This window comes from Homarus americanus, unplaced genomic scaffold, assembly GCF_018991925.1.
Source record: "Homarus americanus isolate GMGI-L3 unplaced genomic scaffold, GMGI_Hamer_2.0 scaffold48220, whole genome shotgun sequence".
Taxonomy (NCBI): Eukaryota; Metazoa; Arthropoda; class Malacostraca; order Decapoda; family Nephropidae; genus Homarus; species Homarus americanus.
This window is the reverse complement of record NW_024755060.1, coordinates 2,675,986-2,744,862: the sequence shown is the minus strand read 5'-3', so window position 1 is coordinate 2,744,862 and position 68,877 is coordinate 2,675,986. Positions and strand designations below refer to the sequence as shown.

At 47.0% G+C, this 68,877-nt stretch overlaps 3 protein-coding genes across 6 annotated transcripts; all 3 read left to right on the top strand.

Moving 5' to 3' along the window:
• The first annotated feature begins 9,559 nt into the window (after window positions 1-9,559).
• Window positions 9,560-22,976, top strand: LOC121856381. 4 transcript variants are annotated; one of them, XM_042351927.1, is made up of 12 exons: window positions 9,560-9,652; window positions 10,996-11,045; window positions 13,999-14,122; window positions 14,928-15,091; window positions 19,234-19,380; window positions 19,809-20,040; window positions 20,772-20,864; window positions 21,010-21,171; window positions 21,318-21,395; window positions 21,556-21,687; window positions 22,313-22,516; window positions 22,850-22,976. In XM_042351927.1, exons 6-11 carry the CDS (start codon window positions 19,810-19,812, stop codon window positions 22,421-22,423), a joined length of 807 nt encoding a protein of 268 aa, XP_042207861.1. In that variant the 5' UTR covers window positions 9,560-9,652; window positions 10,996-11,045; window positions 13,999-14,122; window positions 14,928-15,091; window positions 19,234-19,380; window position 19,809; the 3' UTR covers window positions 22,424-22,516; window positions 22,850-22,976. The 4 variants fall into 4 exon arrangements, with proteins under 4 accessions (XP_042207861.1, XP_042207859.1, XP_042207860.1 ...); XM_042351925.1 differs by having other exon boundaries at window positions 9,560-9,700; XM_042351926.1 differs by lacking the exons at window positions 9,560-9,652; window positions 10,996-11,045 and adding an exon at window positions 13,166-13,221.
• On the top strand, window positions 22,850-25,844 carry LOC121856382. The gene is made up of 7 exons (XM_042351930.1): window positions 22,850-22,976; window positions 23,651-23,833; window positions 23,994-24,124; window positions 24,489-24,621; window positions 24,915-25,040; window positions 25,319-25,401; window positions 25,688-25,844. Exons 2-7 carry the CDS (start codon window positions 23,738-23,740, stop codon window positions 25,833-25,835), a joined length of 717 nt encoding a protein of 238 aa, XP_042207864.1. The 5' UTR covers window positions 22,850-22,976; window positions 23,651-23,737; the 3' UTR covers window positions 25,836-25,844.
• A 684-nt stretch (window positions 25,845-26,528) lies between these two features.
• LOC121856385 lies at window positions 26,529-30,382 on the top strand. The gene is made up of 7 exons (XM_042351935.1): window positions 26,529-26,634; window positions 26,864-27,055; window positions 27,427-27,561; window positions 27,704-27,836; window positions 27,979-28,098; window positions 29,263-29,410; window positions 29,592-30,382. The coding sequence occupies exons 4-7, from the start codon at window positions 27,711-27,713 to the stop codon at window positions 29,645-29,647; spliced, it is 450 nt and encodes a 149-aa protein (XP_042207869.1). The 5' UTR covers window positions 26,529-26,634; window positions 26,864-27,055; window positions 27,427-27,561; window positions 27,704-27,710; the 3' UTR covers window positions 29,648-30,382.
• The last annotated feature ends 38,495 nt before the right edge of the window (window positions 30,383-68,877 follow it).

Genomic DNA, 68,877 nt, shown 5'->3' with positions numbered 1-68,877 from the left:
CCTTTATTGAACACCCTAATGCTGCCTTGGGTTTAGGTTAGGGTTGGGTTAAATTATTTGAGGTTAGGTGAGATTAATGTTATATCAGGTTAGATTAATGTTAGGTTAGGTTGGATTAATGTTAGGCTCATAAATTAGTTATTTTTGAGTGCAAGATAGATTAGTTAACTATGGATTATTGAGTGCAAGATAGATTAGTTAACAATGGATTATTGAGTGCAAGATAGATTAGTTAACTATGGATTATTGAGTGCAAGGTAGATTAGTTAACTATGGATTATTGAGTGCAAGATAGATTAGTTAACTATGGATTATTGAGTGCAAGGTAGATTAGTTAACTATGGATTATTGAGTGCAAGGTAGATTAGTTAACTATGGATTATTGAGTGCAAGATAGATTAGTTAACTATGGATTATTGTGTGCGATAGATTAGTTAACTATGGATTATTGAGTGCGATAGATTAGTTAACTATGGATTATTGTGTGCAAGATAGATTTAATAATTTGTTATGTCTGCACAATTTAAGTTTTATCAATACCTCTTACGATTATTGGTTGGTGATTGGTTATGGTCACGTATCATGTAAGGTTCGGGTGCGGTAGGATAGGGTAGGGTGCGGTAGGATAGGGTGGGGGAGGATGTGTAGGACATACGGTGGGGTGGCAGGATAGGGCGGTAGTATAGGTAGGGGTGCAGGATAGGGTAGGTGCAGGGACAGGGTAGGGTGCAGTAGTATAGGGTAGGGTGTGGTAGGATAGGGTAGGGTGCGGTAGGATAGGGTGGGGTGCGGTAGGATACGGTAGGGTAGGATAGGGTAGGGTGCGGTAGGATATGGTAGGGTGCGGTAGGATAGGGTAGGGTTAGGTTAAGGAAAGGTAGAGTTAGGGTAGCGTAAGGTAAGGTGGATTAGGTTGGGTTACTTAATCTTATGTTAACCTAACCTAACCTAACACTCCCCTCCCTACAGGTGACATTTGGGGGTTTAATCATCAGGTAAAATATTTAACTGTAAGGGTCTTTAGGGTTACCCTTCCCATAGCTCACTATTGACCTGGCATTGACCTCAAACGTTGATCTTTAACGTCTCGTGTATGGGGTCACGTCTGTGCTTAATAAAATCATCAGCCAAATAAAATATTAAATATGGTGTACCTGTAATGAAGGAGCATTAGATACACTGTAGTATTCACCATTTTCCTACAGCATCTTACAATGCATTAGGTCTGTGATTTGTGATGTTCATTTAGGCTCTTTGTACATATCTCAACTTTGTAAATAAATCGGACGTATAAAATAAAACCCAATTTTTTGTCTGAGTATTTTTAACCATTTATGAATAATGTCTGGACACCATTAGGTGGTTGTGAAGGTGCACAGTACAGTACTCCTTAACTACTGTACTGTACTTCTAGGGGAGGAATGCTAACAGGGTCATTGTCACATCATTACTATATCACATCAGTCTCCAGCTGACCTGCACATGGTCACACATCACGTCAGTCTCCAGCTGACCTGCACATGGTCCACACATCACGTCAGTCTCCAGCTGACCTGCACATGGTCCACACATCACGTCAGTCTCCAGCTGACCTGCACATGGTCCACACATCACATCAGTCTCCAACTGACCTGCACATGGTCCACACATCACATCAGTCTCCAGCTAACCTTCAGGTTGTCAGCAATTGGCAGTCTGTGACTGACCTTCACATCATCAGTACGTCACGTCAGTCTCTAGCTGACCTTCATGTCGTCAGCAAGTTAGGTCAGTTATGCCATAATTACCAAAAAATGATAATATTTGTATGTTAAGATTTGCATTTTTATATTACAGTACAGTATAGTACAGTACAGTACAGTACAGTATGGTACAGTACAGTACAGTACAGTACAGTACGGTACGGTACAGTATAGTACAGTATGGTACAGTACAGTACAGTACAGTACAGTACAGTACGGTACGGTATAGTACAGTATGGTACAGTACAGTACAGTACGGTACGGTACAGTATAGTACAGTATGGTACAGTACAGTACAGTACAGTACCTGCACGCAGCATAGTACAGTATGGTACAGCCAGCACAGGCACAGCCAGCACAGCACGGGTAACGGCACGGTATAGTACAGCATGGCACAGCACAGCACAGCACGGGTAACGGCACGGCATAGCACAGCATGGCACAGCACAGCAACGGCACGGCACGCAGATAGCACAGTATGGCACAGCACAGCACAGCACGGCACGGCACGGTATAGTACAGCATGGTACAGCACAGCACAGGCAACGGTAATGGCACGGTATAAGCACAGCATGGTACAGCACAGCACAGCACGGCACTGGCACGGCATAGCACAGCATGGCACAGCACAGCACACAGCACGGCACGGTACCGCATAGCAAAGCATGGCACAGCACAGCACAGCCAGCACGCAAATGGTGAGCAGACACAGATGGTACAGTACAGTCCAGCACGGCACTGCACGTATAGTACAGGTATGGCAGCACAGCACAGCACGGCACGGCACGGTATAGCACAGTATGGTACAGCACAGTACAGTACGGCACGGTACTGCATAGTACAGTATGGTACAGCACAGCACAGTAAGGGATGCACGGTATAGTACAGTATGGTACAGTACAGTACAGTAACGGCACGGCACACGGTATAGGCACAGTATGGTACAGCACAGCACAGTAACGGTACGGCACGGTATATAACAGTATGGTACAGTACAGCACAGCACGGCACGGCACGTATAGGGGCACAGTATGGTACAGTACAGCACAGCACGGCACTGCACCTGCATAGTACAGTATGGTACAGCACAGCACAGCACGGCACGGCACGCATAGTACAGTATGGTACAGCACAAAGGCTGCAGATCTGCACGCAATAGTATGGTACAGCACAGTACAGTAATGGTACTGCACGGTATAGCACAGTATGGTACAGTACAGTACAGTACGGCACGGGTAGTGCATAGTACAGTATGGTACAGTAATAGCACAGTACGGTACTAATGGTATAGTACAGTATGGTACAGTACAGTACAGCACTGTGCACGGGTAATGGTATAAGTGTAGTAGTATGGTACAGTACAGTACAGTACAGTACAGTATAGTACAGTATGGTACAGTACAGTACAGTGCAGTCGATGCGGTATAATTACAGTATATGGTGCAATTGCAATTACAGTGGTGGTGCAGTGCAGTGCAGTGTAGTACAGTGGTACAGTACAGTACAGTCTGATCGGTGGTATAGTACAGTATGGTACAGTCAATTGCAGTCAGTCAGTGCAGTATAGTGCAATTATGGTACAGTCAGTACAGTTGAATGCAGTCTGGTATAGTACAGTATGGTACCAGTGCAGTTGCGATGCAGTCTGGTCTGTTATAGTACAGTATGGTACAATTACAGTACAGTACAGTCTAGGTCTGTTATAGTACAGTATGGTACAGTACAGTACAGTACGAGTGCAGTCTAGTACAGTATCAGTACAGTACAGTCACGGTCTGATGCAGTATAGTACAGTATGGTACAGTACAGTACAGTGCAGTCGTTCCAATGCTGATACCAGTATAGTGCAGTGTGGTGTGCAGTACAGATTCTGAACGGTATAGTGACAGTATGGTGCAATTGCAGTGCAGTCGAGTGCGGTGCGGTATAGTACAGTATGGTGCAGTGCAGTGCAGTGCAGGTGCAGTTCGGTATAGTGCAGTATGGTACAGTGCAGTGCAGTGCGGTGCAGTGCTGATTATGTACAGTATGGACAGTACAGTACAGTGCAGTGCGGTTCGGTATAGTGCAGTATGGTGCAGTGCAGTAGCAGTTGCAGTGCAGTGCAGTGCAGGTATGGTACAGTATGGTGCAGTGCGAGTACGGTGCAGTGCAGTACAGTTTGGTGGAATAAGTATGCAGTGGTACAGTACAGTACAGTGTGCAATTACAGTACAGCACTGTGCGGTATAGTACAGTATGGTACAGTACAGTGCAGTACCAGTACAGTGCTGTACTGTACGGTATAGTACAGTATGGTACAGTGCAATTACAGTACAGTACAGTACGGTATTGTACGGTATAGTACAGTATGGTACAGTACAGTACAGTACAAGCCTCTGGTCTTAGGTCATAACAGCCACCATTATTGAGCTTTACTTACACAACTGTTGTCTCACCCAAAGTGTGTTAACTCCCCCAGCCAGCTGTAGCTTCACTGCCTGCTTCAGATGGTTGAAACTGTCTCAGTGCCAACCAGAACATGAAACTGATACAAATGAATCTAAAGGTTCGAAGTAACAGACTCAAGTTCATACACCTGAAGCAGGCAGTGCAGCAATAGCTGGCTGGGAGAGTTAACACACTTTTGGGTGAACCACCGTGAGCCACTCTCTCTCATTGATACAAATTAATCTATCCTTCAAGTTTTAATTACATCTGTTGTGTCATATCTACATGTTAGATCTCTGTCTCACCTGTAGCAGTAGAGAAGGAGAGAGACCTTGGCATTACCTACAACAGTGAGAGAAAGATTAAGGAGATGCCAATAAAGATGATTGAGGAGAGATGAAGATGGTTTTTGGTTGGGTGTGGTTGTTTTGGGGTGGTGGGGTGGGGTTGTGGTGTGGGGTGGGTGTGGTGGGTGGTTGTTGGGTGGGGTTGGGTTGGTGTGGGTGGGTTTGGGTGGGTTGGGGTGGTGGTTGGGGGGGTGGGGTGGGGGTGGTGTGTGGGTTGTGGTGGTGGGGTTGGGTGGGTGGTGGTGATGAGGTGAGAGGTGGGATTGGTTGGGGTGGGTGGTGGGTGTGTTGGGTGGTGGGTGGGTGGGGTGGGGGTGGTGTTGTGGTGTTTTGTGTGTGTGAACAATAGCAATAATGGATGATGTGTGTATGACAACAGTAACAGTGCAGGTGGGTGTGTGGTGGGGTGGGGTGGGTGGGGGTGGTGGTGTGGTGGGTGGTGGTTTGTGGTTGGTGGGGGGTGGGTGGGTGTGGTGTGGTTGGTTGGTGTGTGTGTGGTGTGTTTGTGCTGTGCTGTAATGCATTTGCTGTTGCTATGTGTGTGTGCTGTACCGTGCTGTGCTGTGCTGTGTGTGTGTGTGTGTGTGTGTGGTGTGTGTGTGTGTGTTTGTACTGTACTGTACTGTACTATGCTATCTATACTATACTGTATATATATACTTTTTAATGCTCTTTTTTTAGTTTGTTAGATATATTTGGGTACTGTATTTTAAGAGGTTTTATGTCATTTATTTGTATTTTTGTATTTTAAAGTAATTTATTTGTATTTTAGGGACATTTTAAGGTATTTTAAGTAATTTATTTGTATTTTAGGGATATTTTAAGGCTCAACTAATTTAACACAGATAGGATAGCTTCTTATGTATTAGGATATTTAATATTAAGGTAAATAAATGGTGGCGAAGGTGTGGCTATTGGGGGAGGCTGGAGGCCAATAAAAAAAAAGAAAAAAGTTATGTGTATTATACATAGCTTGAACATTTTTAAGGTATTTGGGGGGATATTTTAAGGCATGATATGTATTTAGGGATACTTTAAGGTATTTGATAATATTTTAGGGATGTTTTAAGGTAATTTAAGGATATTTAAGATATTGATATTTTATGGAATTTTGGGATATTTATATGGTATTTAAAGGATATTTTAAGTTATTTTAGGGATATTTTAAGGTATTTTAGGGACATTTAAAAGTAACTTAAAGAGGTTGACGTCATTTAATGGTTTTGTAAAAGTGTTGGAATTTACTTATAAAGTGAAATTGATAGTGAGCAGTGTTGCCAGATGGTCCTCACATAAATACTACTGATGACTCTTGATGTGTGTTAGTTATTTTGCCTTGGTAACATTGATTTGGTTAGTGGTGGAGGAGGTGTGTGAGGAAGGAGGGTGAGAGGGAGTGGGGTATATGTGAGGAGGTGAGAGGGCAGGTGGGGGGTATATGTGAGAGGTGAGAGTGGGGGTGAGAGGGAGTCGGGGGTATATGTGAGGGAAGGAGGGGTGAGAGTGGGGGGTATATGTGAGGGGAAGGAGGGGGGGGGGTGGGAGGGTATGTGAGGAACGAAGGGAGGAAGAGTGGGGGTAATGTGAGGGAGGAGGGGTGAGAGAGTGGGGGTATGTGAGGGAACGAAAGGAGGAAAGTGGGGGTAATGTGAGGGAAGGAGGGGGTGAGAGAGGGGGAGTGGGGGGGGGTATATGTGAGGGAAGGAGGGGGTGAGAGAGGGAGTGGGGGGGTGAGAGGGGGGTGGGGGTATATGTGGGGAAGGAGGGGGTGAGAGAGGGGGGAGTGGGGGTATATGAGGGGGGGTGAGAGAGGGGGGGGTGGGGGTTATATGTGAGGGAACGAAGGGAGGAAGAGTGGGGTAATGTGAGGGAAGGAGGGGTGAGAGGGAGTGGGGGTATATGTGAGACAGAAGGAGGAAGAGTGGGGTAATGTGAGGGGAAGGAGGGGGTAGAGGGAGTGGGGGGTATGTGAGACGAGGGAGGAAGAGTGGGAGTGTTGAGGGAAGGAGGGGGTGAGAGAGGTGGGGGGTATATGTGAGGAACGAAGGGGAGGAAGGTGGGGAATGAGGTGAGGGAAAGGAGGGGTGAGAGGAGAGGGGGAGTGGGGGGTATGTGGAGGAACGAAGGGAGGAAGAGTGGGGTAAGTGTGTGTGTGTGTGAGGTGGGGGTGAGAGGTGGGGTATGTGTGAGGGAAGGAGGGGGTGGAGTGGGGCATGTATGTGAGGGGGGAGGAAGAGGGGTGTGTGAGGAGGAGGGGGGTGAGAGTGGGGGTATATGTGAGGGGAAGGAGGGGGTGAGAGAGGGGTGGGGGGGGGTATATGTGGGAACGAAGGGAGGAAGAGTGGGTTAATGTGAGGGAAGGAGGAGAGGGGAGTGGGGGTATGTGTGAGGGAACAGAGGAAGAGGGTAATGTGAGGGGAAGAATGAGGGAGTGAAGGGTGAGAGAGAAGATGTCAGAAAGAGTGAGGGAGGTAAGGGTGAAAGTTGGAGGGAAGGGTGGGTGAGGGAGTGTTGGAGGTGAGAGTGGAGAGTAGCGTTGACATAGTTGGTGGTAGTGTTGTGGTGGTGGTAGTCTTAGTCACGCAGCAGTTGTAGTAACCAAACAAATAGTAGGTCAAGGAAAGGTGAGAGAGAGGAATGGAGGGAGAAGGTGGAGGAGAGAAGAAGGTGGGAGGAGAAGGAATGGGGAGAGAAGGAATGGAGGGGAGAGAAGGTGAGAGAAGGAATGGAGGGAGGGAAGGTGAGAAAGAATGGTGGGGAGAGAGAAGAATGAATGTTGGGAGGGAAGGAATGGAGGGAGGGAAGGTGAGAGAAGAAGGGAATGGAGGAGGAGAATGGTGGGAGAGAAGGAATGGTGGAGGGAGGGAAGGTGAGAGAAGGAATGGAGGGAGGGAAGGGTGAGAGAAAGGAATGGGTGGGAGAGAGAAGAAAGGAATGGTGGGAGGGGAAGGAATGGAGGGAGGGTGAGAGAGAAGGAATGGAGGAGGGAAGGAATGGTGGGAGGGGAAGGAATGGAGAGGGAGGGGAAGGGGAGAGGAATGGAGGGAGAGGGAAGGAATGGTGGGGAGAGGGAAAGGGAATGGAGGGAGGGAGAAGATGGAGAAGAAGGAATGGAGGGAGGGGGAAGGAATGGTGGGAGAGAAAGATGGAGAGGGAGGAAGGTGAGAGAGAGAAGGAATGGGGAGGAAGGTAGGAAGGGAGAGGGAGAAGAGGAATGGAGGGGAGAGGAGGTGAGAGAAAGTGGAGGGGAGAGAAGGAATGGAGGGGGAGAAGGTGGAGGGAGGAGGGAAGGAATGGAGGGAGGGGAGAGAGATGGGAGAGAGAAGGAATGGAGGGAGGGAAGGTGAGAGAAGGAATGGAGGAGAGGTGAGAGGAATGGAGGAGAGAAGGAATGGTGGGAGGGAAGGTGAGAGAAGGAATGGAGGGAGGGAAGGTGAGAGAGGAATGGAGGAGGGGAAGGAGAGAAGGAATGGAGGGAGAGAAGGAATGGTGGGAGGGAAGGTGAGAGAAGGAATGAGGAGAGAAGGAATGGTGGGAGAGAAGGAATGGAGGGAGGGAAGGTGAGAGAAGGAATGGAGGGAGAGAAGGAATGGTGGGAGAGAAGGAATGGAGGAGAGAAGGAATGGTGAGAGAAGGAATGGTGGGAGAGAAGAATGGTGGGAGAGAAGGAATGGAGGGAGGGAAGGTGAGAGAAGGAATGGAGGGAGAGAAGAGTGGAGGAGGAGAGAAGGATGAATGGAGAGAGAAAAAAGAGGAATAGAGAAAGACTTCCAGTAAGTAATAACAATTCCCGTGACTCACAATTCCCGCCATTGAGCACATATTCCACCATTTCTCTATTTGTTTGTTTTCTCTCTTTTCTTTTCTCGTTTAGTTGGAAATAGTGAAGATCTCTATTTATTCTTAGTGAATCACATATCGAAAGACCTGCATATTATTATTGTTATATTTATTATTATTATTTATTTTTTTTTTTCAATGTAACTTTTAAAATCGTTTTCGACTCATCTCCTCCTCCTCCTCCCTCCTCCTCCTTCTCCTCCCCTCTCTCCTCCTCCTCCTCCCTCCTTCTCCTCCTCCACTTCATCCTCCCTCTGCCTCCTCCTCCTTCTCCTCCTCCTCCTCCTCCTCCTCCTCCTCCCTCTGCCTCCTCCTCCCCTCCCTCCCCTCTCCTCCTCCTCTCCTCCTCCCCTCCTCCTGCCTCCCTCCCTCCCTTCCCTCCTTTGCCTCCTGCTCCTCCTCCTCACTTCATCATCCCTTTACCTCCCTCCACTTCATCCTCCCACTTCTGCCTCCTCCTCCTGCTCTCCTCCTCCACTTCATCCTCCTTCATCCTCCACTTCATCTCTCCTTCTGCCTCCTCCTCCTCCTCCCTCCTCCTCCTCCTCCTCCTCCCCTCCTCCTCCTCCTCCTCCTCCTCCCCTCCTCCTCCTGCTCCTCCTCCCACTTCATCCTCCACTTCTGCCTCCTCCTCCTCCTCCTCCTCCTCCTCCACTTCATCCTCCCCCCTTCTGCCTCCTCCTCCTCCCTCCCTCCTCCCCTCCTCCCCTCCCCTTCTACCTCCCCTCCTCCTCCTCCTCCTCCCACTTCTACCTCCTCTCCTCCTCCTCCTCCTCCACTTCTGCCTCCTCCTCCTCTTTGCAGTGAGTGTAAACCAGTCATAAACATTGATAGAAAATAACTGAATTAATATACCACAAGCTCTCCACCAATCATATGCTTGGATGACTAATAACGACGCCACGATTGGTTGGTAGGGCTGTGTTCTTTACCAAACAAGAGAGCTTTGTTTACAGCCCATCCAGCCAATCATAACGTCTATAGTAGTGACCCCGGGCTGTGATTGGTGAGATTGGGAGAGGAAAATATTCGATAAAGGAGGAAGAGGGAAGTTGTGATGTTTAGTAGAGAGTTGAGGAAAGGTGAGAGGTGTAAGAGAGGGAATGAGAGAGGGATGGGGGAAGGAAGGGTAGAGACACGGAAGGGGGGAGGAAGAGAGGGGAGGTAAGAGGTGAGTGAGACAGCCAGTCGTGTGGTGGTGACTGTCAGCGAAGGTGGTTGGCTGTTGGTCTCTGTTCCCCTCCTCCTGACACTTGCTGACACCTACTGACGTTGTAGTTAAATCTGGTTCTGGTGAGAGTCGCTTGTGATACCTGCTGCTGGCTGGACCCACTGACTTAGGTGAGAGAGAGATGAGGAAATATCACGTGAACGGATGAGAGATGACTGTGTAGTAACGTAGACAGACACAGACAGACAGACACAGACAGACAAACACAGACAGACAAACACAGACAGACACACAATTATTATTATTGTCGTCATTGTGGTTGTTGTTATTATCATCATTATAATTCAATATATCATGTTTTGTGGTGGTTGGAAGTGTACCCTAATGAGTGTGTGGTCGATGACGTCACATTATTGGGTCCCAGGGAGGTCGACTGGCCGCAACATAGTGCTAAGCCTCATATAATTTGTTTACTTTTATTTGGGAGCAAGAAAAATTGTGTTGATCACGAAGAGAGAGAGAAACTAATTGGGTTTTATTTCTCTCTCTCTCTCTCTCTCTCTCTCCCTCTCTCTCAATATATTAGCCAATTTATTCCTCCATGCATCTCTCTCTCTCTCTCTCTCTCTCTCTCTCTCTCTCTCTCTCTCTCTCTCTCTCTCCGGAAAAGACCTAGCGATGGAGTAGATAACACAGCCATTTGATTGGCTGACACTGACAAATTTTAACAGAGCAGCTCGTTGATTGGCTGAGAGATAATCAATACAAACAAACATTAAAATAAGTATTAATGAGCGTCATGTGTCTCCCTCTCTCTCCCTCTCTCTCCCTCCCTCTCCCCTTCTTCTCCACCTCTCCCTCTCCTCTTCATCCTCTTTCCTACCGCTACCTATCCCCCTTACTCTCCCTGCCCCTCCTTTACCCCTACTGCCTTCTCTGCCTCCCCTCCCTCCTTCTCTCCCTCTCTCCCTCTCCCCCCTCTCTATAATCGAGTGATCAGACAGACAGGAACAGTGTCACGAAGGTAATTCACTCCTATTGTATTATTCACTCTGGCACTAGTACCGGGAGAGTGCCATACCTACCATCCCTATTACGTGGCACTAACAACCCCCTCACACCCCTCTCATCCCTCTCACCCCCTCTCTGCTACCCAATAAAGACGGTAACTTATTATTTTTTATTTGCTTACTTTCCATCAAGCGCTATGGGGAGAAGGTCATTTCCCTGGCCTCTGATTGACTCGTGTTATTATGAGGTCATGATTAGTTTGTAAACATTACCACGTGGTGTGTGTGATCTTGGTGTTGCTTGTGATTTGTTAGAGAGAGAGAGAGAGAGAGAGAGAGAGAGAGAGACTTAACCTTATTGACCTGGTTGTCAGATTTATTAACATTGAGCCCAAGTGACGTCACAACCCCCGGTCACACCACCAATATATATACAATAACTTTATCATTTACAGAGTCATGATGGGTCGTTGTGTACTGCTGGCTGTCTTCCTCATCGTTGCCTGTGAGTATTATGGTAACCTAGCCTAATCTAATCTAATCTAACTTAACCTAGCCTAATCTAATCTAATCTAACTTAACCTAGCCTAATCTAATCTAATCTAACTTAACCTAGCCTAATCTAATCTAATCTAACTTAACCTAGCCTAATCTAATCTAATCTAACTTAACCTAGCCTAATCTAATCTAATCTAACTTAACCTAGCCTAATCTAATCTAACCTAACCTAACCTAGCCTAATCTAATCTAACCTAACCTAACCTAGCCTAATCTAATCTAATCTAACTTAACCTAGCCTAATCTAATCTAATCTAACCTAACCTAGCCTAATCTAATCTAATCTAATCTAACTTAACCTAGCCTAATCTAATCTAATCTAACTTAACCTAGCCTAATCTAATCTAACCTAACCTAACCTAGCCTAATCTAATCTAATCTAACTTAACCTAGCCTAATCTAATCTAATCTAACCTAACCTATCGTAACTTAATCTAACCTAACCTAGCTCAATTTAATCTAATCTAACTTAACCTAGCCTAATCTAATCTAATTCAACTTAACGTCAAATCTAATCTAATCTAACTAACCCAGCCTAATCTAATCCAATCAAACCTAACCCAGCCTAATCTAATTCAATCTAACTTAACCCAGCTCAATCCAATCTAATTCAACTTAACCTAGCCCAATCCAATCTAATCTAACTTAACCCAGCCTAATCTAATCAATCTAACTTAACCCAGCCTAATCTAATCTAATTCAACTTAACTCTAGCCTAACTCAATCTAATCTAACTAAACCCAGCCTAATCTAATCTAATCTAACTTAACCCAGCCCAATCTAATTCAATCTAACTTAACCCAGCTCAATCTAATCTAATCTAACTCCCAACCGCTCAATCTAATCTAATTCAATCTCAACCAGTCTTAAACTTAACCCAGCCTCCAAATCCAATCTAATCTCTCAACCTAGCCTAATCTAATCTAATCAACTTCAACCCAGCCCAATCTAACTTAATCAATCCAACCTAGCCCAATCAATCTAACTAACTTTAACCCAGCCCATCTTAACTTAATCCAATTAACCCAGCCTCAACTAATCTAATCAACTTAACCCAGCCCAATCAATCTAATCTAATCAACCAGCCTAATCCAATCTAACTAACTAAACTCAGCCTCAACTAATCTAATCTAACTTAACCCAGCCCAATCTAATCTAACTAACCTAACCCAGCTCAATTCAATCTAACTTAACCCAGCCCAATCTAATCTAACCAATTAAATCAGCCATAATCTAATCAACTTAACCCAGCCCAATCTAATCTAATCCAACTCAACCCAGCCTAATCTAATTCAATCTAACCAACCCAGCCTGTTCAACCAACTCCAATCCTAACTTAACCCAACTCCAGCCTAACTTAATCTAATCTAAACTTAACCCAGCCCAATCTAATCTAACTTCAACCCAGCCAATCTAATCTAATCCAATCAACTACCAGCCTCAATCTAATCTAACCTAACCTAACCAGCCCAATCCAATCTAATCAACTTAACCTAGCCTAATCTAATCTAATCTAACTTAACCTAGCCAATCTAATCTAATCTAACTTCTCAGCCCAATTCAATCTAATCCAATTTAACCCAGCCTAATCTAATCTAATCTAACTTAACCCAGCTCAATCTAACTAATCTAACTTAACCATTCAATCTAATCTAATCTAACTTAACCTAGCCCAATCTAATCTAATCTAACAACCTAGCCTAATCTAATCTAATCTAACTTAACCCAGCCTAATCTCTAATCTAACTTAGCCTAGCTAATCTATCTAATCTAACCAAGCCTCAATCAATCTAATCGAACTTAACCCAGCCTACCTCAATCTAATCTAATCTCAGCCTGGCCTAATCTAATCTAATCACAACCCAACTGCCTAATCTAATCTAATCACTTAACCTAGCCTTAATCTAATCTAACTTAACCTAGCCTAATCTAATCTAATCTAACTTAACCTAGCTAATCTAATCTATAATCTCTTAAAACCTATCGTAACAATCTACAACCTAACACAATCTAACCTAACCTAACCTAACGTAACCTAACCTACAGGGTCGTCAGGGTCGGTGGAGAGTGTGAAGACTGGAAGAAAAACTGTCTGGCTACTTTGACGCTGCTGCTACCAGCCTGTAAGTCTTAAGTTGACCTTTGTTGTGTGTTAGAGTGTGTTATTAGAGTATGTTAGGGCATGACAGGGTGTGTTGGAGTGTGTTATTAGAGTATGTTAGGGCATGACAGGGTGTGTTGGAGTGTGTTATTAGAGTATGTTAGGGCATGACAGGGTGTGTTGGAGTGTGTCAGGGTGTTTTGGAGTGTGTTAGTTAGGGTGTGTCAGATCTGTTAGGGTGTGTTAGGGTATGTCCGAGTTTTCCTTTCATTGATTAGAACTACAAAGGACAGAGAATATACCTGCCTCGTAATGATTGTTGACCCAGGTAATTGACCCTAGTAAATGACGTAATTACTTTGACCTCTTTTCTGTCTATCTATCTATCTATTTGGTATGTGGTCAGGTAGGAGCCAGGTATAGTGAGAACAGGTGAAGTGTACTTAGCAACCAGGTATGTAAACATTGATGAGTTGCCTAGTCCTCACCTAGAGAGAGAGGTTGGGGGGTGGGAACGAATTTTATGACTGTTGTAGAATGTAGGGCAAGGAGGGAGGGTGAGGGAATGAGAGGGAGGGTGAGGAATGAGGGAGGGAGGGTGAGGGATAGGGAGGAGGGGTGAGGATAGGGAGGGAGGGTGAGGGATAGGGAGGGAGGGTGAGGGATAGGGAGGGAGGGAGGAAGAAGGGGAGGTTCATTTTCTAGGAACCGATAATATGATTTATAAGGAATGTGTGTTGATAAGTCTAGTGGTTGCTACAACACTACTTAACGACTGCTACCCCTCTCTCTCACACAGGGAGAAGAGGTTTGGTTCATTGAATGAAAATCTCATGAATATGATAAATAAAAAGAACTTCACTAATGCCTCAGCTGAACAGCTTATCGCCTGGATGCCAAATGACGGCTGGAACGAAATGCAGGTACAGTAAAACCTCCCTATAACGGATTTATTTATCCATATAGTCCATTAAATAGAGTTTTTCTCATATAATGGCCCTTCGATATAACCCACTTTCACTTTTATATATATATATATAGTTTATTATTATTGTTGTTGTTATCATCATAATCATTATTAACACCATAACCATCACCATCCATCACCACCCATACTAGCATTATCAACAGCACCACAACCCTCACCACCACCATCACCACACCCAACACCATCTACACCACCACCATCACCTCAACCATCACCACCCACCATCACCACACCCAACACCATCTACACTCCCACCATCACCTCACCCAACACCACCTACACCAACCATCACCACACCCATCACCCCTACACCACCATCGTTCACCCATCACCACCTACACCCCACCCTCACCCCACCCCACCATCACCCTCCCCACCACCCTCCTCCCCACCCTCCCACCTACCCCCCACCATCTCCACCATCCTCCTCCCCACCCTCACCACCCACACCCCACCATCACCTCCCCACCTCCTCCCCCCACCCTCTACACCCCCACCATCACCCTCACCACCTCCTCCCCACCCCTCACCACCACCCCCCACCATCACCCTCACCACCCTCCTCCCCCCACCCTCACCTACACCCCACCATCCCCTCACCACCCTCCTCCCCCACCCTCACCACCCACACCCCCACCATCACCCCTCACCACCCTCCTCCCCCACCATCACCCTCCCCACCCACCCCTCCTCCCCACCACCCCCCACCATACTAATCCCCCTCCCTCACCTCTCTACAGCCAGCTATGCTCATGACAGCCAAAGGAACAGAGGTCACTAAGTTACTAAGTCAATTGGACCACAGAAGCTCCCCCAACGCTTCTTGAACGAGTTGTCCCGTCTGGTTCTCCTCAACATGACTGACCAAGAACTTATTGCCAAGATTAAAGAGACGGCCAAGCAGGTGAGTTATAGCTGTGGTGGTTGTGGGTGTTGATAGCTGTGGTGGTCGTGGGTGTTGATAGCTGTGGTGGTCGTGGGTGTTGATTTCTATAGCTGTGGTGGTCGTGGGTGTTGATAGCTGTGGTGGTCGTGGGTGTTGATTTCTATAGCTGTGGTGGTGAGGCAGAGGTGTGGTGGTGGTGGAGAGAGATTATTTTAGCTGTGGTGGTGATGGAAATGAGAGATTACTGTCAAGATTTAAAGAACTAATATTGTTTACATTACAGTAAATGCTGTTAAATCACCCTAAAGTTACTAATTAAACTATTTGTGCTGTTACAGTTTCTCCTAACCTAACCTTACCTAATCGTGTGAAAATAAACTAACATTAATCCTTATTTAAGTTAATGAACCAAATCACAAGTTAAAACAAAGTGATTTTATTTTTAAGTTAACATAAACCGCTTGTGTTATTTTTTGCTGTTTTAACACTAAACCCTTCACAGCACCGATGAAACTAGTGCTGTTAAAACTGCAGAGGTCATTAGACTGGTGCTGTTAATTATATCTTATTTATAGAGGTAGATTATACACTAATTATACAGGTAGATCATACACTAATTATAGGTAGATCATACACTAATTATACAGGTAGATCATACACTAATTATACAGGTAGATCATACACTAATTATACAGGTAGATCATACACTAATTATACAGGTAGATCATACACCGTCATCTTAGTTGTAAAAGAAAGTGCAATAAATGTTAAGATTTTTCTCACTTAATGTGTGTTAACAGAAGGGATAGCTGACAACTTCATGACTTCTAATAATAACTGCAAGGTAGAAATGTTTAACTATCAGCATGGTGCTCTAACTTAATCTGTCAGCATGGTGCTCTAACTTAATCTGTCAGCATGGTGCTCTAACTTAGCTTAATCTGTCATCATGGGGCTCTAACTTAACTTAATCTGTCATCATAGGGCTCTAACTTAACTTAATCTGTCATTATGGTGCTCTAACTTAATCTGTCAGCATGGTGCTCTAACTAATCTGTCAGCATGGTGCTCTAACTTAATCTGTCATCATGGTGCTCTAACTAGCTTAATCTGTCATCATGGTGCTCTAACTTAATCTGTCATCATGGTGCTCTAACTTAATCTGTCATCATGGTGCTCGAACTTATTCGTCATCATGGTGCTCAATCTTAATCCGTCATCATGGTGCTCTAACTTAACTAATCTGTCATCATGGTGCTCTAACTTAATCTGTCAGCATGGTGCTCTAACTTAACTTAATCTGTCATCATGGTGCTCTAACTTAATCTGTCAGCATGGTGCTCTAACTTAATCTGTCAGCATGGTGCTCTAACTTAATCTGTCATCATGGTGCTCTAACTTAGCTTAATCTGTCATCATGGTGCTCTAACTTAATCTGTCAGCATGGTGCTCTAACTAATCTGTCAGCATGGTGCTCTAACTTAATCTGTCATCATGGTGCTCTAACTTAATCTGTCAGCATGGTGTCAACTTAATCTGTCAGCATGGTGCTCTAACTTAGCTTAATCTGTCAGCATGGTGCTCTAACTTAATCTGTCATCATGGTGCTCTAACTTAGCTTAATCTGTCAGCATGGTGCTCTAACTTAATCTGTCAGCATGGTGCTCTCTAACTTAATCTGTCAGCATGGTGCTCTAACTTAATCTGTCAGCATGGTGCTCTAACTTAATCTGTCATCATGGTGCTCTAACTTAATCTGTCAGCATGGGCTCTAACTTAATCTGTCAGCATGGTGCTCTAACTTAACTTAATCTGTCATCATGGGGTCTCTAACTTAACTTAACCTGTCATCATGGTGCTCTAACTTAACTCAATCTGTCAGCATGGTGCTCTAACTTAACTTAATCTGTCATCATGGTGCTCTAACTTAACTTAATCTGTCTGCATGGTGCTCTAACTTAATCTGTCATCATGGTGCTCTAACTTAATCTGTCAGCATGGTGCTCTAACTTAACTTAATCTGTCAGCATGGTGCTCTAACTTAATCTGTCATCATGGTGCTCGAACTTAATCTGTCATCATGGTGCTCTAACTTAATCTGTCATCATGGTGCTCTAACTTAGCTTAATCTGTCATCATGGTGCTCTAACTTAATCTGTCAGCATGGTGCTCTAACTAATCTGTCATCATGGTGCTCTAACTTAATCTGTCAGCATGGTGCTCTAAACTTAATCTGTCAGCATGGTGCTCTAACTTAACTTAATCTGTCATCATGGGGCTCTAACTTAACTTAACCTGTCATCATGGTGCTCAACTTAACTCAATCTGTCAGCATGGTACTCTAACTTAATCTGTCATCATGGTGCTCAACTTAACTTAACCTGTCATCATGGTGCTCTAACTTAACTCAATCTGTCAGCATGGTGCTCAACTTAACTTAATCTGTCATCATGGTGCTCTAACTTAACTTAATCTGTCAGCATGGTGCTCTAACTTAATCTGTCATCATGGTGCTCTAACTTAATCTGTCAGCATGGTGCTCTAACTTAACTTAATCTGTCAGCATGGTGCTCTAACTTAATCTGTCATCATGGTGCTCTAATATAATCTGTCAGCATGGTGCTCTAACTTAATCTGTCAGCATGGTGCTCTAACTTAATCTGTCATCATGGTGCTCTAACTTAATCTGTCAGCATGGTGCTCTAACTTAATCTGTCAGCATGGTGCTCTAACTTAATCTGTCATCATGGTGCTCTAATATAATCTGTCATCATGGTGCTCTAACTTAATCTGTCATCATGGTGCTCTAATATAATCTGTCAGCATGGTGCTCTAACTTAATCTGTCATCATGGTGCTCTAATATAATCGTCAGCATGGTGCTCTAACTTAATCTGTCATCATGGTGCTCTAATATAATCTGTCAGCATGGTGCTCTAACTTAATCTGTCAGCATGGTGCTCTAACTTAATCTGTCATCATGGTGCTTCTAACTTAATCTGTCAGCATGGTGCTCTAACTTAACTTAATCTGTCAGCATGGTGCTCTAACTTAACTAATCTGTCAGCATGGTGCTCTAACTTAATCTGTCATCATGGTGCTCTAATATAATCTGTCATCAGTGCTTTCACACTAATCTGTCAGCATGGTGCTTCTAACTAATCTGTCATCATGGTGCTCTAACTTAATCTGTCAGCATGGTGCTCTAACTTAATCTGTCAGCATGGTGCTCTCTAACTTGTCATCATGGTGCTCTAACTTATCTGTCAGCATGGTGCTCTAACTTAATCTGTCAGCATGGTGCTCTAACTTAATCTGTCATCATGGTGCTCTAACTTAATCTGTCATCATGGTGCTCTAACTTAATCTGTCAGCATGGTGCTCTAACTTAATCTGTCAGCATGGTGCTCTAACTTAATCTGTCAGCATGGTGCTCTAACTTAATCTGTCAGCATGGTGCTCTAACTTAACCTAAATTAATCTATGAGCATGGTGCTGTTAACTTACCAATTTGCATGATACTGTCCGTGTATGGTACAATGTGCACGATACTGTCCGTGTATGGTACAATGTGCACGATACTGTCCATGTATGGCACAATTTGCATGATACTGTCCATGTATGGTACAATGCACGATACTGTCCATGTATGGCACAATTTGCATGATACTGTCTATGGCACAATTTGCATGATACTGTCCATGTATGGCACAATTTGCATGATACTGTCCATGTATGGTACAATTTGCATGATACTGTCCATGTATGGCACAATTTGCATGATACTGTCCATGTATGGCACAATTTGCATGATACTCTGTGTATGGTACAATTTTTATCTGAACAAATTTATTGCATTATATTCCTGCCCTTAGATGGAACGAAATATGTACAAAATCCCTCTCTGACACCCTCCCCTCTCACTGACGTCACCCTCTCGCTGACATCCCCCTCTCACTGACATCACCCTCTCGCTGACATCACCCTCTCACTGACATCCCCCTCACTGACGTCACCCTCTCGCTGACATCCCTCCTCACTGACATCCCCCTCTTGCTGACATCCTCTCGCTGACATCCCCTCTTGCTGACATCCCCTCTCACTGACATCCCCCTCTAACTGACAAAATCCCCATTCGCTGACAATCCCCATCGCTGACAGATGACAGAGATTGAGTGGGTGAGCGTCGTGGCCAGGCTGGGTGTTCCAAAACTGTGGTCAGCCGCCAACATCACCTCTGGGACCGTCACTCTTCTATCTTCCCATCTGCCTCACTAAGATCAAGGATGAGGATGCTGTTAATGCTGTGTAAGTACATGTTAAGTGTGTTTAAGTGAGGTTAAGTGTGTGTAAGTGAGGGTTAAGTGTCTCTAAGTACATGTTAAGTGTGTTTAAGTGAGGTTAAGTGTGTAAATGAGGGTTAAGTGTCTGTAAGTGCATGTTAAGTGTGTTTAAGTGAGGTTAAGTGTGTGAATGAGGGTTAAGTGTCTGTAAGTGCATGTTAAGTGTGTTTAAGTGAGGTTAAGTGTGTGTAAATGAGGGTTAAGTGTCTGTAAGTGCATGTTAAGTGAGGGTGAATTCTACCAAACTCTAACCTAAACATAATTTTCTGTTTAGTATCTTTAAGTGATGGTTAAGTGTGTTTAAGTGAGGATTAAACCCATAAAATGCATCAGAACTAACCTTAATAACTTACCTTAAACGAATGACTCTCTCACCTGTACCTGTACCTATAGGATGCAAGAGATAACGAACTGCCAAGTGAATAGTCCAGATCCTCTTTGTCCGGACTCCAAAACAATGAATGAGATCAAGGAGTCTTTCAACCTCAAGACGAAGTTCCCTCCCATTAATGAGTGGACGGACTCGATTCTGGCACAGTTTGGTGGAGTGCCAATGGCGCCAGTCTCCTTGGTGCCATATTTTAATGACCAGTTGATTAAGAAGGCTAAGCCTGATATTATTAAGGTATGTACTTAAATTATGTGTAGGTAATTGTGTGGATATATTTATAAATTTATGTACTGTATAAGCCACACATCCATACGCCACACTCCCCCCACACATATACTGTACACACACACACACATCCATACACCACACCCCCACATATACTGTACACACACACACACACACACACACACATCCATACACCACACTCCCACACATATACTGTACACACACACATCCATACACCACACTCCCCACACATATACTGTACACACACACACACACACATCCATACACCACATCCCCCACACATATACTGTACACACACACACACACACATCCATACACCACACTTCCCCACACATATACTGTACACACACACACACATCCATACACCACATTCCCACACATATACTGTACACACACACACACACACATCCACACCACACTCCCCCACATACTGTACACACACACACACATCCATACACCACACCCCCCACATATACTGTACACATACCCTCCACACACACATCCATACACCACACTCCCCCCACACATATACTGTACACACACACACATACACACACACGCTCTCTCTCTCTCTCTCTCAAGAATTTACATGTATAGAATCACACACCTCTAACACACCACAGCACACCTCTAACACACCACTAATATACCACTAACACACCTCTAACACACCACTACCACACCACTACCACACCATTAATGCACTCTCACTCCTTCAGATCAAATTCGATGCCAATAATTACTTACAGTGTTTGGTCTGGGCCCAAGCTCTCTGCCGGGTGGATAATTGTGACGAGATGGATAAAGAAACGGTAAGATGGATAGATGGATACTTGTAGATACTATAGATAGATAGATTGATATAGATAGTTAGATAAATACACTAGTTATATATAGGTAGATAGATAGATAGGAAAGTCGGGATAGTTTGGATAAAGTTAACTATTGTGTACACAGGCTATCACGTGGTACAACTCACTGGACGGGATAGAGACTTGTATCACGCCGTCATTCTTCGATCCTGTTGTGTTGGCGGATGACTCACTGACCACTGAAGGCTCACTCAAGGCTAAACTCTTCGCTACTGTCAAGAGTATGGGGAAGATGATGATGGCCAGGGTAAGTCTGTGTGTGGGAGAGAGAGAGAGAGAGTGTGTGGTAGAAAGAGAGAGTGTGGTAGAACGAAAGAGAGAAAAGAAGAAAGAGAGAGAGAGAAAATCACCAGAGAGAAAACAGAGAGAGAAATATAACAAAGTTTCCTCCAGGACTCCTACGCGGTGCAGAAGACCGTGTTTGAAGGGGTAACTGGAGCAAATGTTACGAAGGATGTCATTGATGGTTTAGGTGAGTTGTTCTTTTTTTGTTATTATTGTTCTTGTTTTTCTTGTTCTTTAAATATTCTTGTTATTGCATTTGTTCTATTATAGTAGTAGTAATATTATCATCACTACTAATACTATTATTATTATTATTATTATTATTTTTATTATTATTATTATCATCGGTGGTGACCACATGGCACGGGCATCTGCCTGTATGCTACAGGGAGCAGCCAAACGTACCTTACTCAAGACAGTCCTCCCGTTGATGAGTGGAAGTATTAGCATGGCTCAAGGGTCTGAATTTCCCGCCAAGGTAAGAGTCTTTGGTTAAGTGAGGATATATCTGTCCTTAAGGAATAAAGGATAGGTGAGGGTAGAGGCCTTCAAAAAATCCATTTTTAGGTGATCTACAGTATATCCATCCAGGCAATCTATATCCATTTCAGGCAATCTATATCCATTTCAGGCAATCTATATCCATTCCGGAATCTATATCCATTTCAGGAAATCTATATCCATTCCAGGCAATCTATATCTTCATATATCCATTTCAGAAATCCATTCCGCAATCTATATCCATTTCAGGCAATCTATATCCATTTCAGAAATCTATATCCATTTCAGGCAATCTATATCCATTTCAGGAAATCTATATCCATTCCAGGCAATCTATATCCATTCCAGGCAATCTATATCCATTCCAGGCAATCTATATCCATTTCAGGCAATCTATATCCATTTCAGGCAATCTATATCCATTTCAGGCAATCTATATCCATTTCAGGCAATCTATATCCATTTCAGGCAATCTATATCCATTTCAGGCAATCTATATCCATTTCAGGCATCATATCCATTTCAGGCAATCTATATCCATTCCAGGCACTCTATATCCATTCCAGTCAATTTCCAGCTATTCTAGTCACTATGTATTCCAGGTGGCAGCACTGATGGAAGCCAACATGCAGTCGGCTCTAAATGGCAACACATTCACCTACAGCAACATTAATGAGGCCCTGAGGTTACATCAGCCCCAAGTATATTCGTGACCAGAGTGTCAACAACTTGGAACAGATCACCAAGCTCATGACGAGGCTGGCACCCCCATGACCTCTTACCAGATCTACGTCGTATTGGCTAAGGTCGGCGTCTACCTTTTTAACGGCATATACCTATTAACAGCTTTATCTACTCATTAACAGCTTTATCTACTCATTAACAGCTTTATCTACTCATTAACAGCTTTATCTACTCATTAACAGCTTTATCTACTCATTAACAGCTTTTTCTACTCATTAACATCATCATCTACCACTGTTTATCCATAAACAGCATTATGTATCATCTACCCATTAGGGGGAAAGTTTGCTAATTTTTGTCCTTGATAATAAAGTATTATGTATAAAAGGTTACATGAGTTTCTTCTTCTTCTTCTCCTCTTTATTCATATTATCACCATCATCATGGTCTTCCAGCTGGCTGTGGTGGAGCTCAAGAACTTCCCCGTGTTCCTCAGGGACTACGCTCCCACCGTCCTGCTCAATGGTGCCAATGTCGGAGATCTCAACTCTATAGCGAAAGATATGTCGCTTTTCTCTGCCGGTGAGTTTATGCTGTGTTTGTAACCTAACCTGACCTGACCTAACCTAACTTAACCTAATCCTAAGGTAACCAGAAATAACTTGACCTAACCTAATCTGTACACACACACATTATTAATGTCTCCTTTTAGCACAATGTCATAATAGTCTAGGGATTAAATTATCAGACTCAAGGGGAAAATTATCACACTCAAACATGGTTAAATCATCATACTGAAATACTGTAGTTCAATGATCTAGTATAATTAATCATTATACTGAAATACTGTAGTTCAATGATCTAGTATAATTAATCATCATACTCAAGGATATTAACTACTCATACAAGTACTCATATAGTTCAGTATAGTATACAGGGGTCCCCGGGTTCCTTTCCTGAGGACGTTCTTAAGTCGGATTTGTAAGTAAGTCAGAACACATGTTATGTGCATACTTACAGAACAGTGTTTAAAATCCGACTGTATCATAGTCTAAGTCCTTATATAGTACATCTAAAATCACTAAATTTAAGACAAAATAAGAAATAGAATGACAAAATACAGTTAATGAAAGTAAAAAATAACTAGTCAAGTAAATAAAATACTGTACTGTAAATTTAAAGTTTAACCTCATTTGAATTGGTGGGCGTTCATAAGTTGGGGACCCCATGTAATTAATCTTCTCACGACTCGACAGTGCCTCACAGGTGCCAAGAAATCATTCGGGACTAAAACCGAACTGACGGGGAAGGACCTAACGGAAGGGAAAGAGTTCTTGAAGTGCATGAGCGCTGAGGACGCCAAGAAAGTGAAGCTTGATATGTTAGTTGATGCCCTGAAGAACATCACGGAAACCAAGATGCCTCTCTCTAATGGGGCGGTGAGTATTGTGTCTTGTTCGGACAGAGTTCTATACGTGTTGGAGACAACCAATGTTCTCTATGTTCAAATTCTGTTCACAGTTATGTTTTACAGATGTTCTTCATAATGTTAAAATCAATGTTCATCCAGGTGTTCAATAGGTGTTCTTATCATCACAGGTCAGGGTGTTCAGAAATATGCTGGTCAAGTGGGCTGATACCAACCTGCCAAGCTCAGCATCAGAGGCTCTTAGTGGTGTGTACCTCGGTGACATAGCTGTGCTGCCACCTAGTGTGATTGCTGATGCTGGGTGAGTCTCTGTCTATCTATCCATCTATCTATCTTAGTGATATTATTCTCTCTATCCCCCTCTCTGTCGCTTACCATATTCTCTTGTACATCATTCTCTCCTTCTCAAAAAATATTTTCTCTCTCTCCCAAACAACATTCTATTTCTCTCTCTCACACCATACTCTGTCTCACACCATATCTGCTCTCACACCATACTCTGTCTCACACCATACTCTGTCTCACATCATACTCTGTCTCACACCATACTCTCTCTCACACCATACTCTCTCTCACATCATACTCTGTCTCACATCATACTCTGTCTCACACCATACTCTGTCTCACACCATACTCTCTCTCACACCATACTCTCTCTCACACAGGGACCTGGTATTGTCTTACATGACCCAAGAGATGAAGACGCTCTTTATGATGAGGATGTGTAAGATGGACTCACTGACTCACATCTCTCAAATCCGCCGTAGGATGCTCATCAACAGTATAGTCAAGGAGATGGTGAGCTGTTGTAGGATGTGTTGTAGGATGTGTTGTAGGTATGTGTTTTGTCATATGTGTGAGACTGAATAATAATAATAATAATAATAATAATTCCCTTATGTTTTCTCCCTCCTTCCTCCATCTCCTTCCTATTTCCTTCCACATCCCTCATCCCTACCCTCCCTCCTCCCTCTCCTCCTCCCCACCTACCCCCACCCTTATCTCCACCACCCTACCTTCCTTCCTCCTCCTTCCTCCTTCCTTCCTCCTCTCCTTCCTTCCTTCCTCCTCTTCCTTCCTCCCCCACACAGCTAGAAGAGGATGACATAGATCTCTGTATGCTGAAGAAGTTAGGCACATGTGGCCTTGACCTCGAAACTGAAAATATCAAGAAATTGGATGAGGCCGCCTCCCTGTTATACCTCAACACTCTGGAGGTGTGTGGTGTGTGGTGTGTGTGTGTGTGTGTGTGTGGTGTGGTAAGTGTGTGGTGATGTGTAGTGGTGTGGTGATGTGTAGTGGTGTGTGTGTGGTGATGTAGTGGTGTGTGGTGTGTGTGTGAGTGGTGTGGTGTGGTGGTGGTGTGTGTGTGATGTGGTGTGGTGATGGTGTGGTGGTGTGGTGTGTGGTGATGTGTAGTGGTGTATAAGTGTGGTGATGTGGTGTGGTGATCATCATCCCTGTCAATAAACTCAAACATGTCATCTCTCAACAGAAAAAACTTGAAGCCAACATACCAGTCTGTCTTGACAAAACCCAGAAGGATGTCATCGGTGAAAAGATAGTGGAATTTAAAGGGTAAGTCTCTCTCTTTATTTGACATTATTCTTTGTCCATTTTTCTTTGGGGAGGATCAATGGGCTAAAACAGTCTTGATAACTGAGGGAAATTAATAGTGTGGTGCAAAACAAGTGTAGAAAGTGACAGTAAACTAAGACAATATGTAGAAATATTATCCACACATTAAAAAATATAAATAAATTACTTGACCTTGCCTAACCTAACCCTTAATAACCTATCCAGATCTCCTTATACACTTACACCAACCCACTCTAACCTAACCTAACCAAATGTAATCTTTCAGACCCACGAAAACTTGGAAGGACGCAAATCAGTTCAAATGCTTAATGGATACTCTGTCCGACACCAAGATGAATGGACTGAACTCAGAGGTTTTGGCTACAGTTTCCTGTAACCAAATATTTCCCCCTTTGACGATGGTCAAGTGGTGAGTGGGGAGGAGAGATGGAGTGGGGAGAAGAGAGGAGAAGTGGGGGAGAGGAAGAGCGTAGAAGAGTAAAGGAGGGTAGAGGGGAAGAGAATAAGGGAGTGGGGAGCAGGGGAGAAGGGAGGAAAGTTGAGGAGAAGGAAGGATGGGAGAGTGGGGAGGAGTAGGAGTGGGGACATCAACATGGAGAGCTGAGGAGAGGGGAAAGAAATGTATACTACTGAATGATAATAATAACAATAATAATAACAATAATAATAACAGCAACAATAATAATAATAATAATGATAACAGCAACAACAACAATAATAATAACAATAATAATAACAGCAACAATAACAATGACAAAAATAATAACAATTTATATCTCTTCCAGGGGTAGGAACCAGTGCCAAGTTGTCTTATGAAGCAGTGACGGACATCCAAGCCAGGGAGTGTATGATGATGAGGGGAGAAGGTAAGGACGCGTTTATGTTTATCAATTAATTTATGTAAAGTGGAGCCCCAAACAATATCAAACCCACAGAGATATATCTATTATTAACTTTACCCCAAACAGTAACAAACCCACAGAGATGTAACTATTATTAACTTTGCCCCAAACAATAACAAACCCACAGAGATGTAACTATTATTAACTTTAACCCCAAACAATAACAAACCCACGTGCTTCTCCACAGCCGCATGATGTTAGTTGGGGGTTGGTCATGACTGAAGAGGAGGTGAAAAAATTGACCCCTAAAGAGATCTTGGATAACCTTGAAGCCATTGGCAGCCACAACATGAACTCTAACATTGCTAAGGTATATAAGGTCACTTGAGGTCTTTTGAAGTCATTTGAGGTCACTTGAAGTCATTTGCAGCCATTTTGTGGTTATTTGAATTAATTTGAGACCATTTAAAGTCCTTGAGGCTATTTGAAGTCATTTGAGGTAATTTTGCTTTACCTGTTTCACCTAACCCACCTTCCTATAATTAGCAGAATATTCACCAATTAGGAACCAACCCAAAATAATCCTCCCCTTTCTGCAGGCACTGTTGGATAAATTAAAGGAAGAATATGAGCTATCCGGCCTGTCTAGCGCCCAGCTGAGCAATATGGGCTACATGTTGAAAGGCTTGAGTGTAGCCGACGTGGAGAAGCTGCTTAAGTTCAGTAATAGTGGGTTTAAAGACTTCCTGTACAAGCTGGGTATGGGTGAGATGGTGTTTCCCAAAGATGTGGTGAGTGGCTGTCTGGCTGTTGTTTTAATTTTTTTGTCAGTGTTTTGATAATTTAGGAAGCTTTTGTTGTCTTTCTCTAAGTTTTGAGACTTTAGAAAACTTACTGAGTTTGTTGATGTTTTTGTATTGTTTTGACTCAACTTGAAGATATATGCTAGGTAAGTAGTCTTTCTTTCCTTTCTCCCATTTTCCTTCCTATCTCCCTCCCTTCTTCCTCTCTCTGTCTGACTCTCCCACCCTTTCTTCCTTCGCCCACCTATTCTTCTCCCTTCCCCTTGTCTCCTCTTCCTCCTTCTCTCCTTTCTCTCACCCACCCACCCACCATTCTGCCTTCTCCCCCTTATTCGCCCTCCCTCCATCTCACCACACAGGCTCTTGCGCCTGAAACAAAGTGATCACTGATTACAAAGCGACGGATAAATTGGTTGCTGAAGACATCGTGTTGTTGGGGCATCTGATGTGTTTACTGACAACCAACTGACTCCCATCCCCAATGCTGAGTTCTTGTGAGTAGAAAGAGAGAGAAAGAGACTTGTAGATAACATGATTAAGAAAGTTTATTACTGAATTATTATTATTATTATTATTATTATTATTATTAACACATTACTAATTTTGTCACCTTTCTTATTCCCATATTTATGACAGGAAAGCCATGAGGTACCTTGGAACACTCCGGTGCAGTACCAACACGCAGGCTAATGCTAGGGGCCTGGCGAAGAAGGCTGTGGCTGCTTATATCCACGATAATCGTAAAGTGTCTGAATGGGATGCTGCTACGGTGAGTGAGAGGGGAGGAGGAGAGACTTGACTTTCATAAATATAATCATCAATAACTGCTGTAATAACACATATAATCATCAATAACATCTATAGAATCATCAATCACCGATGTATTCATAAATCACCTGTTTATATTACAGTTGGCAGAATTGAACACCTTAATTGGTGGATTAGAGGTGGATAAAGTTATGGATATTCCTTCCTCAGCGTTTAACGGCCTTACTCACGCCATGTCAACCATAACTACTGATGTCATCCCGGTGAGTTGTGGTTGTTGTTATCTTGGTGAGTGTTTGTGGTGTTGTGTGTCCCAGGGGCCGCATACTTAAAAAACATTTCGGGACCGTATCTCTTTGTTTACCCCGTAACTGGACTTACAGTCTACGATCGGTATACTCAAAACAAATATTTGGCAGCGGACTCGGTAAGTGAGCTCAACTCACAGCACCTCCTTAGGTGCTGTGACACGCTCAACCCGGACATAGTACCCCTGTAATCGCTATTTCCCGATTGCATAAGAAAAAATAATAATATATGTTGTAATAATACTTGTTAGACTTGTTTCATCATAGAATAATGAAGAAAATGTTTTGTACATCAACATAATAAAATACAATGTTACAGTTTGTTCTTTTAGTTAATTTTTTTACGATAATAAGAAGCTCGAGTGTTTCTCAGAATGGAAGAGATTCATCTTTTGTCTTCTTACAACTTATCAAATAATTTGTACAAAATAGAAGATTTTTATTGTCCATATTTATGGTACAATTTTTGTTTATGACTGAGTAAACTTAGAGATAGACTTTATTAATGTAAATATCCTTCAGTAATGAAAGCTAATTATGAGGACAAGCGAACATTTTTGGCTAGGCTCTGCCAGGACAAAGTTATTCTACCAAGTATCCAGTAGGTCCCCATGAGTCAAAGTTAAATAATACCTAACCCAATCTAAGTTCATAAGGGGGAAAAAATTAAGCGGTAAATCATTTATTTTTCTTAGAAAAAAATAATGTTCATAGGTTTTTTAATCCTATACATTCAGTAGTGATTTATTTTGCAAAAGTAGTGAAATGTATCTTACCCTAACAAAACCTAACCTTACCTTATCTTACCTAACTTAATGTTACCCTACCTAACCTAACCTAACCAAACCAAACCAAATCTAACCTAACCTAACCTAAGAAAGCTGCATCGCACATGACAAACAATTAAGTTATCTTGAAAAATTTCAATTTCTTTTAAAAAAAAATACATTTGCAGAGATAACAAACTTTTTATAATAATTTCTCCAACATTTCTATAAGTCTGTTGATGATATATAAATGTAACTTAGGATGCCACTATTATGTGGGTCATCTCTTCTCAGCTAGAACAAGTCACCATACTGTAGTAGTGTTGTTGTTATACCTTATCATCTTTGACAGATCCTAAAGGTAGAACAAGTAATGAACATCCAGCCACTTACAGCAGCTGCCATGACAGGTGAACAGATAAATAAACTTGATGTCAAAGCTCAAGAAGTTCTCAAGGATTTGTTGCCTAGTTCTCCTATCAAGAGAGGCTCTGCCCCAGGTGTGTATGTCTGTCTGTACCTGTATTTACCTGTAATTAGTCTCCTGTATCTTTCTTTATCTGTATTAACATAGGATACTGTAGTTATGATTGTTATAATAATAATAATAGTAGTAGTAGTAGTAGTAGTAGTAGTAGTAGTAGTAGTAGTAGTATTCAACATTACACACTATTCCTCCAGGTGTCACTCTGTGCTTGTCACTTGCTCTGCTTCCCGTGTTGGTGGTGATGGTGTAAATGATCCACACTCTCTCCTTCCTGGACCACCTGCAAGATGGATCAATACTCACTATGGATCCACACTGAACACTCAACACACGCTTCAGGATCCACAGTTCTCAGCCTCATCAGTGATCCAGAGATGAGAGGGAGATGATTAATCTACAAGAGACAATTTTTGGTTACTGATCCACCTACCAGTCTGTCTCTTTCTCTACCAGTCACTGATCCACCTACCAGTCTGTCTCTTTCTCTACCAGTCACTGATCCACCTACCAGTCAGTCTGTTCTCTACCAGTCACTGATCCACCTACCAGTCTGTCTGTCTCCACCAGTCACTGATCCACCTACCAGTCTGTTTTGTTCTACCAGTCACTGATCCACCTACCAGTCAGTCTGTCTCTACCAGTCACTGATCCACCTACCAGTCAGTTTGTCTTCTTCTCTACCAGTCACTGATCCACCTACCAGTCAGTCTGTCTCTCTACCAGTCACTGATCCACCTACCAGAGTCTGTCTCTCTCTCTACCAGTCACTGATCCACCTACCAGTCAGTCTGTCTGTCTCTACCAGTCACTGATCCACCTACCAGTCAGTCTGTCTCTACCAGTCACTGATCCACTTGCCTGAGTGTTATCAACCAGTCTCATTTTGTCAGTCAGTGATCCAGACTGAGGGGTCTAATGGATCAGACTTACTGATCCAGTCATTGGTGATGCTATACAATTAATTATAAAAGTGCAATTAATGGCAGAAGTCTTGGTGATTTTTTTTTTTTGTAAAGTCTTGGTGATTTTGTCCAATTAATTACACAAGTCTGGTGATCTTGTCCAATTAATTCCAGTACATAATATTGTGGTGAGGTTTAAAGTAATTATAATTATCCAATATACTGTATTTAAATAAAGTTAATATATTTAATAATTTTGAAATATTTAATGTGGTGAGTTTAACTCTAGTGGAGTTTAACTAAGAATAATGATTTAACTCTTTGAGGACAATGGTTTAACACTTTGAGGATGATGGTTTAACCTTTTGAGGACAATGGTTTAACACTTTGAGGATGATGGTTTAACCTTTTGAGGATGATGTTTAACCTTTGAGGATGATGGTTTAACCTTTGAGATGATGGTTTAACACTTTGAGGATGATGGTTTAACCTTGAGGATAATGGTTTAACCTTGAGGATGATGGTTTAACCTTTTGAGGACAATGGAACACTTTGAGGATGATGGTTTAACTTTTGAGGACAATGGTTTAACCTTTGAGGATGATGGTTTAACCCTTTTGAGGACAATGGTTTAACACTTTTGAGGACAATGGTTTAACACTTTGAGGATAATGGTTTAACCTTTTGAGGAATAATGGTTTAACCTTTGAGGATAATGGTTTAAACTTTTGGAGGACAATGGTTTAACACTTTGAGGATGATGGTTTAATTTTTGAGGACAATGGTTTAACCTTTGAGGATGATGGTTTAACCTTTGAGGACAATGGTTTAACACTTGAAGATAATGGTTTAACTTTTGAGGACAATGGTTTAACCCTTTGAGATGATGGTTTAACCTTTTGAGGACAATGTTTTAACACTTTGAGGATGATGGTTTAAATTTTTGAGGACAATGTTTAGCCTTTGAGGATGATGGTTTAACCTTTTGAGGACAATGGTTTAACACTTTGAATGATGTTTTTGATGTTTAACCTTGAGATATGGTTTAAACTTTTGAGGACAATGGTTTAACACTTGAGGATGATGGTTTAACTTTTTGAGGACAATGGTTTAACCTTTGAGGATGATGGTTTAACCTTTTGAGGACAATGGTTTAACCCTTTGAGGATGATGGTTTAACCTTTTGAGGACAATGGTTTAACCCTTTGAGGATGATGGTTTAACCTTTTGAGGACTGGTTTAACCCTTTGAGGATGATGGTTTAACCCTTTGGGACATGGTTTAGCCTTTTGAAGATGGTGGTTTAGCCCTTTAAAGACAACGGTTTAACGGTTTTTAACCTTTAGAGGACAATGGTTTAACCCTTTGAGGACAATGGTTTAACCCTTTGAGGACAATGGTTTAACCCTTTGAGGATGGTGGTTTAACACTTTGAGGATGATGGTTTAACCTTTTGAGGATGATGGTTTAATACTTTGGATGATGGTTTAATACTTTGAGTTTGATGATTTAACCTTCTCAGGATGATGGGTTAACTTTTGAGGGATGGTTTAACTCTTCAGTGTTAAGACTTGGGTTTACATAGCATAATTCTTTACTCATTCACCGCTTGAGTGCCTTAGAGTGCCAGTTATGTTGTTATTTGTTAAGTAGGAAATGTCTAGTACAGTATTGTTAACTTAATCTAACCTAACGTAGTCTAACATAACTCGGTTTAACTTAATCTAACCTAACGTAGTCTAACATAACTCGGTTTAACTTAATCTAATGTAACTTATTCTGATGTATAAATATACCTTATTTAACCTAACTTAATGTAACTCCTACTTAGTTTATCTTGATGCTGGATATATTTTGGGGGTAACTCTTGATTTGAATAAAATTTTGATGATATTTGTTTGATAAAATAAATCCCAAAAGGCACTTGATTCTCGTTCTTGGTACAGTATGCTGTTGGGTGAATACAAGTACATAATTCAGGTAGTGTATCATAAAGTAATGCCCAGGTGGTGAATGTATCTTAAAGTAGAGGTATTTTAAATACACCACACACAGTCAGAGGTCTTCATCCCAAAGAGCAACACACACACAAAGACATCATAACTATGGAGAAGTCAAGATGTCTTGCTTGTCTCTCCTTAATTGTGGTAAAACAATAAGTCTAGGAACATACAGTATTGGAAATGTATCAAAGCGTATAATATGGGTTTCGATTCCAACTCTATGATATATTATTTATAAATAGAATAGGTTTAAGAACGTCTTGTGTGGAAAGTAAAAAAAAAATATGGGATTTGTACAGGTGTTGGTCTCACGCCTGGATAGTGAAGCCTAAAGAAAAGCATTGACTCCTATATCTAAGGGTCTTAAACTCCCGATATGAGACTCTGTCGTTTACTGACAAATTATGCGAAACCGGATTCAGAATTTATTAGTTTAAGAGAGGTCAACACATGCTGACAGGCCAGGTTTTTCGTGTGTGTGTGTGTGTGTGTGTGTGTGTGTGTGTAAGGTGTTTGGTTCATTTCACCTGATGATTAAACACCTTAATGCTACCTGGAGTAGTTAGGTTAGGGTGTTTAATAATCATCAAGCTTTTATGGCAATTTTCCACACTTGCTCTTACCTGATGGCAGCTTTGATTTTGACTATGGACACATCGTCAATATTCTCAGAAGAAAACTACATCTGATTCCGGTCACACACACACAAGGTCTTCCACTGCATCTACATGATTATATAATTCACAGAAGAGATGATTCGAATCTTTGTTACAATACACAATGGCAGAAGATCGAATAATGTATAATGGTGCTTCATCTTATGGACAATAGTGTGTGTGAGGAGAGGTGGCGCCCGGTGTGTTGTGGCGGTCGTGACGCACACACACAAACCTCAGACCACAAGTAATTTAACAATCTTATAAGTATACCCCTACTTGGTTTCACTTTACACCAATAAAGTCACTTACAGAGATGATCGTGATATTATAAGTGATGGCACCCTAAAGTGAGTTGCCAAGTACCGCAAGATTACTAAAGTCGTCAATAATTAAGCGAAAGATTACCTCAAGACGCTGCTACTTCCGCCCTGATAGTAATCTTGTTCTCGTCAGCCAGATGGTCGACCCTGAGCCCTTTACCTGTGGCTCCTTCCTTCCACTAAGTAACATTCAGGAGCGTTAGGGAGCAGCTAGTAGTATTAAGGAACACACCAGGAATACTTAGAAATGATCAGGAACAACAGGGAATACTCAGGAGCAACAGTGAACACTCAGGAACAACAAGAAACATGTAGGAACACTCAGGAATAACAGGGAACATGTAGGAACACTCAGGAATAACACTAGAACAACAAGGAACACTCAGGAACAACAAGAAACATGTAGGAACACTCAGGAACAGCGGGGAACATTCAGAACAAAAGGAACGCCCAGGAACATTCAGGGCACTAAATCAATTCATTCTGTACCTGTCAAGACGGCCTCCTCCCTCCTAACATCCAGACCTCTCAATATGGCCTCCTCCTTCCCTCCAACATCCAGACCTCTCAATATGGCCTCCCCCTCCCCCTGACCTCCAGACGCCGTCAACAACAGGGTAAGCACAATAAAGGTGATAGTGGTGAGGTGAGAGTCACACACACACACCGCCAGGTAGCTTCGTCCATTCACCTGACTGATTTAATTATGAGAAGGACAATAGCCTAGTGTGGCCGGAACTACTGCCTACCCTCCCTCCCTCTTATCCCTCCCTCAAGGATAATTCTTCCTCTCTCCTCCATCATCCCTCCTTCTTTATCAACGTCTGTCTTCCTTCCCTCCTTCATCACCTCTCCCTCCATCTTTCCCTTTCTCCCCCTCCACTTCCTCCCCCTTCCCTCTCTCCTCCTTCCTTCCTTCATCTCCAACCTTCCCTGTTCCTCCCTTCCTCCCTCCCCCACCCACTATACATGGTCATCTTCTAGGGGGGTGACCAGGTAGGCTCGGTTAATTAACCCACCCAGGAGGTATCACTTTATTACTCTTGTGGTCAGTTAAAAATATAGGTGTTCAAGCTCTTCCGTCCGTGTGTGTGTCTGTGTGTCTGGTTGTGTGTGTGTGTCTGTGGGTGTGTGTGTGTGTCTGTGTGTGTGTGTGTGTCCGTGGGTGTGTGTGTGTGTGTGTGTGTCTGGGTGTGTGTCTGTGGTGTGTGTCTGGTGTGTGTGTCTGTGTGTGTGTGTGTGTGTGTGTCTGGGTGTGTGTGTGTGTGTTCGTATGGGTGTGTGTGTCTGTTTGGGTGTATGTGTCTGTTTGGGTGTATGTGCGTGTCTGTGTGTGTGTGTGTGTGTGTGTGTGTGTGTGTGTGTGTGTGTGTGTGTGTGTGTGTGTGTGTGTGTGTGTGTGTGTGTGTGTGTGTGGGCTCTACAAAACCTCCGACACATCCATGAAATACGAGGTAAAGGTGAGAGGTGAGGGATGAGGTAGGTTAGGGTCAAGGTCGCTGACGGAGCAAATGGATACACTCTGCGGGGCTCACATCTACCCCACCTCACCTGGTCTACTCTGTTCACACACACACACACACACACACACCCACCTTCCAAACATTATATCTCATCTAGATTAGAGAAAGAGAAAGAGAGAGAGACGCAAGAAAAGGTTAATACAAAGGTGTTGGGTGATATGTTGGTGTCTCCCCACCTGTGTGTGTGTGTGTGTGTGTGTGTGTGTGTTCGCTGAATTCATCAAGAAATTAGTCTCAGTTCTCCATTATGGTAAGATAGATAGATAGATAGGTGGATGGATGGATGGATGGATGGTATGTGGTAGATGGATGGATGGGTGATGGGTAGATGGATGGGTGGATGGGTAGATAAATAGATATATAAGATACTATCTCTCACCGGAAATAATAGTGTGAACACGTGTTTGGCCTGGTGTGTTAGTGGTGGGGGTGAGGAGGGAGGGGAAGGAGGAGGCGAGATTTTGTGTCAAAAACCTTATATAGCTGCGTGAGGGTAGATTGATGCCCAGGTATCAGGTATACTCAGGTACTCCCAGGTAAACACAGGTATGCTCAGGTAACACAGTGCTCCAGGTACCTGTGTAGGTACTCCCAGGTAAGCACAGGTATGCTCAGGTGCTCCCAGGTAAAACCTGGGTATGTCAGGTATTCCCAGGTAAACACAGGTATGCTCAGGTATTCTCAGTGCTCCCAGGTAACCTGGGTATGCTCAGGTACTCCCGGTAAACATGGGTGTGCTCAGGTATCTCAGGTACTCCCAGGTAAACACAGGTATGCTCCCAGGTAGGCTCCCCAGGTAAACACAGGTATGTCAGGTGCTCCCCAGGTAAACACAGGTATGTCAGGTACTCCCCAGGTAAACACAGGTATGTCAGGTACTCCCAGTGTTCTCTCAGGTGATGTCAGGTATGCTCAGGTACTCCCAGGTAAACACAGGTATGCTCAGGTGCTCCCCAGGTAAACACAGGTATTCTCAGGTACTCCCAGGTAAACACAGGTATGCTCAGGTATGTCAGTCTCCGACCGGTATCATTAAGGTCAGTACCACCACCTTCTCTGACCTGTTGCCTTCTGGGTACTGTTGGCCTCTCTCTCTCTCTCTCTCTCTCTCTCTCTCTCTCTCTCTCTCCTCTCTCTTATCATACCTTTCATCGCCCTCCTCCTCGACTTTCTCTTTCCTTCTTCTCTCCTCTTTCTCATTTGCCTCATTCTCTTTCTCTTGTTTCTCGTCTCAGTCTTTTCCTAACTTCCTTCTTCCTTCACCCCACCTCCCTCCTTCTCTCCCTCACACCTCCATCACCCGTGCGTCACCCTAGTACCTATTTAGCTACACCTCTCCCTTACCTACTACAAACTTTGGGTGGTCCCTTTAAGGTCGGTTATGATCATCCCGATAAGCGATAAGAGCCTTTAATAACTGGCGAGGCCTTTGTCTTAACCGATACTCGACGAGAAAAAAAATCGTAGATGGTGTGAAATGGTGTTATTACGGTGTATTTGACAAGGGTTTAGACGTCGACGAGGGGGTGACTAAAACTAAATCATGCCATGTTGCCCTACGTTGACTAAATCTTTTGTTTTAACCCGAGTAAAAAATTTATAAACGTAGATAATATAAAAACGTGTTATTATAGCATATTTAACAAGATTTTAGACGTCATTGAAGGGGTAACTTAACTAAACGGTGAGGCCCACGCTATCTGTCGCAGCCAAGAGCGGAGAATGTTAACCATAGACTAGGTCAGGTCGCCCCGTACGTATATTACAAGAGAGATTAGTCTATCCTCGTCAATATATATAAATAAATAAGACACGAGTTTTAGCGTCAAATCTGAACGTAAATTGTCATGTAATTAGATACTTTCAGACGACAAGATAAAACGTACTGAAGATAGACTTAAATTATGTTCTTGTAGAGGTAGTTAAGTCAATGGGATGGGAAGTGTGTAATGTGTGGGTGATGAGGTTGTTTGGGTAGGTGTATGGTAGAGGGAGGAGGGGAGCGAATGAAGGGAGGTATAGAGGGTGTAGATGGTAGGAGTGAGGTAATTTGTAGAAGGTGAGGAATGTATGAAGAAGGAATACTGTTTTGTTGGTGGTATGGGTCCCTCCCCTACCTCAACAAACCTCCCTCCCCTCCTCCCCCTCCCAACCCCTACCCTTCCACTCCGCGCCCTACCCCTACCCTCCCCCTCTTCCTACCCCCTCCACTCTTCACCCAAGGATACTAACAAGTCAATTTTTGAACTTGGAATTGAAGTATGGGTGAAATACTGCCTTTAGACGACCCCCTTCACCATCAACCCTAAGGGGGAGAGGGGGTGAGGTAGGAGGGGTTATTAAGGGCCTCAGGGTCTTAAATGGCCCTAAATGACCACTGACAGAGGCCCTATCACCTATCATTAATAGTATAATCATAGGGGAGACTTTGGGTCCTATTGATTAATGAGTTTGGTGCTGGGTAAGATGACTGATAGGTAGAGAGAGAGAGTTTTATGTTCCGTTTAAATCATATTTATGCAGTAGATCATTCAATGTTTGTGTGTGTGTGTGTGTGTGTGTGTGTGTGTGTGTGTGTGTGTGGTGATGGTGGTGATAATAGTAGTAGGAGCAGTGTTCTTGACGGTGATAATAGATGTAGTGATAGTTGTGGTTGTGATGGTGGTAGTAGTGGTGATGATGGTGGTGGTAGTAATGGTGGTAGTGATGGTGATGGTGGTGGTGGTAGTGTTGATGAAAATAACACAAGTGAAGTATTGTACAGTATTGTGAAGAATGTTCAGTGGGAAGGGGAGAGGGAGGGGAGGATTATGAGGGGAGAGGGGAGGGAGGGAAGTGGTTGGGTAGGGAGGGAGGATGGGCCAGTTTTTAGTTTAACAAATTTATTGACAAAGCTTGGAGTACAGTTTGTCTATTGTGAGTAATTCGGTCAGGTCTTGACACTGAGGGTGGTATTACTGTTCACTGCCACACAGGACAGAGGTTCATACACAAAGAAATACAACATATTAATTAACCGTATATATAGGTCAGAGTCATGTGGGTGATGTCACTGTCCACTGCCATGCAGGACAGGGAGGATGGATGGGAGAGGGAGGGAGGGAAGGTAGGATGGGAGAGGGAGGGAGGGAGGATAAGAGGGAGGAGGAGCAGGGGTAGGATGGGAGGGAGGGAGGGAGGGAGGGAGGGAGAGGGAGGGGAGGGAGGGAGGGAGGAGGGAGGATGGAAGAGGAGGGAGTAGTAATTCAACGTAGCCGAGGTTTAACAGCTGTCGGTCCACGAGTCCTTGAGGCAACTGTAGTGTACCTCCCTCCCTCCCTCTCTCCCTCCCTCTCTCCCTTTCCCTCTCCCTCTCCCTCTCCCTCTCCCTATCCCTCCCTTCTTCCCTCCCTCGACCTCCCCATCTCCCACCTCCCTTTTTTCCCTTCCTTACTGTTTCCTTCCCTCCTCCCTCCCTCCCTCCCTCTCACACTACCCCTCTCCCTCCCTCTCCCTCCCTCTCCCTCTACATCCTTCCCTCTCCCTCTTTCCTCCCTCTTCCCTCTCTCTTCCCTTCCCTCTCTTCCCCCCCTCTTCTCCTCCCTCCCTTCCCTCCATTTCCCTCCTCTACCCTCCATCAATCCTTCCCTCTCCCCTCTCCCCTCTCCCCCTCCCACACTCACTTCCGCGTATGGTCAAGTTGCCCAGTTCTGACGAATGTATACCTTGTGTATGTGTATATACCGTGTGTGTATACCGTGTGTGTATACCATGTGTGTATACCATGTGTGTATACCGTGTGTTTATACTGTGTGTGTACTGTGTGTATACGTGTGTATACCGTGTGTGTATACTGTCTGAAGACCGTGTGTATACCGTGTGTGTATACTGTGTGTATACCATGTGTGTATACATGTGTGATACCGTGTGTATACCTTGTGTGTGTACCGTGTGTGTATACCATGTGTATACCGTGTGTGTATACCTTGTTATACCGTGTGTATACCTTTGTGTATCGTGTGTGCATACCTTGTGTGTATACTGTGTGCATACCTTGTGTGTATACGTGTGTGTATACCGTGTGTGTATACTGTGTGCATACTTTGTGTGTATACGTGTGTATACGTGTGTGTATACCGTGTGTATACATGTGTGTATACTGTGTGTATGTGTGTATACGTGTGTGTATACGTGTGTGTATACTGTGTGTATACCTTTTGTGTGAGTATATAGTAAACTCCCAGTACCAGACAATCTCAGTTTTAAGGCTCCCAGTAAACTCGGTACCAGATAGTCTCAGTTCTGAGGGCCTCTTTAACCCCCAGTACCAGTTCTTAAGGCTCCCGTAAACTCCCGTACCAGATAGTCTCAGTTCTGAGGGGCCCTTTAACCCCCAGTACCAGTTCTTAAGGCTCCCAGTAAACTCGGTACCAGATAGTTTCAGTTCTGAGGGGCCTTCCCAGTACCAGTTCTTGGCTCCAGTAAACTCCCGGTACCAGATAGTCTCAGTTCTGAGGGGCCTCTTTAACCCCCAGTACCAGTTCTTAGGCTCCCAGTAAACTCCGGTACAGATAGTTTCAGTTCTGAGGGCCCTTTAACCCCCAGTACCAGTTCTTAAGGCTCCCAGTAAACTCCCGGTACCAGATAGTCTCAGTTCTGAGGCCCCTTTAACCCCAGTACCAGTTCTGCTCCCGTAAACTCCGTACCAGATAGTCTCAGTTCTGAGGGGCCTCTTTAACCCCAGTACCAGTTCTTAAGGCTCCCAGTAAACTCCCGGTACCAGATAGTTTTAGTTCTGAGGGCCTTTAACCCCAGTACCAGTTCTTAAGGCTCCCAGTAAACTCCCGGTACCAGATAGTCTCAGTTCTGAGGGGCCCCTTAACCCCGTACCAGTTCTTAGGCTCCAGTAAACTCCCGGTACCAGATAGTTTCAGTTCTGAGGGGCCTTTAACCCCCAGTACCAGTTCTTAAGGCTCAGTAAACTCCCGGTACCAGATAGTCTCAGTTCTGAGGGGCCCTTTAACCCCCAGTACCAGTTCTTAGGCTCCCAGTAAACTCCCGGTACCAGATAGTTTCAGTTCTGAGGGGCCCCTTAACGCACCGTTTCTCTAAGGCTCCCAAGTATCCCCGGTACCAGATAGTCTCAGTTCTGAGGGGCCTCTAACCCAGTACCAGTTCTTAAGGCTCCCAGTAAACCCCGGTACCAGATAGTCTCAGTTCTGAGGGCCCCTTAACCCCAGTACCAGTTCTAAGGCTCCAGTAAACTCCGTACCAGATAGTAGTCTCAGTTCTGAGGGCCCCTTAACCCCCAGTACCAGTTCTTAAGGCTCCCAGTAAACTCCCGGTACCAGATAGTCTCAGTTCTGAGGGCCTCTTTAACCCCCAGTACCAGTTCTGGGCTCCCAGTAAACTCCCATTCCAGATAGTCTCAGTTCTGAGGGCCTTTAACCCCCAGTACCAGTTCTTAAGGCTCCCAGTAAACTCGGTACCAGATAGTCTCAGTTCTGAGGGGCCTTTAACCCCCCAGTACCAGTTCTTAAGGCTCCCAGTAAACTCCCGGTACCAGATAGTCTCAGTTCTGAGGGGCCCTTTAACCCCCAGTACCAGTTCTTAAGGCTCCCAGTAAACTCCGGTACCAGATAGTCTCAGTTCTGAGGGGCCTCTTTAACCCCAGTACCAGTTCTTAGGCTCCCAGTAAACTCCGGTACCAGATAGTCTCAGTTCTGAGGGCCTTTAACCCCCAGTACCAGTTCTTAAGGCTCCCAGTAAACTCCCGGTACCAGATAGTCTCAGTTCTGAGGGGCCTTTAACCCCAGTACCAGTTCTTAAGGCTCCAGTAAACTCCGGTACCAGATGTCTCAGTTCTGAGGCCCAACCCCAGTACCAGTTCTAAGGCTCCCAGTAAACTCGGACCGATAGTCTCAGTTCTGAGGGGCCTTTTAACCCCAGTACCAGTTCTTAAGGCTCCCAGTAAACTCCCGGTACCAGATAGTCTCAGTTCTGAGGGGCCCCTTTAACCCCCAGTACCAGTTCTTAAGGCTCCCAGTAAACTCCCGGTACCAGATAGTCTCAGTTCTGAGGGGCCCCTTTAACCCCCAGTACCAGTTCTTAAGGCTCCCAGTATGCTCCCGGTACCAGAAGGTGATCACAGCCTCAGGGTTACACAAGTTACCTTGGGGGGCAGCACGTGTCACTTATCCGGGGTAACATACTTCTTCTATTGTCTCTCTTATTTCCATATTTATCAGGTATTTTTCATTTTCCTTATATATATATTGGATCTTTTTATGCCTCTTTTATTATTTGTTCTTTTTATACTTTTTATGTTTTTTTTGTGTTTTTTAGTTGTTTGAATCTTAATATTGATTAGTTTACATAAGTTGGTGATTGTTTGTTTACATTCTTCTATCTATGTGGTGGTGTTTTTCTTTTTTCGTTTGTTTTGTTATTTACCCTTTTCTTCAGATGTTGTTTGTTCCTTTAAGTAATGAGCTGGACATTAGGACACTTAGATGTTTAATTAAGTGATTTTGGAAATATTTTGGTGATGTCCTCATTCACAAGACATTATTTCCTTCTTACATCTTTACTGACTTGTTTCTCACCCTCTTTATCATATCCCTACATTTATACTTTCACCTGGAGTTAGATTAGGACATTAAGACACCTGCATGTCTTAAATTTGGTGATTTTGGGGACATTAATCATATGTTTATTTACGAAATTCTAAGTCATTGATTTGGTACATTTTCTCTCATTCTCAGAGTTGAAAATCATCCGTCTACGTATAACATGGACATTAGGACACCTGGACATCTGAGAGTAAGTATTTTTCGGACACTAAACTAGTTTGTTTGCATTGCATTATTTTTAGCTCTTGTTTAGGGGAAAAAGGACATCAGGACATCCTAAACTACGAGAGACGAGGACTTTTAGGACACTGGAAGGTAATAACACTTAAATCTACGAGTTATTTGGTTTCGTAAGATGTCCTAATTATTGTTTTCATAGTTTTTGTTTTTAGTTAATTTTAGGAAACGATTTGGATTTTAGGACATCGATAACAAGGATTTTAGGACACCGGTAATGAGAACAACACTTAAATCTGGGGGTCAAGGGGCGGGGGAGTTGGGTGTGGGTGTCAGGGTGGGGTGGTGTCCGGGTGGGGGGTGTCAGGGTGGGGTGGTGTCCGGTGGGGGGTGTCAGGGTGAGTGGTGTCGGGTGGGGGATAAACTCGCCTGCTACTCGGCTCCACATGTTGCTGCCCTCTAGCGGCTCCTGAGGGCATTGAGGCGGGTGGAAGAAGGAGGAGGTCATCTTGGGGCGTTCCTGAGGCAAGTATCTGACGTCCACGGGGCTGCTTGGGGCGGGGCACGAGACGGGGGTGACAGTGGTGGCAGGGTGGCAGGGGTGGCAGTGGGTGGCAGGATGGACAGGGTAAGTAGTCCAGGGTGAACTACCTAACCTAACCAACGCTTATGAATAGACAAACAGACTGGAGACAGTTGTGGCTGATAGAATATGTTAACAGCTAGTGTGTGTGGGGGGGTCGTCATGCCATCTGCTAAGGGGTGTGCTTGACGTAGTTCCCTTCCTCCTCCCTCTCTCTCCTCCCTCCTCCCTCCCTCCCTCCCTCCCTCCCTCCCTCCCTCCTCCTCCCTCCCTCCTTCTTACCAAGGTTATGTTGTTTACTCCTTCTTGATTATTGTTTACCGCTGTTTACTCTCTCTCTCTCTCTCTCTTCTTCTCTCTTCTCTTAAGCAAATATTAGTGAGGGCAAGAGGTATAACCCACACCATTACTTTTCGATGGATTAAACAACATTTACAATTCCTTAAGTTGACCTCAGCGAATTTTACCACCAATACTACCATCATCATCACCACCATCATCCACCACTATCATCCACCACCACCAATACTACCATCATCATCCACCAGCACCACCACCACCACCACCACCACCACCACCATCCACCACCATCCACCACCAGCACCACCACCACCACCACCACCAGCCCCCTGCAGCTAAGTGATACCACAACAGTTGGTGACCACGGCACTGATTTCTCACCACCTGGCTCCTGTCTCCTGCTTCTCCCTGTCTGTCTGTGGGGTCCTTATTTGTCCCTGTCTGTCTCTGTCTGTCTGTATTTCTGTGTGTATGTATGTATGTATGTAAGTATGTATGTATGTATGTATGTATGTATGTATGTATGTATGTATGTGGTATGTGTGTAACTATTAATTTATTCATACTCTCTCTCTCTCTCTCTCTCTCTCTCTCCACATAATAGTGGCGCTATCCTCACAGTGTCAGCGCCACAATACACACTTGTGGTTCTAATTCACTTAATGGAATCACAGTTTACCTGTACTATTACGGATGAGTGATGACAGTGGGTCTATAACCGGCTGTTTTGTCCGGTTAAGCGAGGTTAGGGTGTGTGGGGGTCCGGTTAAGCGAGGTTAAGGTGTGTGGGGGTCCGGTTAAGCGAGGGCCGTGAAGATGGTGGTGATAGTGGTAGTGGTTATATCGATGGTGGTAGTAGTGGTAGTGTTCGTGGTGGTAGTAGTGGTTGTGACTATGGTGGTAACATAGCCTTCAAGATGGTAATAGTAGTAGTCAATTATGGATGGTGATTAATGATAGTGGTTGATGGTGGTAGTGATGATGGTGGTTGATGGTGGTGACAGTAATACCTTCTGAAATGGAACTTGAAATTAATGATGTTTTAGCAGAGTTGATCTACAGAGCTGAGTTATGTGAAGTTCTGGTGGTTGTGGTAGTGCTAGTAGTTGTGGTAGTGTTAGTAATTGTGGTAGTGTTAGTAGTTGTGGTAGTGTTAGTAGTTGTATTAGTGATTGTGGTAGTGTTAGTGATTGTGGCGATTGTGGTTGTATTAGTTGTTGTGGCTGTGGTTGTGGTAGTGTTAGTAGTTGTGGTAGTATTAATAGTTGTGGTAGTGTGAGTGGTTGTGGTGGTTGTGGTAGTGTTAGTAGTTGTGGTAGTATTAATAGTTGTGGTAGTGTGAGTGGTTGTGGTAGTTGTGGCTGTGTCGGGCTAATAGTGGTTGAGGTAATTGTGGTTGACCAGTATCGCACCATAGAGGGACGAAGGGGGTGGTAGGAGGGTGGTAGTTGAGGAAATTGATACCTGTCTAATTAACTGTCCCGCCACCATAGCCTACCACCATCCACCACCATCCACCACCTACCACCATCCACCACTTACCACCATCCACCACCTTCCACCATCCACTACCTACCACCATCCACTACCTACCACCATCCACCACCTACCACCATCCACCACTTACCACTATCCACCACCTACCACTATCCACCACCTACCACCATCCACCACCCACACATCCACCACCAACACCATCCAACACCCACCACCATCCACCACCCACCACCATCCACTCCACCACCATCCACCACTTACCACCATCCACCACCTACCACCACTCACTCCACCTCACCATCTGCTCAACCCTCACCACCACCACCACCGATCTACCAACCTCACCACCACCACCACCATCTACCAACCCTCACCACCACCTACCACCATCCACCACCTACCACCATCCACCACCTACCACCATCCACCACCTACCACCACCTACCACTTACCACCATCACCCACCACCATCTACTAATCCTCACCACCACCATCTACCAACCCTCACCACCACCACCACCACTCAACAGATAGATGGCCCACTTAAGTGAGTTAATAAGCAGCTGTTAAGTAAGGTGGGTTTCATTAGCTCAGAAGTATAAGTGAAGCAGCATTTACCGAATATGTATAGTGGAACGGATTATACTGAAAAATGACTTTGTAATTCTGATCTGAGACGAATTCCCACCGTTTATAATGAGAATTTTTTACCCAGGTGATTTTAAGGTGAGAATTATTGGTATTTTTTTATTGGGATTTTTTGATCAGGTGACATTAAGGTGAGAATTTATTAGCCTTTGTAGTGAGAATTTTGTCCTGGTCTTAAGTTATACAGAAAAAAAATTCCCAGGTGTTTTTAAGGTGAGAATTGATAACTTTTTAAGGAGAATTTTATTCAAATTCTGTTTTTCTTACGAGAATTTTTCCCAGGTGAACTTAAAGTGAGAATTCTTGCCTTTTATTATGAAAATTTTCAAGTCTAATTCTCAAAGTATTTCAGGATAATGTCACTCTACCGAAGCTTAGAGTCTCTGTATAATTTGACCGCCATCTTGGACACTAATATAAGATAATATAGATACGGTAGAGTCTCTGGGTTAAATTGACGCCATTTTGTTTACCATTTCTCTGTTTAGTAAAGGAAATATGTCAATCAAGTCATGGTGCAATTTTTCCGCCATTACATAGACGTTTAATACGGCAAATAACACTTAAGTCTTTGTGTTGTTATTTAACCAAGGGTGGGGGCGGGCGGTGGGCGCGGGTGGGCGGGGTGTATAGGTGATGGGGGAAAAGGTCAGGAATGAGGCGACAGGGTAACGAGGAACGGGGCAAGGACGTAAACATAGGAATGGGCCACGCAAGGACGTAACATAGGAACAACAGACGGGGTAAGGACGTAAACATAGGAATGGGCCACGGGCAAGGACGTAAATATAGGAATGGGCCACGGGGCAAGGACGTAAACATAGGAATGGGCCACGGGGCAAGGACGTAAACATAGGAAGGGGCCACGGGGGCAAGGACGTAAATATAGGAATGGGCCACGGGGCAAGGAAGGAACCTGAGTGGTGGACGGGGGAGGGATAGAGACGGGGCTAGGACAAGACAGGGTGGGGACAACGGGGCAAGGAGAGGACAGGGATGTAGACGGAGGGAGGAACACGGAGGGAGGGCAGCAGGAGGTGACTTATCCAATAATTACACCAACAATACCAGGACTTAATTACTAAGAGTGGGACCCAAGCTCAGGATTTATAACACCATAAGCGCCATTTAAACATTTAGTGGCGCACTCTCAGCCACTGAATATCCAAAGCATAAAATTGGGGGATTAAATGAAAACCTTTTATTCACCTTATTTACAGCTTGACCTTAAAAATGGCCCTCAGAAACTTTGCGAATAATGAAGGTTAATTTATGCATTCAAGAACTGTGTTTACCAATTTGCAAATTCCTCATGGTTAGTGAAATTGATCCATGAAATGAGTTTGGGATTAATTTTTTTCCAGTGAGGGGAAGTAGTGGTTAAGTTATTAAGGGCTGTGAGCATTAGTGAGTTACTGGTTTGTGTGTGAGAGTGAGAGAAGGGAGGGAGGGAGGGAGGGGTCAGAGTGTGCGTGAGAGAAAGGCGGGGGTTGGTGAGAGGCAGGGAGAGGGATAGAGAGCGTGTGTGGTGAGGGGGGGGGGAGGGGGCTGGTTAGATAGGTTTTAATTAACGCATTTGTGATGATGGGCAAGATGGTGTGTGGAAGGGATTTTTGAGAATTATTCCTCTCTCTCTCTCTCTGCTGTTGTTATTAATATTTTCATTAATATTCGTTGTAGTGGTAGTAGTAGTAGTAAAGATCCATACATCTTTCAAATGCTAAACCATGACATCGTCTTTACCTGATATAATTTTACCAATAATACACAAAATACGAAATAATGATCATATTTACGGAATTATTATTATTATTTATTATTTTCTATGTATTTACGGTGATATAATTAACGTCAGTTAATGAATCATTTTATCAACTTTTTTCCCTCCAAGAGCCAAAATCGTAATGGCGATAAATAGTGACCACACTATACCACACCACACTACACCACCACACACGACACCACGACACTACACCATCGCACCACACTACACCACTAGGTCACCCTCGACAGGTACTTCTCATGGCTACACCACTAGGTCACCCTCGACAGGTACTTCTCATGGCTACACCACTAGGTCACCCTCGACAGGTACTTCTCGTGGCTACACCACTAGGTCACCCTCTACAGGTACTTCTCATGGCTACACCACTAGGTCACCCTCGACAGGTACTTCTCATGGCTACACCACTAGGTCACCCTCGACAGGTACTTCTCATGGCTACACCACTAGGTCACCCTCTACAGGTAATTTCCATACCACTAGGTCACCTCGACAGGTAATTTCCTCATGGCTACAATTCACTAGGTCACCTCGACAGGTGCCTTCTCATGGCTACACCCACTAGGTCATCACTCCTCGAGCAGGTACTCTCTATGGCTACACCACACTAGGTCACCCTCACAGGTACTTCTCATGGCTACACCACTAGGTCACCCTCGACAGGTACTTCTCATGGCTACACCACTAGGTCACCCTCGACAGGTACTTCTCATGGCTACACCACTAGGTCACCCTCGACAGGTACTTCTCGTGGCCACTCTTATCACAGCTTATCACCATCAGCATCTCTCTATGATTTATCTCTCTCTACGTGTGTCTCATCTCTCAGTCTCTCCCTTGATGATACTCGGTCTATCCTCCTAAGGGGTTTAATTACATGTAACTTGTTAGCGTTAACGAGTAGTTGAGTTGTTAGTAAATGATGTCTTGCTGAGGTGTACTGTTGAGAGAGAGAGAGAGAGAGAGAGAGAGAGAGAGAGAGAGAGAGTCTGTCTGTATAAAAATAAACACTGTCAAACACACCTCCCTCACCACACACCCCTCCCTCCCTCTACACACACCCTCCTCCCTCTACACACACCCTCCCCTCACCACACCTCCCTCCTCCCTCACCACACCTCCCTCCCTCACCACACTCCCCTCCCTCCCTACACGTCATCCCACTAAGCACAATCCACTACATTAACATAGTTTTATCATGATGGAAATAAAACCACAATTACTCCTTGTTATAAATATATCTCCAGCGATTATCTCCAGCGCACAAAAATGGCCCCAATATCGTTAGCTTAATGGCCAGGTGTATAGGTGTAATATTTTCTAATTAAAGAACCAATTTGTAGTGGTTTACCTGTGAAAAATGGGGCTGTTTGTGTTTAATTGAGGGGATGTTGTGTTGTGTTGCGTTGTGTTGTTGTGTGTGTGTGTGTGTGTGTGTGTGTGTGCATGTGTGTGTGTGTGTGTGTGTGTGTGTGTGTGTGTGTGTGTGTGTGTTGTGTTTTGTTGTGTTTGTGTTGTGTTGTGTGTCTGCTCCTCTGGGGTGCTGGCAGGTGGGAGTGAGTGAGTGAGAGGGGTGAGGAGTGAATGAGGTGTGAAGGAAGGGAGAGAGTGGGGAGGGAGAGAGTGAGTGAGGGAGGTGTGAGAGGCAGAGGGAGAGAGAGTGAGTGAGGGAGAGAGGGAGAGGTGAGTGAGGGAGAGTGAGGGAGGAGGAGGTGAGAGTATTCATTTTCTCTTCATTACTTCAAGATTCACACAGGTTAAGTAACAGGTGGTGAGGGTTGGTTGCTGCTCACTAACCCGTATCTAAATGTTGTTGTCTTAATTAGAATTATAAAAAAAAAGATGGCAAGGATTCATTTTCAAGGTAAAGATTGGAAAATGTATCTAGCTTAAGGTTAGGTTAGGTTAGGTTAGGTTTGGTTTGGTTTGGTTAGGTTAGGTTAGGAAGCTTTAAGAGTCTGGGGTAGGGGAGAGATGTAAGACAGGGGGGAATGAGAGAGGAAGGGAGGGAAGAAGAGAGACAGGGAGGGAGGTTGGTAGCGAGGGAGGGAGGGAGTAAGGTAGACAGGGAGGGAGGGAGGGAGAGAGGTCGTCCCTCTCACGCACCTTCATTATTGATTTTCAGGCCATCAAAAGGGTGTCTCGATTGCCCCCCCTCCCCCCCCTCACTCTCTCCCTTTCTTTCTCTCTCTGTGCTGGGGTGTGCATTGTGGGCCACTGTCTGTCTGTCTGTCTGTCTCTTTCTGTCACACCTTAGTACTGTGTCAGGTGCATCTCTCTCTCTCTCTCTCTCTCTCTCTCTCTCCTCTCTCTCTCTCTCTCTCTCTCTCTCTCTCTCTCTCTCTCTCTCTGTCTCTATCTATAAGTACATTTCCTTAGCCAGAAGTCTCCCATTCTCTCCCACACCTCAACACCGAGCCGGGGATGGTTAGGTTAGGTTAGGTTAGGTTCCCGCTCCTCCACACGTCGTCTTAACTACAGGAAGGTTGAAACAGCGAAATAAATTGCTTAACAAGGCGTGTAATGAGGAAACTGTAAAGAGAACCCAAAGATGATCTAACTCCTTGAGATTTAAGATAGCTGCCCAGTATGGTAATCAAGATGGCTGCCAATTTATACCTGAGACTTGAGATTAATTACAGGTGTTTGTATAATCTTGAAAAATTTGGTAAGATATAATTTTTTACCCTTATTAATTTTAAAGTTGGATTACAATTATGTTTTTGTTTATCCTCATCAATGTGGCTGACAGTTAGGCTCTGATTCGAGGCTAGTGACGTAAACATGGCGGTTTTGTTAGCCTGAGACTCGACCTGTGCATCTCTTGTAGTTTACCTGTGCATCTCTTGTAGTTTACCTGTCAATCTCTTGTAGTTTACCTGTGTGAATCTCTTGTAGTTTACCTGTCAATCTCATAAGTCTACCAGTACACTTCTTGTAGTATACCTGTAAATGCCGTGAAGTTTACTTGCAAATCTCCGAGAATCATGAATTTCAAGGGTGATTCTCCACGCAGCTCACCACACCTAACAACCAAGCACAAGTGGCAAGTATCGCGTCCAATTGCTTTCTCGTCTCTGGGTTAATTTTTTATATATATTTTTTTACCTCTACTTCTTGCCCTGACCCGCTGTCATTACACCTGTCCTGACCCGCTGTCATTACACCTGTCCTGACCCGCTGTCATTACACCTGTCCTGACCCGCTGTCATTACACCTGTCCTGACCCGCTGTCATTACACCTGTCCTGACCCGCTGTCATTACACCTCACCTGAAGACAGTTATATGTCATGGGAGTTTATCTTGAGTTTGGTCAAGTTTACATCACAAATGGTTGTTGGGTGAAGGCTGTGTTTATATACGATGGTGAGGTTGTTTGATCCTTTGTTGTTATTGTACACCACACACCACACCACACGACAACACCCTCACCACACCACACGACAACACGCCACACCACACTATAACACGCCACACCACACCACACCACGCCACACCACACTATAACACGCCACACCACACCACACCACGCCACACCACACACACGACAACACCCTCACCACACCACACGACAACACGCCACACCACACTATAACACGCCACACCACACCACACCACGCCACACCACACCCTTAAACCACACCTCATTACCATCTCCCCAATATGTCAGGTTGCACCACAGTGGACTCTCCCTGACAGGTATGGGCCACGAGGTACAGTATTAGCTCAAGACAAAGGCCAACTACCTAAGGGTAATGAAGGCGTGTATCACTACGAGGGTCACCTGTCCTAATGAGCTGTCGACAAATTTGGGGAACACCTTCGATTTGGGCCCCTTTTCACCCTCTTCTTCTTCACCTCCCCCTTCATCCACCCCTTCTTTCCCCTTTCCTTCTCCTACCTTACCCTTCCCTTCCCCCTTTCCCTTCTCTTCCCTCCTCTTCCCCTTCCCCCTTCACAGCCTCTCTCCCCACACACCATCCTCCCTTCCTCCCTCCACCCTGTTTAAGATGCGGACACACACACACACACACACACACACACACACACACACACACACACACACACACACACCTCGTAAGCTTACCAGCTTAAACACTAGGCTAAACTCTTACAGAGTAAAAGGTGTCGTGTGGTACTCCTCTCTCTCTCTCTCTCTCTCTCTCTCTCTCTCTCTCTCTCTCTCTCTCTCTCTCTCTCTCTCTCTCTCTCTGTAAGGGGAGGAGAAGAACAAGTCACACCTGATACTAATTACACCTGTAGATTTATACTCTCAGGTGTCCCCTAAATCACCGGCTTTACCTCACTTCATTTTTTATAGAAGTCTCTCACCTCCAGGCCTCGAGTATAATTAGTCAGCCTTCACTATCTATAATACTTGATGGTATAATTAATTCTTATCGTATAATGCTTTAGGGAGTTAGTTTTATTAGGGTAGTAACCTAACGTATTCTAATCTGATTTAATTTAATCTAACTTAACTTTGCTTAATTTAACCTAACCTAACTAATTTAATTTAACCTAAACTAAATTAGCCCTACCTAACCTAACTTAACCTAATTTAATCTAACTTAACTTAGCTTAGTTTAACCCAACTAACCTAATCTTCAAGTTATTATTACCACTATAGTTAACTACCACATTTAACACTCGGCTGAATCACAACTTAATCACAATTCTTGAACAATTATATAAAAAATATTAATTATATATCTGCGAGCGATGGTATAATTAATTAGCGTGTTTAATATATAAGACGCGATGGTGTGTCTACCTGGAAGATCTGATCTTAATTAACTGAGGTTGTGGTGTGGTTGTGTGGTTGTGGTGGTGGGGGTTGGTGTGGTGGGGGTTGTGGTGGTTGTTATCGGTGTGGTTGTGGTGTGGTTGTGTGGGGGTTGTGGTGGTGGTGGTTGTTATTGGTGGGGTTGTGGTGTGGTTGTGTGGGGGTTGTGGTGGTGGTGGTTGTTATTGGGTGAGGTTGTGGTGTGGTTGTGTGGGGGTTGTGGTGGTGGTGGTTGTGGTGGTGGGGGTTGTGGTGTGTGTGGGGGTTTTGGTGGTGGGGGTTGTGGTGGTGGGGGTGGTTGTGGGTGGTGGGGGGTTGTGGTGGTGGGGGTTGTGGTGGTGGGGGTTGTGGTGGTGGGGTTTGGTGGTGGGGGTTGTGGTGGTGGTGGTTGTGGTGGTGGTGGTTGTGGTGGTGGGGTTGTGGTGGTGGGGGTTGTGGTGGTGGGGTTGTGGTGGTGGGGGTTGTGGTGTGGTGGGGGTTGTGGTGGTGGGGGTTGTGGTGGTGGGGTTGTGGTGGTGGGGTTGTGGTGGTGGGGGTTTGTGGTGGTGAGGTGGTTGTGGTGGTGGGGGTTGTGGTGTGGTGTGGGGGTTGTGGTGGTGGGGGTTGTGGTGGTGGGTGGTTGTGGTGGTGGGGTTGTGGTGGTGGGGGTTGGTGGGGGTGGGGGTTGTGGTGGTGGGGTTGTGGTGGTGGGGGTTGTGGGGTGGGGTGGGGTTGTGGTGGTGGGGGTTGTGGTGGTGGGGTTGTGGTGGTGGGGTTGTGGTGGTGGTGGTGGTTGTGGTGGTGGGGGTTGTGGTGGTGGGGGTTGTGGTGGTGGGGTTGTGGTGGTGGGGGTTGTGGTGGTGGGGTTGTGGGTGGGTGGGGTTGTGGTGGTGGGGGTTGTGGTGGTGGGGGGTTGTGGTGGTGGGGGTTGTGGTGGGTGGGGGGTTGTGGTGGTGGGGGTTGTGGTGGGGTGGGGGTTGTGGTGGTGGGGGTTGTGGTGGGTGGGGGTTGTGGTGGTGGGGTTGTGGTGGTGGGGGTTGTGGTGGTGGTGGTTGTGGTGGTGGTGGGGTTGTGGTGGTGGGGGTTGTGGTGGTGGGGGGTTGTGGTGGTGGGGTTGTGGTGGTGGGGTTGTGGTGGTGGGGTTGTGGTGGTGGTGGTTGTGGTGGTGGGGTTGTGGTGGGTGGTTGTGGTGGTGGGGGTTGTGGTGGTGGGGGTTGTGGTGGTGGGGGTTTTGGTGGTGGGGGTTGTGGGTGGTGGGGGTTGTGTGGTGGTGGTGGTTGTGGTGGTGTGGTGGTTGTGGTGGTGGGGGTTGTGGTGGTGGTGGTTGTGGTGGTGGGGGTTGTGGTGGTGGGGTTGTGGTGGTGGGGGTTGTGGTGGTGGGGGTTTGGTGGTGGGGTTGTGGTGGTGGGGTTGTGGTGGTGGGGTGTTGTGTGGTGGTGGGGGTTGTGGTGGTGGGGTTGTGTGGTGGTGTGGGGGTTGTGGTGGTGGGGGTTGTGGTGGTGGGGGTTGTGGTGGTGGGGGTTGTGGTGGTGGGGGTTGTGGTGGTGGGGTTTGGTGGTGGGGGTTGTGGTGGTGTGGGGGTTGTGGTGTGGTGGTGGTTGTGGTGGTGGTGGTTGTGGTGGTGGGGTTGTGGTGGTGGTGGTTGTGGTGGTGGGGGTTGTGGTGGTGGGGGTTGTGGTGGTGGGGTTGTGGTGGTGGGGGTTGTGGTGGTGGGGGTTGTGTGGTGGTGGGGGGGGGTTGTGTGGTGGTGGGGGTTGTGGTGGTGGGGTTGTGGTGGTGGGGGTTGTGGTGGTGGTGGTGGGTGGTGTGTGGTGGGGGTTGTGGGTGGTGGTGGTTGTGGTGGTGGTGGTTTGTGGTGGTGGGGGTTGTGGTGGTGGGGGTTGTGGTGGTGGGGGTTGTGGTGGTGGTGGTTGTGGTGGTGGGGGTTGTGGTGGTGGGGTTGTGGTGGTGGTGGTGGTGGGGTTGTGGTGGTGGTGGTTTGTGGTGGTGGTGGGTTTGGTGGTGGGGGTTGTGGTGGGTGGGGGTTGTGGTGGTGGGGTTGTGGTGGTGGTGGTGGTTGTGGTGGTGGTGGTTGTGGTGGTGGGGGTTGTGGTGGTGGTGGTTGTGTGGTGGTGGGGTTGTGGGTGGTGGGGTTGTGGTGGGTGGGGGTTTGTGGTGGTGGGGTTGTGGTGGTGGGGGTTGTGGTGTGGGGGTTGTGGTGGTGGGGTTGTGGTGGTGGGGGTTGGTGGTGGGGTTGTGGTGGTGGGGGGTTGTGGTGGTGGTGGGTGAGGTGGGGGTTGTGGTGGTGGGGGTTGTGGTGTGGGTGGGGGTTGTGGTGGTGTGGTGGTGGTGGGGGTTGTGGTGGTGGGGGTTGTGGTGGTGGGGTTGTGGTGGTGGGGGTTGTGGTGGTGGGGTTGTGGTGGTGGGGGTTGTGGTGGTGGTGGTTGTGGTGGTGGGGTTGTGGTGGTGGGGGTTGTGGTGGTGGTGTGGTTGGTGGGGGTTGTGGTGGTGGGGGTTGTGGTGGTGTGGGGGTTGTGGTGGTGGGGGTTGTGGTGGTGGGGTTGTGGTGTGGTGGGGGTTGTGGTGGTGGGGGTTGTGGTGGTGGGGTTGTGGTGGTGGGGGTTGTGGTGGTGGGGTTGTGGTGGGGTGGGGTTGTGGTGGTGGGGGTTGTGGTGGTGGGGGTTGTGGTGGTGGGGGTTGTGGTGGTGGGGGTTGTGGTGGTGGGGGGTTGTGGTGGTGGGGGTTGTGGTGGTGGTGGTTGTGGTGGTGGGGTTGTGGTGGTGGGGGTTGTGGTGGTGTGGTGTGGTGTGGTGGGGTTGTGGTGGTGTGGGGTTGTGGTGGTGGGGTTGTGTGGTGGTGGGGGTTGTGGTGGTGGGGGTTGTGGTGGTGGGGGTTGTGGTGGTGGGGTTGTGGTGGTGGTGGTTGTGGTGGTGGGGTTGTGTGGTGGGTGGGGTTGTGGTGGGTGGGGGTTGTGGTGGTGGGGTTGTGGTGGTGGGGTTGTGGTGGTGGGGGTTGTGGTGGTGGGGGTTGTGGTGGTGGTGGTTGTGGTGGGTGGGGGTTGTGGTGGTGGGGTTGTGGTGGTGGGGTTGTGGTGGTGGGGGTTGTGGTGGTGGGGTTGTGGTGGTGGGGGTTGTGGTGGTGGGGGTTGTGGTGGTGGGGGTTGGTGTGGTTCTGCTGGATACACAACCATACACTTGCATCTGGAGCAACAGACGTTCCTCACACACATTACAACCACACAACACACTCCTAACCACAACACACGTCACAACACACACATTACAACCACACAACACACTCACAACCACAACACACGTCCTGACACACATTACAACCACACAACACACTCACAACCACAACACACGTCTGACACACACATTACAACCACACAACACACTCACAACCACAACACGTCCTGACACACACATTACAACCACACAACACACTCACAACCACAACACACGTCTGACACACATTACAACCACACACCCTCACCACAACACGTCACAACACATTACAACCACACAACCACACCACAACCACAACACACGTCCTGCACACATACAACCACACAACACACTCTAACCACAACACACGTCCTGACACACATTACAACCACACCACACACTCACAACCACAACACACTCACAACCACAACACACGTAAATTTATTGTAATCCGGTTTTAGGGTAAGTAGATATCTGGCAACCCCAGGATAATGTATAATAGGGGGTGGGGGTGGTGGGGGTGTGAGGTGGGGGTGACTTCCTGGAGCCTGGGGGTTAAGTGGGGGGTGAGGGGTGTGACGTCATTCTGTCGATGTTAAGTTCATATTGTTTTTTGTTATGTCGTTTGTCTGTCTGTCTGTCTGTCTGTCTGTCTGTCTGTCTGTCTGTCTGTCTGTCTATCCCTTACTCTCTTTCTCTCATTCGTAAATCCTCTTTCTACTCCTCCACCTCTCTTCTTCCTCCTCCTCCTCCTCCTCCTCCTCCTCCCTCCTCCTCCTCCTCCTCCTCCTCCTCCTCTCCTCCTCCCTCCTCCTCCTCCTCCTCCTCCTCCTCCTCCTCCTCCTCTTCTTCCTCCCTCTTCCTCTTCCTCCTCCTCCTCCTCCTCCTCCTCCTCCTCCTCCTCTTCCTCCTCCTTACTTCCCTCCTCCTCCTCCTCCTCCTCCTCCTCCTCCTCCTCCTCCTCCTCCTCCTCCTCCTCCTCCACTTCCTCCTCTTCCTCCTCCTTCACTTCCTACTTCCTTCTTCGTTTCTTTCAGTTGGTGTTTTTTTATTTTTGCATTCAGAAATTTTATCCAGATGGTTAATACGAGTACGTGTGTGTGTGTGTGTGTGTGTGTGTGTGTGTGTGTGTGTGTGTGTGTGTGTGTGTTTGTGTGTGTGTGTGTGTGTGTGTGTGTTTATATTCGTTCTCTCCCTATCATAAGAGAAAGTGAGAGAGAGAGAGAGAGAGAGAGAGAGTTGGATTAGTGGTCTTTGACATCAACTTCCTCCCTCCTTCCCCTCCTTACCTCCCCCTCCCTCCTTCCCTCCTTCCTACCCTCCCCCTCCCTCCTTCCCTCCTTCCTTACCCTCCTTCCCTCCTTCCTTACCCTCCCCTCTCCCTCCTTCCTTACCTCCCCTCCGTCCTTCCCCCTCCTTTCCCTCCCCCTCCGTCCTTCCCTCCTCCTTACCTCCCCCTCCCCTTCCTCCTTCCTTACCCCGAGGAGGAGGTTGCTCTTCCCCATCTTCCCTGCACCTTCATCTCCTTCCCTCTTTTCTTCTGTCTCCATCCTTATCACATCATCCTCCTTACCTCCCATCTCCAACCTTCCTCCTCTCTCCTCCTCCTCACCTTAAGGGAGAGGCAACCTTCCTCCACCCTCCCTCCTCACCTTAAGGGAGGGAGGGAGGGAAGGGAGAGAGGAGGGGAAGGAGAAGGAGCTGTGTCTACTTCCCTCTCCTCACCTTCCGACCCTCCGCCACCGTCGAGGAAATGTAGATTATTGATGTGTGTGTGTGTGTGTGTGTGTGTGTGTGTGTGTGTGTGTGTGTGTGTGTGTGTGTGTGTGTGTGTGTGTGTGTGTGTGTGTGTGTGTGTGTGTGTGCTTGCGTTAACGTATCTTCTTCCTCCTCCTCCTTCTCCTGGCACCACTCAGGAGACACAAGGCCACATAGTACTTGGCAGTCTAATAATAATGGTGTTGGGGTAGATGGTATCCTTCACGGCCACATTGTTTACTGTGTCTCTCTCTCTCTCTCTCTCAGCCTCTCTATCCTCCCACCCACCACCCACCCTCTTCCGCCCGGTGCCCCAGCTGCGGGTTGCCCCAGGGTAAGTGACCACCCCACCTCCCCAGTTTTTGCAACTTAGGGGCTTTTTCGACTTGACCCGAACTGGCTGTCAGAGTAAGCAGGGGTAGCCTGGCCCACCGACCTGTCTGTCTGTATATCTGTGTGTGTATATGTGTATGTTTTTGTGTAGGTATGTGTGTCTGTGTGTGTGTGTGTGTGTGTTGTTTTTATGTGTGGTGTGTGTATTTGTGTTTGTGTGTTTGTGTGGGTGTATTTTTGTGCAGAATGTGTGTCTCTGTGCCTGTGTGTGTGTTTGTCTGTGTGTGTGTGTTTGTCTGTGTGTGTGTGTTTGTCTGTGTGTGTGTGTTTGTCTGTGTGTGTGTGTTTGTGTGTGTTGTGTGTCTGTGTATGTGTGTTTGTCTGTGTGTGTGTGTTTTGTCTGTGTGTGTGTGTTTGTCTGTGTATGTGTGTCTGTGTGTGTGTTTGTCTGTGTGTGTGTTTGTCTGTGTGTGTGTGTTTGTCTGTGTGTGTGTGTTTGCTGTGTGTGAGAGAGAGAGTACAATTGGGAGATATTTTGCCTCGGGCGAGAGACAGCTGGAACAGGACGCGGATGAAGGAGGAGAATGAGATTAAATGATATTAAACTAGAAATGAGAGAGAGAGAGAGAGAGAGTGGTGGTGTACCTCAGGGCAGCAGTGTCATCTGGCTCCCAGTCTGTTTAGTACTGAAGGGTCCCGTCTGTCCCTCACCCTCTCCTCCTCACTCCTTTACCTCTTTGCCTCACCTCTCATACCTTTATCTCACCCTTTTACCTCTTTGCCTCTCTCAACCTTTTCACCCCTTCACCCTTTCTCACCTCTCATACCTTTACCTCACCCTTCCCCTCACACCCCTCCCATCACCCCACCCCCCCCTCCACACCACTAAACACTTGGTCTTCCAGTTAACATAAAGACTCTCCACCATTTACATCAAGCTGAACTAGAGTCTCGGTACAAATTAATCGCCATATTTGTGTTATAGATCGAGTCTGTTATGGTCTTATCGTTATCAGTTAAACGGTATCAATTTTTGTACCGACTTTTGTGATGCGCAAGTCGTGATTCTTTTGGTTTTTTTTTGCATTTTCCCCAGAGAGCCAGAATGTAAACACGACAAATCGCTTTATCTACCAAGACAATAATTAACCATCACAGAAAATGGGTTTAAGGGGTAGCTATTATATACTATCATCAATAAGGTATTATATACAAAAAAAAACTATATTAATAAGAGGCGTGTGTGTGTAAGGTAGCCAAGGGGTGGTTTTGGGTACTTACTCTGGCGGTAGTTGTGTGGTCGAGATACTGTTCAAGCGGTAGTGTGTGTGTGTGTGCTCGAGGTATTACTCAAGCGGTAGTGTGTGTGTGTGTGCTCGAGGTATTACTCAAGTGCAGGAATGGAGTGAGAGATGAGTTTGAGAAGATGAAAAAAACATATTGAAGATGTATTGAAGATTGGTACAGGTATTCCTCTCTCCTTTCTTCCCTCCTCCGTCTCTCCTCCTCCCTCTCCTCTCCCTCTCTCCCTCCTTCCTTGCCTCCCTCCCCCCCTGCACTCTTTACCAAATTACAGGATCTCTTTTTCTTATTATCAAATCGTGTCCATCTCAGATTATATCGTGGACCAACTATTAGTATATTTCTGCCTCTACTCATACTTTACTCTCTTGTGAAATGAATGGGGCAGGGTGGGGAGATGTTATGGCCCCCCCCAACGAGACGCAATGGGAGAATACACACCCCTCACCCCAACGAGAGACGCAATGGGAGAATCAACACACCCCTCACCCCAACGAGAGACGCAATGGAAGAATCAACAAGAGACGCAATAAATCGAGGAATTAGACGTAGAATGGTGAACAATTCTCACTATCTTGTTCCCTTCCTCGTGTTAATGGTGTGTCAGTCATGATGAGGTGTGTTGGTTGTGGTGAGAGAGAGAGAGAGACAGACAGACAGAAAGACAGTGACAGACAGACAGAAAGACAGTGACAGACAGACAGACAGACAGAAAAACACATATAGAGACATACATACATACATACATACATACACATACATACAGACAGACACAGACAGACAGACAGACAGACAGACAGACACCTTCACCTGTCTAATTAACGTTTCCCACAAACCACATCCCAGATAATGTGGTTAGTAAAATAAGACAATTAGACCTTTCTGGTAGGGGGAGGGATAGTTAGTGTTGGTCTTCAAGAGGTCGTTAACAGCCTAATTAGAACGAGAATCACCTCATTATGGTCTAATTATTAATGAATTTCTATTTACTGAAATCTTTTAATTGGGTCGTTTTGATAAGGTTAGAGGTGATGTGATCTGATTGGCTGAGGGTCTTTGGTATTTTAATCTGATTGGTTCAGGGTATTTGGTATTTTAATCTGATTGGTTCAGGGTATTTGGTGTTTTAATTTAATTGGCTGGTGGTTTTGGGTGTTTTAATCTGATTGGCAGATGGTTTTGGGTGTTTTAATCTGATTGGTTCATTGATTATTTATTGAGTGATTTTCTGATTGGCTTTTATTTTTTATGGGGACTATTAGACCTGGAAGTCAGTGTGTGTGTGTGTGTGTGTGTGTGTGTGTGTGTGTGTGTGTGTGTGTGTGTGTGTGTGTGTGTTGTTACTCCAGGATACACAATTAAAGTGGTTTTATAGCGGGTGAATCAATTTTATGTGCCCCCCACCCTCTCCTGCCTGCCTCCTGCCTGAGGAAATTATGCTGGAGGGGTGGGGGGTGTGTTAGTGGACCTCTGGACCGTTTTGGTGGTTATTTCTGAACTAATGGACCAATGTGTTGATGTTTCAATGTTGTCAGCCGAGTACACACACGCACACACACACACTCACTCACTCACTCTCACTCACTACCTACTCACCACTCACTCACTCACTCACTCACTCACTCCACTCACTCACTCACCACCACACACACACACACACACACACACACACACACACACACACACACACACACACACACACACACACGTCACTTCCATAACCACAAACAGATATTTGAAATTTTCCATGTCTCCAGACGGAAGGAGGGGATGAAGGGGTGAGGGGGGATGAAAGGATCAATATTAGTGGAGGAAGTGAGGTAAAAAGGGGGGGAGGGGAGGGAAGAGGGGAGGAGGGGCAAAAACGTAAAATTCCTCCTCGGGGTGAGACACAGAAGGCTTCGAGAGATGAGGAGGAGGAGGAGCTGGTGTTGGTGGGGGAAGGAGGAGGAGAGGAGCATTTTGGTGGGGAAGGAGGGGATGTTGTGGGGGGAAGGAGGAGGAGAGAGAGGGAGCATATGTTTTAGGTGGGGGAAGGAGGAGGGGATGTTTGGTGGGGGAAGGAGGAGGAGAGAGGGAGCATATGTTTTAGGTGGGGAAGGAGGAGGATGTTTGGTGGGGGAAGGAGGAGAGAGGGAGCATATGTTTTAGGTGGGGGAAGGAGGAGGGGATGTTTGGTGGGGGAAGGAGGAGGAGAGAGAGGGAGCATATGTTTTAGGTGGGGGAAGGAGGAGGGATGTTTGGTGGGGGGAAGGAGGAGAGAGAGGGAGCATATGTTTTAGGTGGGGGAAGGAGGAGGGGGATGTTTGGTGGGGGAAGGAGGAGGGAGAGAGAGGACATATGTTTTGTGGGGGAAGGAGGAGGGATGTTTGGTGGGGGAAGGAGGAGGAGAGAGAGGGAGCATATGTTTTAGGTGGGGGAAGGAGGAGGGATGTTTGGTGGGGGGGAAGGAGAGGAGAGAGAGGGAGCATATGTTTTAGGTGGGGGAAGGAGGAGGGGGGGGGGATGTTGTTGGGGGAAGGAGGAACAGAGAGAGGGAGCATTTTTAGGTGGGGGAAGGAGGAGGGGATGTTTGGTGGGGGAAGGAGGAAAGAGAGAGGGAGCATATGTTTTAGGTGGGGGAAGGAGGAGGGATGTTTGGTGGGGGAAGGAGGAAAGAGAGGGGCTTTTAGGTGGGGAAGAGGAGGTTTGGTGGGGAAGGAGGAGGAGAGTGTTTTGGGGGGAAGGAGGTGGGGGAGGAGGAGGAGGGAGCATATGTTTAGGTGGGGGAAGGAGGAGGGATGTTTGGTGGGGGAAGGAGGAAGAGAGAGAGGGAGCATATGTTTTAGGTGGGGGAAGGAGGAGGATGTTGGTGGGGGGGAAGGAGGAGAGAGAGGGAGCATATGTTTTAGGTGGGGGGAAGGAGGAGGGGATGTTTGGTGGGGGGAAGGAGGAGGAGAGAGAGGAGCATATGGGTGGGGAAGGAGGAGGGATGTTTGGTGGGGGAAGGAGGAGAGAGGGAGCATAGGTTTTAGGTGGGGGAAGGAGGAGGATGTTTGGTGGGGGAAGGAGGAAATGTGATGGAGGAGGAGGAGGAGGAGGAAGAGATAAGGAGGGGGTATTTTAAATGAGGGGGAAAAGAAGGGTGTTTTAGAGAGAGAAGGTGGGGGAGAGAGGGGTATTGGAAAGTGTTTTAAGTAGAGGAGGGGTAATGGAGGCAGGGGAGCGGGGGGGATTCTTCTTGGTGGTGCTGGAGAGTAGGGGAAGAGGGACTAAGGGGAGGGGGAGGTAGACATTTAACACGTAAACAGAACTACATACAGAAGCTGATGTAGTCAATATATAGACTGAGGCAATGGTGAGGATATTAATGGGTAGGAGTGAGGGTAGGGAGGGATGGCCAAGGGTGAGGGGTAGGAGGGAGGGCCAAGGGGTGAGGGGTAGGAGGGAGGGCCAAGGGGTGAGGGTAGGGGAGGGAGGGCCAAGGGGTGAGGGGTAGGAGGGAGGGCCAAGGGGGTGAGGGGTAGGTGGGAGGGTCAAGGGGGTGAGGGTAGGGAGGGATGGCCAAGGGGGGTGAGGTAGGAGGGAGGGCCAAGGGGTGAGGGTAGGAGGGAGGGGCCAAGGGGTGAGGGGTAGGTAGGAGGAGGAAGGGAGGGGTAGGTAGGGAGGGCCAAGGGGTGAGGGTAGGAGGAGGCCAAGGGGTGAGGGGTAGGAGGGATGGCCAAGGGGGTGAGGGGTGGGGAGGGAGGGGCCAAGGGGTGAGGGTAGGGAGGGAGGCCAAGGGGTGAGGGGTAGGGAGGAGGGGCCAAGGGGTGAGGGGTAGGAGGGAGGCCAAGGGGTGAGGGGTAGAGGAGGCCAAGGGGGGGAGGTAGGGAGGGAGGCCAAGGGGTGAGGGGGAGGGGAGGGCCAAGGGGTGAGGGGTAGGGAGGGATGGCCAAGGGGGTGAGGGTAGAGGGAGGGCCAAGGGGTGAGGGGTAGGAGGGAGGGTGAGGGGTGAGGGTAGAGGGGAGGCCAAGGGGGTGAGGGGGAGGTAGGAGGGGCCAAGGGGTGAGGGGTAGGGAGGGATGGCCAAGGGGGTGTGAGGGTAGGAGGGAGGCCAAGGATGAGGGGTAGGAGGGAGGCCAAGGGGGGTGAGGGGGTAGGGAGGGATGGCCAAGGGGTGAGGGTAGGAGGGAGGCAAGGGGTGAGGGGTAGAGGGAGGGCCAAGGGGTGAGGGGTAGGAGGGAGGCCATGGGGTGAGGGGTAGGGAGGGAGGCCAAGGGGGTAGGGTAGGAGGGAGGGGCAAGGGGTGAGGGGTCGGTAGGAGGGTCAAGGGGTGGAGGGTAGGAGGGATGGCCAAGGGGTGAGGGGTAGGGGAGGGAGGGCCAAGGGGGTGAGGGGTAGGAGGGAGGCCAAGGGGGTGAGGGGTAGGTAGGGAGGGCCAAGGGGTGAGGGGTAGGTAGGGAGGGCCAAGGGGTGAGGTAGGAGGGAGGCCAAGGGGTGAGGGGGGGAGGGGACAAGGGGGTGGAGGGGGAGGGAGGGCCAAGGGGTGAGGGTAGAGGGAGGGCCAAGGGGTGAGGGGTGGGAGGGAGGGCTGGGGTGAGGGTGGGAGGGAGGCCAAGGGGTAGGGTAGGAGGGAGGGCCAAGGGGTGGAGGGGTAGGAGGGAGGGCCAAGGGGTGAGGGGTAGGTAGGGAGGCCAAGGGGTGAGGGGTGGGAGGGATGGCCAAGGGGTGAGGGTGGGAGGGCCAAGGGGTGAGGGGTAGGAGGAGGGCCAAGGTGAGGGGAGGGAGGGAGGGCAGGGGTGGGGGTGGGTGGGAGGGCTAGGGGTGAGGGGTGGGAGGGATGGGGGGTGGGGTGGGGAGGGGAAGGATGGGGGTGGGAGGGAGGGCGGGGGTGAGGGGTAGGAGGGACAAGGGGTGAGGGTAGGGGGATGGCTGAGGGGGAGGGGTAGGAGGGAGGGCCAAGGGGGGTGAGGGGTAGGAGGGACCAAGGGGTGAGGGGTAGGAGGGAGGCCAAGGGGTGAGGGTGGGAGGGAGGGCAAGGGGTGAGGGGGGAGGGAGGGAGGGGGTGAGGGGTGGGAGGGATGGCCAAGGGGTGAGGGGTGGGAGGGATGGAGGGGTGAGGGTGGGGAGGGAGGGCCAAGGGGTGAGGGGTGGGAGGGATGGCCAAGGGGGTGAGGGTAGGAGGGGATGGCCAAGGGGGTGAGGGGTAGGGAGGAGGGCCAAGGGGTGAGGGTAGGAGGAGGGCCAAGGGGTGAGGGGTAGGAGGAGGCCAAGGGGATGAGGTAGGAGGGAGGCCAATGGGGGTGAGGGGAGGTAGGAGGCCAAGGGGTGAGGGGTAGGGGGAGGGATGGACAAGGGGGTGAGGGTGGGGAGGGAGGGCCAAGGGGTGAGGGGTAGGGAGGGAGGGCCAAGGGGGTGAGGGGTAGGAGGGAGGGCAGGGGTGAGGGGTAGGAGGGAGGCCAAGGGGGGAGGGGTAGGAGGATGCAAGGGGTGAGGGGGAGGGGGGGAGGGGAGGAGGGATGGCCAAGGGGGAGGGAGGGAGGGAGGCCAAGGGGTGAGGGGTAGGAGGGAGGGCCAAGGGGGGGTGGAGGGGGAGGAGGGAGGGCCAAGGGGGTGAGGGGTAGGGAGGGAGGCCAAGGGGTGAGGGGGTAGGAGGGAGGCCAAGGGGTGAGGGGAGGTGGAGGGAGGCCAAGGGGGTGAGGGTAGGAGGGAGGGCCAAGGGTGAGGGGTAGGAGGAGGCCAAGGGGTGAGGGGTAGGAGGGGAGGGCCAAGGGGTGAGGGGTAGGTAGGGAGGGCAAGGGAGGGTAGGAGGAGGGCAGGGGTGAGGGGTGGGAGGAGGGCCAAGGGGTGAGGGTAGGAGGGAGGGCCAGGGGAGGGGTAGGTAGGAGGCCAAGGGGTGTGAGGGTGGAGGAGGGAGTCAAGGGGTGAGGGGTAGTAGGAGGGCCAAGGGGGTGAGGGGAGGTAGGAGGCCAAGGGGTGAGGGGGTAGGAGGGAGGGCCAAGGGGGGTGAGGGTAGGTAGGAGGGGGGGGAGAGGGTAGGAGGAGGCCAAGGGGTGAGGGGGTAGGAGGAGGGCCAAGGGGGTGAGGGGTAGGAGGGAGGCCAAGGGGGTGAGGGGTAGGGGAGGGCCAGGGGGGTAGGAGGAGGCCAAGGGGTGAGGGTAGGTAGGAGGCCAAGGGGTGAGGGTAGGAGGATGGCCAAGGGGTGAGGGGTAGGAGGGAGGCCAAGGGGTGAGGGGTAGGTAGGAGGCCAAGGGGTGAGGGGTAGGAGGGAGGGCCAAGGGGGTGAGGGGTAGTAGGAGGGCCAAGGGGTGAGGGGGTAGGAGGCCAAGGGAGGCAGAACTGTGGACGGATGAATGAATTTGAAAGTTGTGTTAAATGTTGTGGGTCGGTCGCCAATCCTCAGACCTGACTCTCACCCCTCACCACCACCTATTCTACCTCCTCACCTCTCACCTCCATCGTTCATCATCACCTCTCACCCTCACCTCTCACCCCTCACCTCTCACCCCTCACCAGCACCTCCCCCATCAGCCGTAGCTACTTAAATAAGTTGAGTGATGACTTAATAAGTGAGTGTGGTGGGTCGAGTCCTCCTCCCTCCCTCCCTCCATCTTCCCTTCCTAGGTCACGACGATTCCCTCCCTCCTGGTTTCTTCTCCTCCTCCTTCTCCACCCTCTCTTGCCTCCTCCTCCTTCTCCTTCACCACTTCGTCTTCCTCCACCATTCCTATACACTCACCCTTTTCCTCCAACACTCCTTCATCACTACCCCACCACCCCAACAGACCCTCCACTCGTGTGTGTATATGTATGTATGTATATGTATATATGTGTGTATATATGTGTATGTATGTGTGTATATATGTATGTGTGTGTGTGTGTGTGTGTGTGTGTGTGTGTGTGTGTGTGTGTGTGTGTGTGTGTGTGTGTGTGTGTGTGTGTGTCCAGAAGCAGCTCGGTCTTCACCCTGGCCCCGTCACTGTTATTATCCCCATCTTATTAACCTGGCTTATTAAACACGATTGGCTGGCGGGTGAGAGGGAACTGAGGTTATCTTAGCTCCCATCACTGATCACCTGGGGAGATAACACGGCCACACCATCCCTTCACCCTCCCCTTACCTTCCTCTTCCTCTTCCCCTTCGCTCCCCTTCCCTCCCTCCTTCCCCTTTCCTCCCTCCCCTTCCTCTCTTTCCCCTGGCCCCTTCACTGTATGTAAGTATGTATGTATGTATGGTAGTGTAGTAATGGTGGTTAGGTTAACTTATACATTAGATTAGGTTAAATTAGGGTTAGGTTAGATTAAGTTAGGGTAGAGTTAGTTATAAGTTACCTTAGGTTAGGTTAGGTTAACGACGATGAAAACCTCAACTTATGGCCGTTTAAGACTGTGGCCTGACATGACCCTAAACATTATACTCCTGAAGGTTAGGTCAGGTTAGGTTAGGTTTAAGACTCTGGCCTGACATGACCCTAAACATTATACTCCTGAAGGTTAGGTCAGGTTAGGTCAGGTTAGGTTAGGTTTAAGACTCTGGCCTGACATGACCCTAAACATTATCCTCCTGAAGGTTGAGGAGGAACATGTCCCCATCACTTCACAGTTATTACACAACAATATTTCATTCATACGATTACGGTCAGTAAGTTGCTCCACTACTACTACTACTTTTTTTTTTTAATGGCCTCCAGCCTCCCCCAATAGCCACACCTTCGCCACCATTTAATTACCTTAATATTAAATATCCTAATACATAAGTAGCTATCCTATCTGTGTTAAGTTAGTTGAGCCGCAGATCTATGCGGCATTCAGTGACAGTAGCCTCATAGTCTATATCTGCAGCAGTTGTCGGAGTTGGGGCAGAAGCCCCGTTCCCTGAGGCAGAGCAACCCGACCGAAGGAGAGAAAGACAGTCGACATCTCATCCAGGCTGTAACATAACTTCTGGGCTGCTGCTTCTGTTCGGAGATCACCTCCGCGAGTCTGGCGTAGAAACATCTTGCACTTGGTCCCATCCCACCAGAGGTTGTGAACACTAGAGGGTGAAGCTGCCTTGATCAACGTTTTGAATTCTCTCCCCATATGCCCTTCTCTTGTCGTTCTCGTTCCTCCTATGTGCAGCATCGAGAGCTAGGTTACGGTGACATGCGGCCATGGGATAAAAAATCCTGATGTCGAAGAAAGCTCGCTGTCCCCGCGTCCAGAATCCTCGAGCACTGACGTCCACACGGGCTTCGTTAGATGTGTTTGAAGTCCTGTGTTGGAAGATCTCACCATCCAATGGAAGGAGGGTCGGTTCTACCATGACGTCCCGGCAGATTTCCTTCAACATATTTGCTGTGAGATCCCTTACCTCGTCATGCCTCATGCATATGAAGCCCCCCTTCTTGCACACCATGGCGTGATCCCCATCATAGGAAGAGCCACACACGCATTGGGAGGGCAAATCTACTACGAGAACCAATCAGACAGAGGAACGTACGAGTGGTTAGGTTAACTTATAGGTAGGTTAGGTTAGGTTAAGTGAGAGTTATGATAAGTGTAAGTTAGGCCACATCATGTACACCTGTACTCTGGCAGCCACACCTGTACTCTGGCAGCCACACCAGTACTCTGGCAGCCACACCTGTACTCCGGCAGCCACACCTGTACTCCGGCAGCCACACCTGCCCCATCATAACACGACAACGGTAGAGAGATGGAAGGAATATTTTTCACACAAGATTATTTTCTGCAGGAATTTGTATCGTGTAAGAGAGGCCCCTTACCCAGGTGTCCGGTAGCCAATTAAGAGAACATGATACCTGGGATTAAAGGGGGAAGGGAGAGGAAGGGGAGAGGAGGGAAAGGGAAGGGTGGGGGAAAGAGAGGAAGGGTGAGGGAAGGGAGGGGGGAATGGAGAGGGAAAGGTGAGGGAAGGAAGGGAGATATATGTAAGAGGAAAGGGGTATAAAATGCTCTCTCTCTCTCTCTCTCTCTCTCTCTCTCTCTCTCTCGTGGTATCTTACCCCAACACAACGCTTCCACCACCATCCCCACCCCTCCTCACCGCCCCACCCCTCCTCACCCTCCTACCTCCCTCACCTCCCCTACCTCCCTCACCTCCCCTACCTCCTCACCTCCCCTACCTCCTCACCTCCCCTACCTCCTCACCCTCCCCTACCTCCCTCACCTCCCCTACACCTCCCCACCTCCCACCTCCTCACCTCCCCCACCTCCCTCACCTCCCCCTACCTCCTCACCTCCCACCTCCTCACCCTCCTCCCCTACCTCCCTCCCCCTCCCCCTCTCCACACACACAGTAAATAGGCAGCTTCGGACAGGCACACTGATCAGGTTACCACTAGGCCTACATATTTTTGGGGTCCCTGGCCTGGTCTGGGTTATATCTCACTAATATTACTTACTATGTTAGGCCTGGGGCGGTGAGGGTGGGTGGGGTGGGGGAGGAAGGGCAGTGGGGAGATGGGGGAGGAGGGGGCGGTGGAGAGATAGAAGTTTGTAATCTGATTCACGATGATGATGATGAACGTTGTCTTTTACAGTAGCTCTTGTAAACGTCTCTGGTTAAGTGAACGTGTGTGTGTTAAGGTAGAGTCTCTGGTTAGGTTAAGTTAAGTGAACGTGTGTGTGTTAAGGTAGAGTCTCTGGTTAGTTGTTATGAACGTGTGTGTGTTAAGGTAGAGTCTCTGGTTAGGTTGTTAAGTGAACGTGTGTTGTGTTAAGGTAGAGTCTCTGGTTGGGTTGTTAAGTGAACGTGTGTGTGTTAAGGTAGAGTCTCTGGTTAGGTTAAGTTAAGTGAACGTGTCTTGTGTTAAGGTAGAGTCTCTGGTTAGGTTAAGTTAAGTGAACGTGTCTTGTGTTAAGGTAGAGTGCCTATGTTAAGTTAATAGAATTAGGAACCTTTGAGAATCCATCACCAGTTAAGAGGGCAACATAACTTAGCAACTTTTAAGATTCTGAATTTTACTCACTCTACACCCACCTACACCCACCTACACCCACCTACACCCACCTACACCCACCTACACCCACCCACACTCACCTACACACCTACACCCACCTACACCCACCTACACCACACCCACCTACACCCACCTACACCCACCTACACCCACCTACACTCACCTACACACCTACACCCACCTACACCCACCTACACACACCTACACACCCACCTACACCCACCTACACCCACCTACACACCTACACCCACCTACACCCACCTACACCCACCTACACCCACCTACACCCACCCACACACCCACCTACACCTCACATACACCCACATACACCCAACAGGTCAAGCCTTCAAAGTTCCATTCATCCTTCCCACACCCCTGTCCCCCTCTTATCCAGCTCCTTCCCTCCTTCCCTCCTTCTCATTTAAGTTCCTCATTATACTTTACATCCCTCCCTCCCACCTACCCTTCCTCCCCTCCTTGTGTCCTTCCCCTCCTCCCTCCCACCCACCTCTTCCTCCCTCCCCTCCCTCCTCCCTCCCACCCCTTCCTCCTCCTTGTGTCCTCCTCCCCTCCACCTACCTTCCTCCCTCTGTGTCCTCCCTCCCCCCCCACCTACCCTCCCTCCTCCCCCTCCCACCCTCCATCCTACCCTTCCTCCCTCCTTGTGTCCTTCCTCCCTCCCTCCCACCTACCCTTCCTCCCTCCTTGTGTCCCTCTCCCTCCCACCCTCCATCCTACCCTTCTCCCTCCTTGTGTCCCTCCCCCTCCTCACCCTCCTCCTCCTTCCTCCCTCCCACCTCCATCCTACCCTTCCTCCCTCCTTGTGTCCTTCCCTCCCACCCTCCATCCTACCCTTCCTCCCTCCTGTGTCCTTCCCTCCCACCCTCCATCCTACCCTCCCTCCCTATACTAACCTCCCCCTCCCCCTCGTACCGTCTCGTCCGCTGGGTGAGGTAGGAGAGCTGAGGTACCTGCCGTAACATTACCTGCAGGACCCGAGCAACAAGACACGGAGGAGGATGACCACAAAACCACATCCCTTCTCTTAGGTGAAGTCGGGTCGAGCAGCCGTGAAAATGTCCAGGTTAATGTAGGATCGACTTACGGTAAATTAAGATGCTGTCGTAAACGTATCGGGGGCCTCTCTCTCTCTCTCTCTCTCTCTCTCTTTGTTCGTGGGTGG

Bases quoted from the DNA above. Each gene is read 5' to 3' on its own strand.
- LOC121856381 (XM_042351927.1), top strand. From the start codon at position 19,810: ATGCAAGAGATAACGAACTGCCAAGTGAATAGTCCAGATCCTCTTTGT. The intron at 20,041-20,771 runs GTATGTACTTAA...TCACTCCTTCAG, and splicing joins CTAAGCCTGATATTATTAAG to ATCAAATTCGATGCCAATAA. The intron at 21,688-22,312 runs GTAAGAGTCTTT...TATGTATTCCAG, and splicing joins GGTCTGAATTTCCCGCCAAG to GTGGCAGCACTGATGGAAGC.
- LOC121856382 (XM_042351930.1), top strand. From the start codon at position 23,738: ATGAGCGCTGAGGACGCCAAGAAAGTGAAGCTTGATATGTTAGTTGAT. The intron at 23,834-23,993 runs GTGAGTATTGTG...TTATCATCACAG, and splicing joins TGCCTCTCTCTAATGGGGCG to GTCAGGGTGTTCAGAAATAT. The intron at 25,402-25,687 runs GTAAGTCTCTCT...GTAATCTTTCAG, and splicing joins AAGATAGTGGAATTTAAAGG to ACCCACGAAAACTTGGAAGG.
- LOC121856385 (XM_042351935.1), top strand. From the start codon at position 27,711: ATGAGGTACCTTGGAACACTCCGGTGCAGTACCAACACGCAGGCTAAT. The intron at 28,099-29,262 runs GTGAGTTGTGGT...CATCTTTGACAG, and splicing joins TAACTACTGATGTCATCCCG to ATCCTAAAGGTAGAACAAGT. The intron at 29,411-29,591 runs GTGTGTATGTCT...CTATTCCTCCAG, and splicing joins CAAGAGAGGCTCTGCCCCAG to GTGTCACTCTGTGCTTGTCA.